The 72,089-nt window shown below is 34.5% G+C and overlaps 3 protein-coding genes, 1 long non-coding RNA gene and 1 pseudogene across 6 annotated transcripts in view; 1 reads left to right on the plus strand and 4 right to left on the minus strand.

Moving 5' to 3' along the window:
• Nucleotides 1-24,018: 24,018 nt before the first annotated feature.
• Nucleotides 24,019-27,597, minus strand: LOC133286496 (uncharacterized; annotated as a pseudogene).
• A 411-nt stretch (nucleotides 27,598-28,008) lies between these two features.
• Nucleotides 28,009-40,985, plus strand: LOC133286502 (F-box protein At4g00755-like). Of its 3 annotated transcripts, none has more exons than XM_061483921.1 (6): nucleotides 28,009-28,153; nucleotides 28,839-28,966; nucleotides 30,465-30,884; nucleotides 30,980-31,119; nucleotides 32,982-33,100; nucleotides 40,335-40,985. In XM_061483921.1, exons 1-6 carry the CDS (start codon nucleotides 28,131-28,133, stop codon nucleotides 40,633-40,635), a joined length of 1,131 nt encoding a protein of 376 aa, XP_061339905.1. In that variant the 5' UTR covers nucleotides 28,009-28,130; the 3' UTR covers nucleotides 40,636-40,985. The 3 variants fall into 3 exon arrangements, with proteins under 3 accessions (XP_061339905.1, XP_061339907.1, XP_061339906.1); XM_061483923.1 differs by having other exon boundaries at nucleotides 28,014-28,153; nucleotides 28,437-28,966; nucleotides 40,335-40,984; XM_061483922.1 differs by having other exon boundaries at nucleotides 28,019-28,153; nucleotides 28,782-28,966; nucleotides 40,335-40,984.
• A 3,849-nt stretch (nucleotides 40,986-44,834) lies between these two features.
• On the minus strand, nucleotides 44,835-50,282 carry LOC133286497 (peroxisomal membrane protein 11C). Its single transcript, XM_061483914.1, has 8 exons — nucleotides 50,138-50,282; nucleotides 46,709-46,915; nucleotides 46,251-46,325; nucleotides 46,096-46,170; nucleotides 45,912-45,992; nucleotides 45,737-45,811; nucleotides 45,467-45,640; nucleotides 44,835-45,134 (listed from the first exon to the last, which is right to left on the minus strand). The coding sequence occupies exons 2-8, from the start codon at nucleotides 46,898-46,900 to the stop codon at nucleotides 45,099-45,101; spliced, it is 708 nt and encodes a 235-aa protein (XP_061339898.1). The 5' UTR covers nucleotides 46,901-46,915; nucleotides 50,138-50,282; the 3' UTR covers nucleotides 44,835-45,098.
• A 12,924-nt stretch (nucleotides 50,283-63,206) lies between these two features.
• On the minus strand, nucleotides 63,207-66,745 carry LOC133286539 (uncharacterized). The gene is made up of 3 exons (XR_009748139.1): nucleotides 66,629-66,745; nucleotides 64,205-65,886; nucleotides 63,207-63,500 (listed from the first exon to the last, which is right to left on the minus strand). It is a non-coding gene; the product is annotated as an uncharacterized LOC133286539 (long non-coding RNA).
• Nucleotides 66,746-71,200: 4,455 nt separating this feature from the next.
• The window catches only part of LOC133286528 (vacuolar protein 8), a 2,062-nt gene continuing 1,173 nt past the window's right edge, over nucleotides 71,201-72,089 (minus strand). Inside the window, exon 2 of the mRNA XM_061483948.1 lies at nucleotides 71,201-72,089. This exon is cut by the window's right edge and continues 964 nt beyond it. Coding sequence (XP_061339932.1) covers nucleotides 71,325-72,089 — 765 coding nt within the window. The 3' untranslated portion in view covers nucleotides 71,201-71,324.

A 72,089-nucleotide genomic window follows, 5' to 3' on the forward strand; every position in this document is an offset into this window, starting at 1 on the left:
CGACCTTTGTTCTTCACCAACAGTTTCAGCAATCAACTTTTACAAACATACACCTACACATGGTGTAATGCAATCAACACATTGCATCCAAGAGTATTTCACAATCAACCATCAATTACTCAATTCAAAGCACAACCCAAGTATGAGCTTACCAATTCCAATGAGCTATTCAAGCTCCATAGCTTGCTCCAATGGTTGATCACTCACGGTTGGTCCAAATGTCTCAATCCTAGACATCACAAGGATCCAATCAATCATTCAACTCACTAATTGTTCAACATGCTAGAATACTAACCAATCCAAGCATGAATTTTCCAATATTATACAATTATCAAGTGACTATCTAGGCTCATTTCCACCGATTAAATGACATTCCTAGCATTTTCCATAACATGCTCTAAGCTCCATTCTTCCTAGAACATAGCTAATTCAACTACATTTCATAAAAATCCCAATTTACTATTCACAAACCCTAACTCATGCAAATTTCAAGGAATCATGAGGTTCAAGGGTTAGAATCTTACCACCAATGGTCACACAACCAAGCAAGGGGTGTTCCTCAAGCTCCCATGGAGGTTGAACTTCCCAAAACCCCAAAATCACTCAAATGGTCGAATTTTTGAGGGGTAATATCTCTCTTCACAATGCTCCCCACTCAAAACAAAGCTAGGATTATGAAAGAGGGCGAGATTCTAAGCGATTTAGGCTTTTGAATCATCCAAAACCATCAAGGTTTGATCTCTCTCTCTCTCTTCCTCCCTTCCTTCCTCTTCTTTCTCCTTCTTCTTCTCTTCTCCTTTCTGGTTCGACGGGTTGGGTGGGAAATGAGGGGTTCTTTTGGTGTTTTACCACTTAACATTGGTTAAGTGGTCACACGTGGGTATTGGTTCGTCTATCTATTCAACTCCAATAATTACCAAACTTTACCCTTTTAACTCCAAAGTGACTCAGATTCATTTAATTAAGCCTTATACTTAATTTCACTCACTAAAACATGTTTAATTAATTAATTACACTTGATTTCCTAATTAATTAATATGGGCTATTATAGTCACCCCACCTTTTAGCGATTTTGTCCGCAAAATCAAGAACGTACCTGTCCTTAAACTCAGGATATTGCCGGAGAAGCTCATCTTCCCGCTCCCAAGTGGACTCTTCAGGCGTCCTTCCTTCCCACTGGACTTTCACCATAGGAATAGATTTATTTCTCAGCTTCTTCTCATCTCTTTCGAGTATCTTCAGTGGTCCAATAGGAGTCTTCAAATTCTCCCGGATCTCAACATTATCAGGTTGAACCACATGAGAAGGATCAGCTACATATTTCCTCAGCTGAGAAACATGAAACACATCATGTAAATTTGCTAATTGCGGAGGTAAGGCAAGCTGGTAGGCAACCGGTCCCACCCTACGAAGAATCTGGTAGGGTCCAATAAATCTCGGACTCAGCTTCCTCACTCCAAGGGCTCGTCCCACACCCGTAATCGGTGACAGCTTCAGGAACACATGATCTCCCTCCTCAAACTCTAGAGGCCGGTGCTTGAGATCATAGTAACTTTTCTGACGATCTTGAGCCTTTTTCAGACGATCCCTAATCATTTTGATCTGCTCAGTAGTCTCCTGAACAAAATCCAATCCAAACCGCTCTGTGTCTCCAACCTCTGACCAACAAGTAGGTGTCCTACACCTGCGACCATACAAGGCCTCGTAGGGAGCCATACCCAGACTAGCATGGAAACTATTATTATATGAAAACTCAACCAGCGGGAGATATCGATCCCATGCAGTACCCTGCTCCAGGGTGCAAGCCCTCAGCATATCCTCCAACGTCTGAATGGTCCTCTCAGTCTGACCATCCGTCTGTGGGTGATAAGCAGTGCTCAGTCTCAACTGAGTGCCAAGAGCCTCCTGCAATGCTCCCCAGAAGCGAGAAGTGAACTTCGGGTCCCGATCACTAACAATGCTCTCAGGCACCCCATGAAGCCTCACAATCTCCTTCACATAGAGCCTAGCCAATCTCTCCGCAGAGAAATCTACCCGAACTGGCAAAAAGTGTGCGAATTTTGTCAATCTATCCACAATCACCCATATAGAATCATAACTAGCCTGTGTTCGCGGCAATCCCACTACGAAATCCATGGAGATACTCTCCCATTTCCATTCAGGAACATCCAGAGGTTGCAACATACCAGAAGGCTTTTGATGCTCCATCTTTACCTTCTGACAAATGAGACACTTAGAGACAAATTCGGCAATGTCTTTCTTCATACCAGGCCACCAAAAATTCATCTTTAGGTCCTGATACATCTTTGTAGCTCCCGGATGAACTGTAAAATGACCCTTATGAGCCTCTGTCATAACTTCTTCCGCCAACTGCCTAGGTACAACTACACGACCCTGATATAATAGTATACCCTCATCATTGCAGGATACACCACTCTGACCTTTTAGTCGTCTAGCACTTTCATTTTGCAGCTGGGCTTCTTTGATTCTGGTCATCAGTTCATTCTCAATGCTCGTGATTTCAAAGCCACAAATTTTACATGGAAAAATTTTAGATAATTGAATATCTCTGAACCTCTCAATCACATCATAATCTCTGATCATCATGCTTGATATACTCACGGATTTTCGGCTCAGTGCATCCGCTACAACATTAGCCTTACCAGGATGATATTTCAATTCAAAATCATAGTCCTTTAGGAACTCGGTCCACCGTCGTTGTCTCATATTCAGCTCCTTCTGATCAAACAAGTATTTCAAACTCTTGTGATCGCTGAATATTGCAAATTGCATTCCATACAAGAAATGCCTCCACTGTTTCAACCCAAAAACAATTGCAGCAAGCTCAAGGTCATGGGTTGGATAATTTTCTTCATGCGGTTTCAATTGCCTCGATGCATAAGCTACCACTCGCCTATCTTGCATCAGCACACATCCCAATCCCTTCTTGGAAGCATCGCTGTATAGCTCAAATTCACCCTCCGGGTCGGGAAGTACTAACACCGGAGCGGTCGTTAGTTTCTCCTTAAGGCTCTGAAAGCATTCTTCACATTCTTGTGTCCAAACAAATGGAGTATCCTTCCGGGTCAAACGGGTCAATGGCAACACCATGGCTGAAAATTCTTTAATGAATCTCCGGTAATAACCAGCCAAACCCAGAAAACTTCTTATTTCTGTTACTGTCTTGGGTCTCTCCCAATCAACAACTGCCTCTATCTTGCTAGGATCAACCGCTACTCCCTCAGCAGAGATAACGTGACCCAGAAATTGCACTTGAGAAAGCCAAAACTCACATTTAGAAGGCTTTGCATATAACTATTTCTCTCTGAGAATTTGCAACACAGTTCTCAAGTGACCTTCATGCTCTTCCTTACTCTTCGAATATATCAGGATATCATCAATAAACACAATCACGAATTGATCCAGAAACGGCTTAAATATGCGATTCATGTAATCCATAAACACCGCAGGCGCATTAGTGAGTCCAAATGGAATTACTTGATACTCATAATGTCCATATCTAGATCGGAAAGCAGTCTTCGGAATATCTTCCTGCCTAATTCGGATTTGATGATAACCCGACCTCAAATCAATCTTTGAGAAGACACAAGCACCCCTCAACTGATCAAGCAAATCATCTATGCGAGGGAGAGGATACTTGTTCTTAATGGTAACCTTATTCAACTGACGGTAATCAGTGCACAATCTCATGCTACCGTCCTTCTTCTTAACAAATATGACTGGTGCTCCCCACGGGGACACACTTGGCCGGATAAACTGCTTAGCCGAAAGCTCTTCAATATGCTTCTTTAACTCGGCTAATTCCGGTGGTGACATCCTATACGGAGCCAGAGAGATAGGCCCCACACCAGGCAACAGATCAATCGTGAACTCAATCTCTCTATGAGGCGGAAGTTGTGGAATTTCATCTGGAAACACATCCACAAACTCCCTCACCACGGAAATAGTGCCAATCTCCTCATGACTTCCGCCTACTAAACCCCCCACAAAGACATATCCCAATGCCCCGGCCCTCAAAGCCTTTCTAACCTGCAACACAGATAGATATGGGGAAGAACTAGTAGCAGAATCATCAGCATCAAGCACAATCCTTTTACCGCAGCAGTCTATCATAGCACAGTTCTTTGACAACCAGTCCATACTCAAGATAACTTGAAGGCCGATCATAGGTAAACAAATAAAATCCAGCACGTAATCTCGGCCTTCATATTTGAATTCAACATCTTTACACAACACGGATGTATAACACTCCTCTCCAGTAGCAGTAACCACTTTCATTGGAGGGCGAATGTCATACATTTGCAAATTTAGCCCAACGGCCATAAAATCAGACATACAGGAGTGTGTAGCTCCTGAATCAAACAATACTTCAACATCCATATTATCAATGTAAATTGTACCTTTCACTAGATTCGGAGCCTTCTCCGATTGTTGACGGTCCATGGTATATACTCTACCAACCGTCTGAGACTCTCGCATCGGTTGAACAACAGAGACCGGAACAGCAGTAGCTTGAACTGCCATAGTTCTTGCTTCATTCTGAGGACACTGCCTAGAGTAGTGACCGGATCTCCCACATTTAAAACAAATTAATTCTCCGGTAGCACATGGACCCCTATGCTCTTTGCCACATCCCCTACACTTGGGAGGAGGTCCTCTATCAACAAACTTCTTCTGAGTACCGGGTTTTTTGAACAAGTCAAAGGGCTTATTCGCATTCAGCTTCTTGCCTTGCACCTTCTTGTTCTTCCAATAACCTGAGCCCGTTGCTTTATTGGAACTAGGTGCCTGGGCCTCAGAAGACTTCTTGGTTTGGGACACCTTATACACTTCCTCCACCTTTCTACACTGGTTTACAAACCGACTGAATTCTCGGATGTCACAATTTGACATCTTCCGAGACATCTTTTCATTAAGACCCCATTGGAACTTGGAGGTCATTTCAGCCGGGGTGGGTAAGGCTCGCCCATAGTTGGCGTATTTCACCAACTCATTGAATTTTGAGAAGTATTGGTCAATAGACATCGACCCTTGTTTGAGATCGTTATACTCATTCTGCTTTTGTTCCCTAGCCTCTCTAGGGAAGTAGTTGTCCAAGAACAATGTCTCGAATAACCGCCATGTGATCTCCCGACCTTCAGCTTCTAATGGCTGCACGGTATTTGTCCACCAATCTTCTGCTTCCTCTTCCAGCATATAAACAGAGTAAGCCAACTTCATTGCGTCAGGGCACCTCACCACCCTGAATATTTTCTCCATAGCTTGGAGCCATTTTGCAGCCGCCATTGGCTCATAACCTCCCTTAAAAGAAGGAGGTTTATGTTTCCGGAAAGTCATTAGTCTCCTTTCCTCCATTTCATGATCACCGACATTTTCAACTTGAGGTTGACGAACCTCAGTGTGATGACTCCGACTTCCGGAGTGGTGACTACCTTCACCCTCATTGTTACCCACTCCACCCTCTTCCTGTGAAGGAGGTGGAGAAGGCGTAGCAGTGTGAGGAGGAGGAGTGGGTTGCCGGTTCACGGGCCTAGGACCCCTCAATGTCCTCAGCTCGGTCATCATCGCGGCCATAGCAGTCCGCGAGTCTTCATTTGTCTTTAACAAATTTTCATTGGCTTGCCTGCTAGCAGCCAACTCTCTCTGAACGGCTGCAAGAGCTTCAGCCACGGGATCAGGCTGTACGCCCGTTGCCCCACGGCCACTTCTAGGCCTCACTAGAGCAGCCAAAACAGGTTCTGGCTGGGCATTGGTGTTTGATGGCCCGGGGTTGTTTCGGTTCCTCGTCATGTCACTACACATGTTACACAAAGAAGTGAGTTGATCAGGCCCACACTTAGTGATCACAAATGCAATAATCATACAGAGTACTAAAACAACTATAAAGCATCAAACACTAAGCATACTCAACAATAGCTAACAGTTATTCCCGACGAAACTGCTCTGATACCATAAAATGTAACACCCCGTTCTAGAACCGGTTTGTTAACATCGCATTATGATATTAAGCGTAGTTACAATCACATGGGTTCAATTAAAATCCGACACTTGTCTCCCAGGATAGAACGGATTTCGTCTGAAGAATGGTGGCATTACCAATCAACAGCCCAAACGAACACAACAAAATGCCAGAGGAAGTAACACCGGAGGATGAACAACAGTATGCAAAACCGGAAGAATAAAAATTCCGGCAGAGTTTAAGTGCAGGAAAAACTGGATAGATTTCTGAAGGTGTCAGTGTCTATTTATAGACACTGACCGGTCACGATGAACAGTCGCCGGCGGCGAACCGCCGTGTCTGATGGCGGCGAACGGTGACTGTTCCGACGAACAGATACGACCGAAATATTAAAAAATAATTTAACAAAAAATTATTTTTTTATTACACACACCGAACCGAACCGAACCGATCCGAGCCGGACGGACGGCGGCGCGCGCGGTGAACCAATGCTCACCTAGCTCTCCCCCCTACATAAAACATGTAGTGACCCAAGGGCCAATCTAAGAGAGGGAAGTGGGAGCTTATATACTCTCCTATTTCCTACTAATTGTCCAATGTGGGACTTGTTGAAACCCACACACCTCTTCATCTTCCCTTTTTCTCTTTTCTTTATTAACTCACTTCTTATCCATAACCAATGGATCATTGTACATTAATTCATTCATTAATTCCAACACAAACTACACCAAATATAATCGTCCGTTCATGGTGCTAGGAAGAATGATATTTTAATCTTATACATAGTATTCGGCACCTATTGATAGGGTACGTAATCGTATACCGTAAAGTTTTGACTTTTAAAAGATTATTTAAAAATATGGGCTGAAAATTAAAGATGGTGACACACGAAATTTTGTATCGAACATATTCCATCAATCTTAATCAACTCATCCCATATAAAAATAGGGTTATGATGGGTCAAACTGGATGGTTTGTCCCATTGAAATATTTATATATTTTTTTTGGAATTATAATGTTTCAAATATTATAAGAAATAATTTTATCTTCTACACACATAAAATTATGTGTGACTCACAAAAGGCAGAGGAAAAAAAAAATGAGCCAATATATTTTTACATGTATTAGGAGATAAAATTATCTCTTACAACTAAGGTTGTGCATGGGTCACCCGACCCGACCCAACTTGGTTTTATAGGTTAGGTATTTTGATCTGACCCAGTTTAATTTGATCTAAGTCAGGTTTGACCCGATTGAATTTTTTTGAACTGAATCAGATCTGACTTGACTTGATTTCAAAATTGGGTCAAATCCAACCTGACCCGCTTTTGACTAATTAGTTTTAAAACTCGTTTTTGATTTGATTTTTTTTATAGTTATTGATTTAACTTTTAAGCTCGTATAATTTAATTATTTATTTGTTTTAAAATATATAAATTATATAATAAATTATTTATTAAACCCACCCTATATATATATATATATATATATATATATATATATATATATATATATATAATGGGGAAATATTTCTACCGCCACTTTAGATAAGGTTGTCTACAGCTATCTTTTTTTCACTAAGTACGACCAGTCGTACATTAAAAATGTATTTTCTCTCTCCGCCACGTCAGCCAACAATGTATGAGGAAAGAGAAAAAAGGAGTATTTGTAGACAACCTTATCTATAGTGGCTGTAGAAATAATTTTTCCGTATATAATATGCTCTCCTCAATACTTAATAATGCTGAATGTTGAACACATGAACTTGCAAGAATAATTATTATCCAGATAAGAAAAATGATATAACGAGATTGCGCCCGTGTAGACGAATAAGTTTAAATGTTATAATTAATACTGAACATAAAAAAAGGTCTCAAATTAATTTGGCTTTTTTCACTTCATTATCCTCGAACCCAGGACTACTATCATTTTCTTATTTAATGGCACAAATAAATAGTTTAGCTTTTAATAATCATTTATGGCAGTTATCATAATGTTGTGGACAGCATGTGATTTATCATTTTCTTATTTACAACATCAAGAACACTAATTTTTTATTTGTTTCATATCGGGTTAAGTGAGTTTTCGCTTTGGATTGTTTACTCAATTCATTTCTTTCCTCTGTAACTCTAATCTACCTTCTCTTCCCTTATTTCATATTGCACTGAAACGCAAATAGATGGAGACACACCAAAGAGTGAATTGTATGACATATACGTATTCCCGATTGCCGGACACAGAAGACAAATCAACGACATCATTACTCGAAATAATTGATTAAGCTGTAAGAATCTCTTACTAATTAATTCACATAATTAGTGGTATAACTCTCCTCCCTCTATATTGTTAGACTAACCCATAAAACTTATTGAAAATGGAATGTATTTTATTTATTTTGTATTCATATTTTTTTTTTTGATAACAATTTTGTATTCATATTATATATTAAGAATGATACTTTTTTTTTAAATTATTATTTTTTAAATTAAAATTATCATTTTTAAATTAAAATTATTTTAAATAATATTATATATTTTTAATAATTTAAATGTTCTTTTTAATTTATTTTAAAATTCTATTTAATTTAACAGTTCATATTTTTTAATAATTTAAAATATTTATTTAGCATTTTTTTTATTTAAACTTAAAATTGTCCTTGTAATACACAAATTAAATACTTACTATTTTTTTAAATGATGACGTATTCCATATTTTATTTACGTTTTATTTTCTTATAATATGGTCCTGTATTTAGATAGTAATACTCCACACCAAAAAAAAAAAAAAGATAGTAATACTCAATGTAGTCTAAATCGAGTTTCTACGTAAAAATATAAGAGGTGGTAAAAATGTAATTTGTAGAAACGAGACAAAATATAAAGTTTTTACTACTTAAGGTCAATATACAAAAAATATATATATATATATATATATATATATATATATATATATATATATATATCCATGTAAAAAAAATTCACATAAGTCACTACTCAAAATTTAAAAATAACTTCATATTTAAAATATATAAGCCACATAACTATATAAGATATAAGTCAAAAAACATTAATAGAGAAAATCAAATTTAAAAAAATGGAAAATAGGTTTTTTTAAAAATAAAAACTAAAAAATTGAGTTTAAGTAAAAAACTTACGTTTCTACAGTTTTTACGTTTTTACCCGTTTCTATCAAGGATTGTTTCTACTTACATTTTAACACGTTTTTACATTGCGTTTCTACGGTTTCTACGTTTTTAGACTAGTTTTTTTTTTTTATGTTTTTTACGTTTTTTTGACAACAATGATAATACTCACTCAATTGTTAACTTGCATGTTTTTCACCTTTAAGATTGAGTATTGTGTGCAATTGAAATTTGGCATAAGTATGTTTGAAAAATTATAAATAGATAAATAAAAAAATTGTAAGTTATATATATTATATTATAAAATACATATAAATTATATGCACTGTATATAATATTGGGGGTGTTCATCATCCGATCCAAACCGCGAAAACCGCGAAAACCGCACCGAAAAATCGATAACCGAATAAATCGAAAACCGAAAAATCGAAAATCGAAAAAAAACCGCAAATTTTAATTGGATTGGATCGGTTTTCGGATGGGTTGATGAAAACCGATCCAATCCAAACCAATCTAATATATTAATTATCCTCTACCTACTTGTCCTTTCTCCAATCATAGCCAAAAAATTTCTAAACTCAAGACCCATTAACTCATCAACTAAACCCAAGAAAAAACTTAGTCACGTCTCATCAACTAATCAACTATAGTATTGTTTAATGATATTTTTGTATTTCAATTTTTTTTTTACAAAGCCAATATATACAAAAGATGTTATTTGCACAATAATCATGAAACTAATTTTAGGATATTCAAAAAACCGAAAACCGATCCAATCCAAACCGAAAAAAATTAGATTGGATCGGATCAGATTTGAAAAAAAATCTAAACCGAATGGATGATTACATGATCTAACCGAAAGGATTGGATCGGATGAGTTTTGCTTCCAAAATCGATCCAATCCAGACCGCGAACACCCCTATATAATATCCTGCACATATTTTGATTTTGTTGTTGACCAATCGATATTTGTGTCTCGTTTTCTTTTTTCCTTTTTATTTTAAAAACGATGAATCCCACAAGCCATAACGATTGTCTTTGTGGGTTCTTTTTTCTACCATCAATATAGTTGAGCTTAAAATAACGTCGTTTTGAGACGGAAATCAATGTATTTTTATAATTATAATTTATTTTAAGGTTATAATAGTCTTTATCATTATAATTTTTTATTTTTTAACCAAAACAATATCATTTTGAAAGTAAATATAGATAACTTATATATATTCAGTGTAGAAACATTAAAACCTTGTCTTTATAGCATAATTAAAAAAATTTGTTGCAATATAAGACAAATAAAGCCGATCTTAAATTTTTGTTTCCTTTTAGTCTACCGAAAAAAAAAACAGCCCATCTTAAAAATTATTAAAGCTTTTCTTAATATATATGCACTATAAACAATTTCTTTCTTTTGTATTTTTGTCGGAGTTGGGTCTCGTTTTTATTCTGAATAATATTTTAAATATATTTTAAAGGGTTCATTTTTTTCTGTAATAAATGCAGATAAATTATCTGTATTGATCCCAAATAACGTCATTTTGGGACGAAAATCAAGATCTTTTTGTAATTTTAATTTATTTCAGGGTTATAATAGTCTTTATAATCATAAATTTTTAATATTTCAACACCAAAACGACATTATTTTAAAAATAAATAAAGATAACTTATCTGCAGTAACTGCAGAAATATTTTCTGTATTTTAAAATATCAAACTTTTATTAAATTATCTAATGTGGTAAATTTTCTTTAGAATTTTTTTTTTTTTTTTTGATAACAATTTTCTTTAGAATTTATGATAAAAAATTGTAGTATTTTTTTTTTTATCAGTGTTAGTGGATGTTAATACTCTAATTAAGAATAAAGCAATTCATTTACCAAAAAAATTATAAAACAATTCCTTGTGATAAAAAAAATTGCTATTCAATTTTCTTCCGTATGCTCGAAAGTGTTACTTTTTATCAGCATTGAGAAGAACTTAATTTATAATTGTCCCGAATAAACATTAAAAGGATATGCACTTTTGTTTTTAGTAATAAAAAAGGAGATACCCATTCATCTTTGAGCCTAATACAATTTTTAGGATTGCGATTTTGGTCACCCTTAGATCAAAGTGACGAAGAGCAATTAATATTCCCACACTAAAATCTAAATTTAAGAATAAATCTTTTTGGCATAATTATTATAATAAAAAAATTCAAATCAATATATATACCCTGAAAAAAAATCAAAACTATATATCAAGTCTTGCAAATTGTATTTTCAAAGTATATTAATAACCTTCTCCTAAACAAGTTGGGGATAAATAATTAAATATTCAATAGTGACAACCCTCTACGTCGTGGCATGTCATCTTTCATGCCACTTAATTTCTCCTATCTTATGCCTACATGTGTTAAAACCTACTTGTTTCTCAAAATGATGTTTTAAATTTTGGTCTATTAAATTCCAAGCTTCATGTGCTCATATCGTTATAAACAAGCTGTCAACGTGACAAGTTCATCATCTCATTAGATTTATTTTCTTATACATAATTTTCAATGGACATTGAGTGTATATAGACATACAACATGCAACTGACATACAAATAGTGATATCTCCATCATCCCTTATGGCATCATTCAAACACAATAGAGACATTTTTTTAAAGAGATATGTTAGCCTAAAGTGCTGCATAAATGGCCAAATTTTAAACAATACTTAGAAGGTAAGGTCAAACATGCATATAGTGACTCCATATAATGCATGTTTATAAAGTATCAATCTATCTCAATATTTTTTGTCAAAGAGTCAACAACATGTTCGCGATGCGTGGCACGTTCAACATTTTTTTGATGTACGAGTTGAACGATAAAGATACATTTTGTGGGGTAAATGACTATATATATTGCTAACTAATTAAACAAGGATCTTTTTTATATAGAAAAAAAAAAACATAGAGATGACCACGTACTAATTCAGATTATCAAAAACAATCACAATTATATAATTTTTTATTTATATACCAATTTATTGATTAATTGACTAATCTAATCAAATCAATCACTAAGTTTTTAATTCCGCTACGTGTATATATAGGATTCGAACTTAAAACACTAATTAAGCTGAAATAATTTTTATCAGTTGATTCATGTATTTGGTGATATCATTATAATTTTGATACTGCTTTGACTAATACAAAATTTAGATAAGAAAAAGACAAAACATTAAAAATAATTAATATTATTGATTCTTACATTAAATATAAAAAAAAAAAGCTTAGGAACAAATTTAACAACTATACTTTAAAAAAAATACTTGTTAAATTTATTTATTTATTTTTGGTGATGTTAACAACTATTATTTTCAGTTACAAAAGTTTGTGTGTTTAAAAAAATAGTGTTGATTATTTCTCATATTTCAAAATTTCATTGTAAAAGTTATGAGATTCGACGATCAGAAAATCATACAAAGAAAACCAATATAAAATCAAGGACATTGTCCCCAAATTATAATTTTAATTAAAGACAAATGTTTGAATCTTGAAAATAAAAAAAAAATGACACGTTGAAAGGAAATTAGTTTTATATAAAAAAAATAATAATGATACGTAGCCAAAAAAGAAAAGAAAAAATTATCTTAACAAAACAAATGCAGCTTAGCAGAGGGAGAAGGAAAGCCGAGAACTTTTGGCCTTCTGGTCAGTAGTCAAATCATTTTAAACTGAAAGACTAAAACAGCAGTAAGTTTCATTGGTTATAGAGACATTAATTGAATATCGAGCCAAGGAACCACAACTTTCGATGGGATTTGAATGATTTGTGTCAACGAAAATAGAACATACTTTTCTATGCACAGAAGTTTAGGCAGATTTCTTTTCCGATTAAACAATGAGTGACTCTTCCATTATCGATATTCAACTAAACCATGAGCGCGTCAACAACATTTCTCCATCAATACATAATTAAAAATGATTTTAAGTTACAAATGAGTTTGTAGTTTATAATTAATGAGATTAATATTTCTAATTATATAAAAATATGTGAGATTTATATATTTTTTTTCTTCTCTTCATATAAATAAGTGTTAAAAATAAGATTTTTTTCTATAACATAAGAAATATTAATCCCTTAATTAATATCAAAAAAGACTTTTAAGCTACCTTAAATTGTAGCCATAACTCCAAATAAGTTATTTTTTACTTTTAATTGTTTTTTATATAAAAAAAATTGATGTTTAATTAACGATATTTTTGGTAGTAATAACATATGGCGAAGCCTCCCATGTAGTAACTCACGACTACATGCCATTTCACACAGTTCGTCTCCACCTGAAGTGGGGTCCGGTCCTAAATTTTAATTATGTTCTTTCTTTCTTTTTCGCATTATGTATTTAAAATTTATCACCTCTATATAATTTCGCCCTTTGATTGCAATTTAGAAAGTAATTAATGATAAATTTTCATTATGTTAAATAGAAAGGACATAGGCAAACTGGATTTTATTTTTATACTCCGATTAGAAAGAAAAAAAAGGAGTATATTATGTATATCCGCCATTGATAAGTGGTTCCAATCATGTATATATGAAACTGAGTGATTGTTTGAATTTTCTTTTTAACTTTTTTTTTCCTTATAAGTAGAAGGTAAGGTCAAATAAGTTTTTATAAAAGTTCTTATAATAAAAAAAGCTTTTTTATAAGGAAGGAAAAAACCAAAAGCATCTAGAAACTTTTTTTTTAAATTGTATTTTTTTTAAAAAAATGTGTGATTTTTTTAAATAAACAATTTTTAAGTTAAATTTTTTTTTGGTATAACCTGGAGGTATCCCCATTCAATTTTCTCCAGTCACTTTGTCCTCGGAGTACGGCCCGAAGGCTAGCTCGGGTGCATTGAGCTTCGCTACCGGAGGAAGGATGATATTAAGTTAAAATTTTTATATAATTATCAAATAATTTGTAACTTTATTTTAAAAGTTTTTATTTTTAACTTTAGCTTAAAAAAAAAAAAAAATTCAAACAAGCACTGATAGAATTCGGCACTAATGCAGAATTAATTTATGTTTCAGAACTAGTTTGGGTATACAAACTCATTCTAAATAAATTTCCAACCAGCCACGAATCAATTTTTGAATCAGTTCCGTTCGATTTGTTTATTTTTTACACCGCTATATTTAAATATGCTTTCCTTCTAAGACGGTAGTAATTGGACATACTAGGGATATATGTATATGGGTGAGGTAGTAATTGGACAATATGATACTCGTCGTACTTATACAGGGACGGGATATCATGGAATCTTTTTATTCTGCTTCTGTTTTTATTTTATTTTTTGGTCAATCTTAATTATTCTGCTTAAGGTCTCTTAGCTAGGAAACTATTTGGTTGGACTCGGTCCATGAAATACACACAAATTAAACTAGCAAACCAGAATTGGTCATTGTTTCTTCCCTACACATGAAATGAAACTTATACGGATTCTAAATTTCCAATGATTAAATCACAGTACAAGATACTCAAGAACTTTCTCTACGTAGGTACTTTTATAGTTAAGATGCATGTGCTTTATTACTAGTCTTATTCACTTTATGCCCTCTCGAATCACATGCTCTTTAATGTATATATGTAGTTAAAGGGTTTCTATTTTTCCAGTTAATATCACGTTACTTAATTGGGAGTTTTGGCCTTTATTGGGGAAGGTTACCGGTGGATTTTATTTATAGAGGAGGCACATGTTATTTTTTTATTTGAAAACTAGTACGTTCAAACTTCAAAGCATAGAAGTTTCGACTCTGCATACAAGTTTTGTTGTCTTTTTTTTTTCTCCCCTCAAAATTTGGACGAGGGATGAGAAAGCAAATTCTTCATTTATAAGTGTACAAGGGACTTTATTTACTATTCACGTAAACTTTCTTCATCAATAAATTAGATTGAGTTCTTTTAAAGTAAAGAATTAACTTTAAATTAAAATAAAAATAAAAAATCATAACTTTTTTCTTCTTTTTTTCTCGAGCCAAGTTCAAACAAGTTTCTTTCATGAAAACAAAGTTCTTAATTAACATTGGTACCATAATGCAAGGGAAATGAATCAAAATAAAATGATGAGTAAATATTGGTCTTCAGCAAATTTCACGATGCTCGTTTTAGTCCCTAGCAAATAAAAAGACCCATCGTGGTCCCTAAAAAATTTAAAATGGACCTATTTTAGTCCTTTTGAGGACTAATATGGGTCTTTTTTAAATTTGTGAGGGATCACAATTTCAACTAAATAGGTTCATTTTAAATTTCTTAGGGACCACGATGGGCCTTTTTATTTACTAGGGACTAAAGTGGGCATCGTGAAATTTGCTGAGGATCAAAAAAGGTATTTGCTCTAAAATGATATGAGAGGATCTCAAATTTTTAGATATAAATTGATAATTATTTTATTATTTTTATCTTTCTTTTTTTGAGATATTCCAATCAGTTCATCACTTCGCGATAGTTTGATTCAGGATGGATCCCGAAATTAAGGCTTTAAACTCTTTCCAAATACGATACTAAAGAGGATCGAACACATACTCTTACCTTCACCTACTCGGTTTTTTAATATCAATTGATCATCATTTGGTATTCAGTCGTTATCTTTATGTGTTTTGTTGATTAATTTTAGGGAAAAGTTCACCAATGCCCTTATGGTTTACTCCAGAATCACTTATGCCCCTGTGGTTTTTTTCTTATCGCATATGCCCCTGTGGTTTGTAAAAGGGTATGTTTTTTATCATATATGTCCTTGTGGTTTCTTAGTTTTTACAAAGCACAGGGGCATATGTGATCGAAAAAAAACCACAGGGGCATTGGTGAACTTTTCCCTTAATTTTAACATGCAGTTGATATATTCTCAAATGACGTCATGTCCCCGTCAGACAATGAAACATTTTAAACACTTTTCCCCATTGATGTAATGAGAATGTGGCAGAAATTGGAGAAGTTTTGAGCAGTGTTTTAAAACCCCACCCCACTTCCCGGGTTGACCCGGGTCAACCCTGACCCCTCTCCTCTAAGGGTTGAGGTCACAAGTTGGACCCTATATGCACATCGACCCCTCCGACCCCCAAAACCCGGCCGAGTTTCAGTGACTCTCGGGTCAGAAGGGTCAAAGGGGGTCGTTACATGTTTTTTTTTTTTGAGAAAATTCAATGAAACAACATCGTTTTATTAAAAAAAAAAATGTTTGGAAACATAAATCTAATCGTTCTCTTCTCTCCCAGCGACCTAGACTTGTGGTATCTTGATACTTTGGTATCATTAGAATATGAGTTTTGTACTTTGGTATCTTGATACTTTAATTAGGTTGTGTAATATTTACTTGCGGTTGTAATTGGTGAATTATGTTAAGTATATTTTGAATCTTTGATGATTGACAATTTATTTTTTAATATTTTCATATAGGATATATATATTTATATTTTTTTAATATATAAAACTGGGTCAGCGTAGTGACCCCGTGACCCCCCGGTTGAACCCGTGACCCATGACTCCTGACCTCGGCCGGGTCGATGGCCGAACCGGATTTTTAAACACTGGTTTTGGGTGGCATCACTTTCTTAATTAGAGTCACTAGCTAGGGAAGGGAAATATTTAATATGTTCCAGGATCACCCAATGATTTGGTGCTCTCTCACAACACTAATATTTTTTTTCTTTTTACCCCTGCTGTTTTTCTTCTTTTTCAATTTTACCCTTCCATTTACACTAAGGGACCACATAAAAAATGGTGGTCCCAGACCACAATAAATTCTCTCCTAGGGAAGAGGTCATTGGTGATATAAAATAGCTGCACCAGGGATGCACTTCTTTAGAGGAAGATGCGGGAAATTGTGGGCTGTGAGGTCACCCCAATTGTTTTTATGTTGCCAATAAAGGTATTTATTTGTATTTTCTTTAGGTATCAATAGCTATTAATATAGGAGAAGATCCGTTTACAAATTTTTTTATCCGAAAATCATAATTTTCAAGAATATGGTTGAAAAGTGAATTTTTCGAGAATGTTACTAAAAAGTTATTTGGTAGGCCAAAATATTCTTGTAAATGTTGGGTTACTTTTCTTGATGTTATGTTTGGTTGTGTTAAAATTTTCCTTGCTATTAGAATCCTATAATACCCTCTGGGTGGTATTCTAAATAGTAATTTTTATCCAAGTTTTATACATAAAATGGATTACCAGCTACCTCATTTTACTAGGTAAATTTTTTTAAAAATAATATCAAACATGGTCATCTTAAAAACCCACCCTCACTTTCCTAGTTATCAAAAAAAAAAAACCTACCAAATACCCCCTTAATCTAATTATGGGTTTAAATATCTTTATATTTCTAAGTGCCTATTTGAGAAGTTTTATTTTAGCTTCCATTCTTCTTATAAGTAAAAGCTAAATCAAACATATTTTTACAAAAGCTCTTATAATAAAATGAGCTTTTTTTTATAATGAAGAAAAAAATCAAAAGTTCATAGGAAGAACTTTTTTTAAGTTGTATCAACTTTTTCTTAAATGTGTTTTTTTTAAAATGAATAGCTTTTAAGTAATTTTTAAGCTAAAAAATTTATATAATTATCAAACAACTTGTAACTTTATTTTTAAAGCTTTTTTTTAGCATTAACTTAAAAGTAACTTTTAACTTAAAAAAGAGAGGTAACAAACACGCTCCAAAGATAATCCTCATTAGACCAACAACTTTTAAATATTTATTCTAATTCTTTGAATTCCACTATTGAATAATTCATTCCAATCATGTAATAAGCGATTTTAGACTCATTTTCTTTGCAACTTTATTTTTAATTACGACAATGGTTACAAATAGACTGAAGTTTTTGCCCATCAATTTGCTACCCCGGTTTTTACAAACCAAATTGTACTTGGAATGATCAAGTCCAAACCATATTTTATGCAATCTCTCTTTTCTGGATCTTTTTGTATCACTCTGAATGAAATCCTTATTTTTGCTTTGTATATGTATATACAGTATCTGTCTGTGGCCACTGAACTCTGAGCACTTATCTAGCTTCGTTTTTTTTTTTTTTTTTTGGGTTATCTCATGTATCAATTGACTGTCCATAAATTAACCATCATCAATAGCTCTTCTTCGACACTAAGCAGGCTAAGCCCATCAATTTAATGGGTAGTTCTAATCTTCATCTCAGTCATTTGGACTTCTTGGGCACAAAAGTAGAAACGTTCCTTTAATAACCTATAAACAAATTAAAGGCTCATCTTATTTATTTATGTATCAAAGCCCAGGTTTTTATTTAAAAGACTATCACAATTTTACACATTTGGGTGATGAAGTGGTGTGTTTGCTTTCAAACCTCACATACATACCTATGATAAATATAATGAGACAAAAATTTTGATATCACTTAAAAAATCAATTTAATCAAAAAATTTAAGTTGTTAAATAAAAGTCATATTAATAGTTTTAGAAAAAGATTATTCTTACAATTTTTTTTCTCACTGTTAGATTAATTCTTGATCGACGATTTACAATTTTCTCTTCTCTCTCCTTAGTTTTACCATCTCCTACATTCGTTCTCCCTTGGGTCTCGTAGGAAGAAAAAAAAATCACTCATTGGAAGAGGAAGTCAATTGATTAATCATCCAATCAAAACCTAACAACGAAAGAGGTATCAACATCTCACATTTTCTTGAGTTTTCAAAAGCCCTAATCAATCCTTATTCTCATTCTCAGGTAATTCTCTTAGTCAACACACTTTCATCATCCATTTTCCTTTCTTCTTCTAAATCTCCAAAATTAAACATAAAATTATATGTTTCCCCCTTGTTTTCACTAATCCCTGCGATTAGATGCTTATTTATTTTGATTTTATTGCAAAATTATCTATTTCGAGTCAGGTTTCTGTCTTGCATTCGACATTCATCATATCTTGCCTATCTCTTGCGCTTAAATAAGTCTAGTGGCTCTTGCTCTATGTGCATCAATAATTAATATTAATCGAATTTAAAATACAAGTGTAATTTCATGTTAAATGAGCTCTACTTTTTTGTTGCATCCGAATAGATAATGAGGAATAAAAAAAAGAGATACTGAACTGTTCTTATGGCCATGCTTGAACAAAATGCTTGTTTTTTATGACATTGTCATTGTCCAATTATTGTAGGACGGTGTGCTCTTATTTCTTGTTAGTCATTAAGGAATAGATGAGTAATTTTTTATTTTTTTTTCTCTGTTGTTTTTTTCTAAATTTTTATGTCATTTAAAACTCCAAATGGCCTTATTTATGATGGTGTGCTCTTATTTCTTTCTTTCTCATCAAATTTTGTGCCTCGATTTTTTTATTAGGTGGCAGACCCTACATGTTTTATGAGTCAGCGGGAGATAAAATAAGAGAAATGTTTATCTCTAAGTTTATATCCCAAACTCAAGGTTTTTTTTTCTTTTTCTTTTCCATTAAAAAAATTTGTTGATTTTATTTTTTAAATTTCTGGCCTTTGTCTAACTAGGTTTCTGTTGAATTTTTTTTGGAAAATATCCTAAGGTTTTCAAATCTCTCTTTCATGATTTTGGAAGGAAAATTAATGAGAAAAAAAAAAAATTCTATTTCCATTGTTTATAGGAGGTAAATCTTAAACGAGATCGTAGGATCTGAAATTTTAAAAATTTCGATGAATGATTTTAAAACAATTGCTTCTGATTTGGACATAAAAGAGCTTTTGATCCATATAAAGCCTATATATAAATAAATATGGATCAAAAGCCTGCAAACTACTGTATGTAACACGTCCCATATAGAGATAGCCAGACAGGTTCAATGAGTCAAATTTATGTTGAGTCAGGTTGACTTGTTAGGTTATATTATTATTATTATTAATTTATGGAAAAAGTGTTTGTCATTTTAAATAACATAAAGTTATGTCATTTTAAGAGAGCGATAGATACAGAATAAAATTTTTATTTAAATTTTAAATTAAAAAAAACACCAATTTTCTCTCTCTCCCATAATTTTTATTTTCTTTATCGGTCTCTCTCCTAAAATGACATAACTTATGTCATTTAAAATGACAAACAGCAAGTTCTTTATTTATTTATTGGCCTAAAACTTAACTCCTGATTGCTAACTCTTACAAAGTTCTACGCTCCCATAATTTAAGGCATCAATCCTTGCAGCTTAAAAGTATATAATTCCTTAACATTTAACTTAAAACTCTTTTACCCTTATAACATTTTACGCTCCTATCATTCAAGGTACCAATGCTTGCTGCTCAAAGGTATGCTTACCCTAACTGCCTCATACGTCTCTCTTTCCCTTTTCTTTAATTATTTTTATTCTCTCTCAAGAGATGATGGAAGTGTAAAAGATTAGGTACATGATGTTTTCATTCTATCTGAAAGCTTCTCTTTTTTTGCTTCATTGTATCTCACTATTGCATAAAAATGATTTCTTTGTGATTCTTCTACATATTCAATTTTGAACTTAGTGCTAATACTTCATCTATAGATTTCTCTATTCTGCGTATGTTTATATCCCAAACTCAAGGTGTTCTTTTTTCCCTTTTTTGTTTTCATTTTCCATTCAAAATATTTATGAAATTTTTTTTCAAATTTTTGGCCTTTTTCTAACTAGGTTTATGTGGAAAATTTTGGGGAAAAAATCCAAGGGTTTTCAAATCTCTCTTTCATGATTTTGGAAGGAAAATAAGAGGGATTGAATAGGGAAATCCCGCTTCCATTGTTTATGGAAGGTAAATCTTAAACGAGATCATATGATTTGAAATTTTAAAAGTTTTGATGAACGATTTTAAAATGATTGGTTTTGATTTGCATATAAAGGGTGGCTTTTGATCCCTATAAAGTGCATTTACAGATGAATATGGATCAAAAGCCTAACAATTATATGCATCACACCTCGGATAGAGACAGGTTCAATGAGTCGAATTGATGTAGAGGTGCATTGACTAAAAACTCTATATGACTTTTCATAATTATCATTTACCCTCCTCACAAAATTTTTGAATCACTTACCTTCTTATTTAGATTATTTTTATTACTTACTCTATAACTTAAAGTTTCTTTATCACTCACTTCCTCACTCAGGAGGGCTTACCCCCTTATTCAAGGGAGTAAATAAATAAAAAATTTAAGTCAGGAATAAATGATTCAAAATTTTATGAGAGAATAAGTGATTATGAGAAAAGTAACAGGGTTTTTTTTGAAATTTTCTATAAATTATTATTATTATTATTATTCTTATTATTGCCCTAGAAGTTAACATTCGATTGCTAACTCTTATAACATTCTACGCCCCAATAATTTAAGGCATATATTCTTGCGGCTCAGAGGTATGTAACTGCTTAACATTTAACTCACAACTTTACCCTTGTAAGTTGTAACGTTCTACGCTCCCATCATTCAAGGTATCAATGCTTGCAACTGAGAGGTATCTAATCCTAGTTGCCTCACATACCTCTCTTTCCCTATTTATTTTTTTTAATTCTTTTTCTATTCTCTCTCAAGGAGGATGCCAGTGTAAGAGACTGGGTACATGATGTTGGCATTCAAGTTTTAGTCTGTATGCTTCATTATACTTCTCTGTTGCATAAAACCAATTTTTTTCTTGATTCTTTTGTAGAACTCATCCTAAAACTAGTGCTAATACTTCCAAATTTCTCCATTTCGGGCTTCTTTATTTCCCAAATCCAAAGTGTTTTTTTTTTTCATTTTCTATTCAACTATGGATTTTTTTTCAAAGAATCTTGGGCATTTTTCTATGTGGGATTCTATTGAAAATTTTGTGAAAAAATTCATGGGTTTTCAGCTTTTCAAATCTCTCTATGAAGATTTTGGAAGGAAAATAATAAGTATCAGGGAAAAAGTTCACCAATACCCATGTGATTTGCTTCAAAATCACCTCTGTGGGTTTTTTTCTATCAAATATGCCCATGTGATTTGCAAGAGGGTATTTTTTATCACATATGCCCATGTGGTTTTTTATTTTTTACAAAGCACAGAGGCATATGTGCTAAAAAAAAATCACAGGAGCATGTGATTCTGAAGCAAACCACAGGGGTATTGGTGAACTTTTCTCTAAGGGAGCGTTTGGTAGAAGATAAATTTTTATTTATCTGGGAACAATAGATTACTGGAATATAATTGAAAATATATTTTGCTGAAATATTACTAAAAAGTTGTTCGGTATGATCGAATTTTCACGGAATTTTGAGATTTATTTTACCGGGTGTATGTTTGGTTGATTGTGAAATATTAGTGGGAATGTGAGGTTATTTTACGAAAATAACCTCACCTTTGATATTTGTTCCTTCAATTTCTTGTCTCTCTATCTTTATATTTCTGTTTTCTTGTCTCGGTTTCTTCTTCTACTCATTTTATAGATGAAGAAGCAACCATTTGTTGCAAACACATCAAATTTCTTTTCTTTTTCTCTCTGGAATTGTTAAAGTCTTATTCTTTTTATAGCTAGAAATAGCAAAATTTTGACCTTGCAGAACGACGGACCATTTCATTTGACAAAGTCAATTTGCTTACAGATAATACACCAAAAAGCATGGTTATTATCGTCTACAATATTTTAGTCCTTTTGTTACTTCCCGGGCAAATCAATAAGCCATGTATTCGATGGAGTTATTTACATGTGCTCCGTCTTATTTTTTACACATGAACTGAAAATAACAGGCAACATTGTTTTCGGAAAAAAGCTGCTATTTTGGCTACCAAACATAGACTTCCAATTCTCCAGAGCCAGCTTCCTAAGGAATCCAAAAAGAATCTGGGTACCAAACACCCTCCAAGTATTATTATAGGGAAGTTGTGCCTCCATTACTCCTGGGCGATAAACTTCAAACGAGATTGTAAGATATGAAATTTTAAGAGTTTTGGTGACTCATTTTAAAATAATATATATTTTGATTTGCATCAAGGTTGGGTTTTGATCTATATAAAAATAGGGTTTAACTTTTCTTATGTTGTAGGATTGTAGGAGAGAAAAAAAGTAGAGAGAAGTTAAATGTGAGTCCCATATTTTATATTAAAAAAGAAAAGAAAAATTATTTGGCACGGAAAACGAATTTGTGTAGGAAAATGAGAGTATCTCATGTGACATGAGAGTATTATTTCCCTAAAATATATTTATAGATGAATATGAATCAAAAACTTGTCAACCTTACACAACCCGCCCCATAAAGATGGGTTAAAATGAGTTGAATTTATATTGAGGTGGGTTGACCTTTCGAGGTACACTATTATTATTATTATTAAGAAAAAGTGTTTGTCATTTTAAATGATATTAGTGAATTACCCGTGCGATGCCCGGGGAAAAAAGAATAAAATTGTTGTCGCCCGTCGTTGGTTAATCATCGCTGTTTGTAAATCAACACCTTCATCTTAGCGTAAAGCTCTGAATTATAATATGCTGGAGATGTATGAAAAAATACACAAAAACTTTGAAAAGAAACAAAAAACACACAAAAAAATACCTGTTACTTGAGACATATCTGAAATAGAAAAAAATTATCGTGGTTGTTTTGTACTTGAAAAAACTACAGCATTCACACAGAACTTTGAAAATAACAACTTGCCATCTTATTGAATGAAGTCAAAAATGCTACAGAATCCAGGACAAGGAATACAGCCAGTGCGACCAATAAATTTTCGCTGTTTTTTTTTCTATCTTGCATTCCTCGGGCAAAAGAACACGTCCAACAACCTACAAAAACCAAAAACAAAACAACCATAAATTATATTGGATGAACACTATTTGAGAAGAGAAATTACAAATTAATATAGCAAGCAAGGAATAAAAAAAATTAGAGATCGCATTACAGATCCCAGATTGGTCATTAAACACATAACACTTATATTTTAAGATGCAAAAGAAATAGAATAAAAGAAATATAATCTTACAGTGGACAAAAAGAACTACACCAATTTCTGAAATACTTCCTTGTAGACAATGTTAAAGGTGTTCTCTGTAACACAACCATTATCATCAAGTATCAATATCTTCAATCCCTGTTTACTCTTTACTCTAGATAGTGCCACATATAATTGTCCATGAGTGAAGACAGGTCTAGGGAGATAAATGCCAACATGAGAAAGAGATTGTCCTTGACTCTTGTTGATAGTCATGGCAAATGAAACAGTCAAAGGGAATTGTCTTCTTTGGAAATATACAGGAAATGTATGATTGGATGGGCTCATCGTCATTCTAGGGATCAAAGCACTCTCACCTATATTGCTTCCTGTAAGAACAGTTGCCTCAACAACATGACTACCCAATCATGAAATGAGCAATCTTGTGCCATTGCACAAACCTCTTGATTGATCAATATTTCTCAACAGCATAACTGGCACATTAACCTTAAGAGTTAATTTATGTTCAGGAAGACCTGAGCATGAGAAGGTATTTAAAATATCAGGTGAGAATTTGTTGTCCTCAAGTTGAGAATTAGCATCCTGCTTCAGCACATTATCCGAACTCAAATATGTTTTTTCCTCTCCCGGAATCAAAGACATGAGGCGCTCGTTTAAGATGGAAACATCTGCCAATCTGGGAGTTAAAATTGCACGTTCTTTAAAGAAAGCAGGATCTAACATATGATCCAAGATATTCGGGTACACAAAATCAACCATATCCGAGAGTGGATCTTCAGATTCCCCAATCAATAATTCAGGTTGAATTGCTATGAGAGATTCTCCATCAACACTATCTCCAATGTCACCATCCCCTACTTTAAGAAGCCAATCAGAGAAATTTTTTATTTCCACTAAATTATGAACGGCACCTCCAGAATTAAGACGCATGTTCTTGGTCAAATTTAGTAAATGACAATGCGTCCAAAGATATGAAGAATTGATGGTTGCATGGACTATGTCCTGTCTGCTGCCATGAGGAATAACTGGCAATATCTGTCGAAAGTCACCTCCCAGAACAACTACCTTTCCATCAAATGGCTTATCAAAACAATCGGTATCAGAAAATCTCAGAATATCCCTTAGTGTTCTGTCCAAAGCCTCAAAGCAAAATCTGTGTACCATTGGGGCTTCGTCCCAAATGATTAATTTTGTTTTTGACAGCAACTCAGAAAGAGTAGAATTTTGCCTGATATTACAGGTTGAATCTTCAGTGATCTGAATTGGAATACGAAATCTAGAATGAGCTGTTCGTCCTCCAGGAAGCAAAAGGGAAGCAATTCCGCTGGAAGCAACATTTAGCACGATTTCCCCTTTTGATCTAACGAAAGCTGAAAGAGTATTCCAGATGAATGTTTTTCCTGTACCACCATATCCATAAAGGAAAAAAATCCCCCTTTACCTGCTAAAACAGCTGAAATGATCTTGTCATAAACAACTCTCTGCTCATCATTAAGAGAACTATTAAGTCTTTTATGCTCTTCCATCAAAGAAGATCTATCATATGATAATTCATCCAGAACCAATCTATTTGGCATATCAAACAAAGATTCACTGATTACGCGGGGCATTGTTGGATAATCAGAGAGACACCTTCCATTGCTTTGCAGTACCTTATCAATTTCAGCAAGTGTTGTATTTTTTATAGACTCTTCATCAAGTACCGCATCTGATAACACACATTACAGAGTTAGAAAGAAAAAATAACAAACAGATAGATAACATGGAAAGACGAAATGATGTTCCAATTCTCTACAAAAAAACCATCCAACTTAAAAATCATTGTTAATATATTTCGGATTTTTGACTGTACGGTCACAATTTACAATTGCGCACTTCTGATTTATTTCATGACAGGCACTGACATTAGAAAATAAAATCATTTACAAAAAAAAAAAACAAATCAACAATGAGAAAGATAACACGAATAGATAAATTAAAATATAATACCAAATAATAATAATAATAAACAACACGTACCTTGACGTCCGATGTTTTTCCTATGCCTATAAAGAACATCGTCGGACAGATAATTCCAACATTTATCCCAAACATTTTCAGGTTTCGTCATTGAGTTACTTAATAACAATAGAGCAAAAAGATTTCGAAGATAATAAGCAGACGCCCAGAAACTTGCCTCCTTAATTGCATCAATGTACTCATTGTCATCATCCAGCAGTCCCAAAGAATAACATGCATCCTTGAATGACGGAAAAAGCACGCCATTGATTGTTCTCAAATCTTCATAACTTGTACAACCCTTTTGATAAGTAAGCAGGATCCGAAGATAGAAATCTTCTCCATTATTTGATGAGAAACGATTAATTTTTCCAATTGAAAATCCTTTTTTTCTCGGACGCCATTCTTGGGCGTCTTCTAAGTAAACAAAATGAGTTGGATACTCTGCATAAGTAAGATCTCTCCCTTCTGGAAATTTTTTATTTGCTTCCATCCAAGATTCGAAAATTGTTCTTCTAGACTCAGCCATTGTCTTTACATCAGAGATTGAAGCACTATCATTGAAAACAATGCTCTTTTGATTGGGCAGGTGGAAAGGCAATCTTTGAACAGGAGGGTATCTGTAATGAATGTCGAATCCAAAAATACGCCATGCCGCTTCACATGCAGAGACATACCTATTGTTTAAAAAGCAATGAACTGAAATAAACAGATAAAATTTTACAAAGTTAGCTCGACAACAAAAGACACTGGACGTGAATAAATGTACTTGCAATCATAAAACATTTTAATTTCATCATTTGTGCGAGTTCCATGATGAGTTGAATTTGAATGATGTATGGCAGCTGTAACTCGATCGTTTCCCTTATGAATATATTTAAAAAGATATTTGATGGCACTACTCTGACAAGTATATTCAACGTTAATATGAGCTTGATACTTTAAAAGAAGCTTTGCATTATAATGATAAGATTATGTCATTTTAAGAGAGATAGATATAAAATAATTTTTTTAAAGAAATTTAAATTATAAAAAACAACTCACTTTCTCTCTCTCGTGATTTTCATTTTTCGTGTCTATCTCTCTCTTCAAATGACATAACTTATGTCATTTAAAATGACAAATATCGAACACTTATTATTATTTAAATATTGGGCTACAACTTGACTCAGGGTTGTTATCCACTTATCCCTTATAACGTTATATGCTCCTATAATTTAAGGCATAAACCATTGTGGCTCAAAGGTATGTAACTGCAAAACATTTAACTCCCGACTACTCTACCCTTATAACGTTCAACACTCTCATCATTCAAGGTATCATTACTTGCATCTCAGAGTTACGCCTCACATCCCATTCTTTCCCAATTCTTTATTTCTTTTTCTTTTCTTTCTCAAGAAATATGGAGGTGCAAATAACTGGTACATGCTCTTCTCTAGATTTAATGCGCTAGTCACTACTTTTTTTTGTGTGTGTGTGTATTGAAGACATATAATAAGGTGGCAAAATAGGTTTGAGAAGTCGAGTTAGTTCGTTTAAGCTGCCAAAAATTTGATGGATTGGATCATTAAATATAATTCACCATTCACCCTTTATTTTAACCTTAATCTTCTTTCCTATTGCCATCCATCCTTCCTTATTAGGACGATATCACCCTTTCTTCTTACTACGACCCAAAAAGAAGGGAACCTTTTCTTCTTATTGGACGCAAAGGGATGTCAAGTGAACGAGCATTGCCAAACACAAACACATCTTCAAAGCCTAATAATCCCATGTAACAAAAATAGGGGGTGGAAAATATGACGATGTTATATTTTCCTATTTTTAATGTCATCTATACATGTGCATAGCACCATATGAAACAATATCACATGATCATGTGTGCAATATAAATCTCAAATTGATATTTTTGTTATAGTTGTTTTTAGAAAGAAAAAAAAAACTAATTAAATATGTGGAGAGAGAGTGAAATCTTATTTTATTTTATTTTTTTTATAAATATTTTGTTTCATTTGAATAATGAGTAATTAGGAAAAAGTTTCTGTTTCGTGAAGTTTTACGCCATTCCTCTTTCTCTCTTCGTACCCACAAAGTTGTCAATCTATATCTCTATTCAATTTTCTCCCTTCCACTTCTAGGGTTTCGCTTTTGCCACGGACATGTCTTCTTCTACTCATCAAAGGTGAAAATTTTCGATATTCTTCGCGCTTTCCGTTGTACACACAACACCGTCTTACTCTCTGTCCTCGATTTTCTTATTTTCTTGAGAAATTTCCCCTCTGAATTCCTTTTCTCTTCTCCCTTCTCTCTCTCTCTCTCTCTCTCTCTCTCTCTCTCTCTCTCTCTCTCTCTCTTTCTTTCTTTTTTCAATTTTTTTCACCCCCAAATGCCTGAATTTCATGACCCATTACTCAATTTCTTTGATTTTAATGTAAATTTTTTTGTATTTGTTTGGTTATTTACAGGGTTGATCATGGTTCCACCCCTTAAAGCAATTGGCTTTAGCACCCTTGCTATCTATTTAATCATTTTTTTTTCTCATGATTTGATTAACCTGAGTGGCGGAAATTTTTTCAATTTCTGTACCCTCGTTACTATGTTATATGTCTCAGGAAATAAGGAGAGTAAAAATATCCCATTTTTTGAGATATGGATTTTTATTTCAATTTTAGTAGCAAGCATTCATTGAGCAGAAACCAATTTGACCCCAAAAGCAGTTTTGCAATAAGACTCTTTTTTTTTTTGTTTCAAATATAAACTTTGAAGTTAATAATGCTAACTGTTGCAAATTTTCTTATGTGCCAATTCAGTTTTTCAGGTTTTAGAAGATAACCTAGTGTTGTTTATTCATCAACTGTCTTGTCCAGGATGGAATCTTGCATGGATTTCCTCAGTCGCCTTGATTACGACACATCTCTCAAGATACTCAAGTGTCTGGATGATCCTGCTGACCTTGTTCGTGTCAGTTGTGTCTCACGATCTTGGAGACACTATGGTGAGTTATATTATATTAGTTCAAAGTGTACATTTTTTATTTTTCTAAACTATTTCCTCAATTTCATTAGAAGTTCCATTTTAGTTTCTTGGTGGGATACATTTTACATTACGTTTCACATATGATCTGTTGGTCCTTTTAGAATTATGTTCTCTGTTCTGTTTTATTTGTTTTGTAAATATCCAGCCACATACTTATCATACCTTTACAATTTTGAGGTTACATTCAGTTAGGATTATGCTTGAAATTTGTTTCTTAACCTTTGCGCACAATTTATTTGCACGTACTTTAAAGATGTAATTTGCAAGTGCTGTGTGGAGCGATGTGTTAGAGATGAGTAGATGCTACTTTCGTGCTGTATCAGCCAACCCAGCCCTTGTATGTGTACAGACTTCCTCTTTATTGTCAAGATTATATTACTATTGCCAAAGTTTTATATTAAACTGCAACTAACTCATTACCCCATTTATAAGTCATTAGTAGAGATTCTTAAAAGAGAAGTCTATCTGTAGTTATACAAACAGTTTTCTGTTTAAATACTCGTCTTTGTTAAAAGTAGTGCTTCATTTGAAAAAACAAGGGAATTTTGTGTTAGCACGAACACAATTGAATTTGAACTGGAAAAAAGACTTACTTCAAGCATTAAACATTCATTATGACAAGAATACATACTTATCGCAGTGAGTCTCAAGTTCTTATCAGAATCTATCTTTGTTTTAACTACTTTATTAAAATGTCAAGTAAAGCACTGTTTTGGTCCCTCAGAGATGCACTCACTTTCATTTTTTTCGCTCAGATGCACTCACTTTTTGTTTTTGTCCCTCACACATGTAATCACTTTCATTTCGGGCAGTTGACGTTATTGACATGTTGATTTCACAAACATAATGACCAAAACGAAATTGAGTACATCTGTGACTGTTAGACTAAAATTTTGGAGGCAGTTTTGGAGACTAACTCAGTCATAAGGCAACTGTTAAGGCAAGAATAAATATAAATCTTGGTTACTGATCAGTTCTTACTGAAATCTACTATATCGGCTAAGTACACCAATATAATCTACTATGTCTAATTCAAAAAAAAAATGTATTAAGTAGGACTTCAAAACATTGTGTTTGCATATCATTTAGTGTATTTGTTTGGAACACAATAATGGGAATTTTTTTGCGGAGAAATGTCTCTTTCCACTTGATATGGGATAGTATTGTTTATGGGCTCCTCTTTGGTGTAGCTTTTGTGGTGATCCTTGTTGTATATGCATTGGGATTGGTAGGTGAATTATATTGATCTTATTTTCTTGTTCTTTCTGCATTTTTTTTGTTTGTTTAGCTTGTCTCCTTTCAAAAAAATTTTCCTGTCTTATGAAAAACTAAAGTTTTTTCTTTGGTTTTCATTACTAGTGGGCAATGCCATTGAAACTGCAGTTCTCATTCTCAATAGAGAAATTTCAATTGAAAAATATATATTTGCAATGATTAACTAGTATTATGATTTGCAGTGATTACAAATGGTCTTTTTAGGCAGCTGTGCTTGAGAATATTTCCTCAATTGTCAAGAGCTGTTTGTGTTGCTGAACTGAATGGACTTGGACAAGAGGAACGTGCAGGGGTTGGAACTAGTTATTCTACAGAATGGATAGCTCGAGAGAGAGAGCATAGAGTCTATTCTTATTTAGCTAGAGCTTTCATGTCAACTGTTTCTATGAATTGCATTGCTAAGACAATTGGTGCGTCTAGCACTGATAATTTTCCTCAGGAGAGCATTGACAATACTTTAGAGCAAGGAGACAACATTGGTGGTAGATTTTCCTACTGGTCCAGTAGTGGGCAAAATAATCCCGATGTGCCTGAGACATTAACTTATGAGTTGATCTCTAAAATTTGTGTTATTACAGACATCAATATCCAGCCTTTCCTAGGTGCCCTTTGAAATTTTCATTAACCATGTGCTTGACCCATTTATTTTATAATTTTATGATTTTTTTACTAACAATGTTATGGTTTAACTTTCCAGCTCACTTTCAGATGGGGTCACCTATATATTCAGCAAGATCTGTTCGGTTTAAAATGGGTCATCCTAAAGCTCCTTTCGATCCTTCAGCTGAAGGAGTGTTTATATGGACCTACACTTCACCAGAATTTCCAATGACTCAGGTATGTAGCTTGACTTCTTATATCTTAGCTAGTTTCTGTACTTGTTTTCCATTAAATAATTTCTGTTTCATTGATTTCCTGATGCTTGGTATGAAAAACTAGAAACGCTTTGCTATTAAAGGGTGCTTCACTCTCCTGTATAACTGCATTGTGAAGGTTGTCCTAAATTGTAATAATTGCTTTCTATAACCAGTGAACTTCTGTAATATATTCACATTAGTCTTCAATCCAATTTAGGCTAATTTTGAGTATCAGAAAGACCTAATTTTTTAAGTAAATAATATCAGGTTTTCACAGTTGTTTAGCGCACCCACAATTATATTGTTAAATCTGGTCAGACATTGTTATCTCATTACCATCATATAAATTATCCCCTCCCCCACCACACGAAATGACATCATAAGAAGCTGCCCCATTAGAAAACAATGTGCTACCTCCTCCCAGTTTTCCCCTGTTAAAAATGATGTGAATCTTCCTAAGTCGAGTATCTACTGTTGATTGACCCCATTTTTTTGCCTGTTGAACCAAACCTTGTCCTTCTGGAAGACCTGCATTTAATTCAAATTGCTTTAAGTCCTGGTTAAGAAAGGGGATCATTCGTGTCATTGAAGAGTTTCAAGTTGTAAAATCATGATAGGCTGCAAAAGTGGGTCAATGACTTGAGGGCTCTAAAGTTCACTTATCTGCAAGTGGCAAAAAATGATTGAAGTGAATAAATCATCAAAAGTTTGACATTCATTTTCAAGCAAAATTTTTTGCTATTAACTGGTTGCAGTGGATTGTAATTTGGACAGTTATTTGGGTCAAACAGGGTACATTTAATTTAGCATATGTGGAGGGAGAATGTGTTAACAAGTGAAACCTCTGATTGGGGCTTTGTCCTAATGGTAACTTAAGTACTCGTGTCATTAGGCTGAGGTTTCAACAGGTAAGGTGTTTGAATTCCAGCAAGACTTGCTATGTGACTCCCCCCTACATCATGAAAAAACCCCTGTTCTTGTATCCCTCCCCCTCCATAGGTTGTAGGATCGCACCTTGGTAATCTTTAAATTTACTTTTTCAATTTTATGTTTTTTTGGGTGTTGGGGGTTGGTTAAAAGAGACAATGTATACTTTTACATGCAATTGGTTTACAAATAGATGGGTATTTTTCTGTAACCTGTCAGATAAAATAATTTCTCAACATATCTTCTAAGTGAATATTATATTACTACTAAAATTAAATCCACTGATTTGTATAGCTTTAAAACCCGGCATATAAACCAATTGGCTCCCTTCATGGGAGAAAAATAAAAAACAGAAAAGGCATACATAAGAAGGAATATTTGACTGACAGAAAACAGGCAGCTATAACTGAAATGCGTTAGTTGGTAAGTGTTGTAAATAGTCCTTGTAATAGTATTTTAGTCGAAGCCGCCCCACATATTTTATTTTAGACAACTTTTTATGTGGTGTAGTCTATATAATTGACCAATGTACATTGGGATTAGTGAATACTAATATTCAATTATTTTCCCGGTATTTCAAGTATAAGTCCCTTTTGTTGGTTCATTCATATGTTTGTAGGTGTTCATACATGTGACAGGGATTGAATGAATTATTTTGAGCTTGATTTATTTGTTGGATCCTTTGGCACTTCTATTAGTTTGATTCTGGGTTTATGTATGATTCAATATAAATATTCTAAGTAAATTGAAAATGACCTAACTGGATTTTGCTGAGAAAATAAAATAAAAGCTGCATGACAGAATAATTAGCTCCAATGTTGTAATAATCTTGTTTGAGTAACTCTGCACATTCTTGTTTTATCACCGCGAGCTGCTTTACATGATAAATTTCTGAGAACAATTCCTCATGAACAGGAAAACCGGCTGCAGAAGTTTAGGCTTCCAGAACCTGTGCTTTGTATTGGTGGTATCTTGCAGATTGAGCTTTTGGGAAGGGTACAGAGACAAGAAATGGATGGCTTATTATACATTTGGTGCGTTCGTTCTCTCCATTTGTTTCGTCATTGGCAAACTGGTGTATTGTTGAGGTTTTCTTAAACTTAGTGGCAGAGTAGCCTTAGTGTCCTAAATTCCTAGTATGCCTTTTGCAATGCTAGGTTTAAATTGCATTTTTTATCTTCTTCATGCATATTAGAGTAGATACATAGGGATATTTTGTAATATCTGATAAGGGTACTTTTGTAATACACCAAGTGTAATTAGTTACACTAACCAATTCTGTTCAACAGAACCAGTGACGTGGCTCTTACCCTTAGCACTATAAGGGGGTCACGTGTGCTGATTTACACATAATGAAAACATGAGATATTTTTCACTTTTGTCTCTTCTCTCTCTCTCTCTCTCTTTCTTCATCTCTCTTCTGGTTTCTCTGATGGTATCAGAGCTTTCTTCGAGGGCCTGATACAAGCTACTCTCTCACCATGTCTTCCGCGTCACCTTCTCAGTCGACGAGTTCGACAGTAAACGCAGCAACGGAGAATCGCTCATCGTCTCCGTCACTGTTCAACCATGCGATCTCTGTTAAGTTGACCGAAAGCAACTTTCTCTTATGGAATCAAGTTGTAGAGCCAGTAATCACCTCACATCAACTCCAACACTTCCTTGTTAACCCTAAAATTCCACTTCAGTACCAGTCAGAGGAAGATCGTGCTACTGGAGTCACAAATCCACTGTACACTGAGTGGCTGCGTCAAGATCAGATGCTTCTTTCGTGGCTTCTGTCGACGATTTCTGAAGATATGCTAAACGAGATCTTAGGAGTGAGTCATGCATATGAAGCATGGGATCAGATCCACAAATTTTTTCAAGGAATGATGAGATCCAAAGCTCATCAACTCAGATCTGAGCTTCGCACTATCAAAAAAGGTGGTAGATCCATTGCAGAATATCTCAGACGCTTCAAGTCGTTGTGTGATGAGTTAAAGGCTATCAAAAGTCCTATTTCTACTGAAGAACAAACGGAAATAATCCTAGCTGGACTTCCTGCAGAGTTCAACGCCTTTGTTACAGCTGTTAGAGCTCGTGAAAATCCCTATTCACTCAATGATCTACGTGTTGAATTAATGTCTCATGAGATGATGCTTGCAAAGCAAAATGAGACACTTCTGGCAGAGTCAATGTCTGTGAATGTTGTACAGGCACAACCTACTGATCAGAAAACTGATTCCACGTCTAGCAGAGCTCCTCTTCGTACTATTCAACAAAGTCATGATCACAGTCTGCCAAACCAGAGGTCTTATGGCACTGGTAGAGGAAGAGGAAGATCTTTCATGCGTTATAACAGAAGTGGCAGAAGCTATGGATGCAACAACCTGCAATGTCAATTGTGCTATAAGTTTGGACACAGTGTCCAGAGCTGTTGGTACCGTTTTGATGAAAATTTTGTACCTGATCACTCTCTATCTACAGCTTCACAACACTTTCCAGCTGCTCAGTCCTACTCTCAAAGTCACACCAGTATATTCGACCTTCCCCACATTCTCCTCAAGTTCTCCTCACTACAAATCAGAACCAACACATGCCTCCACAACAATGCAATACTGCTTCACAAGGGCAAGGTTTATTGCCAACTCCTCCAAGTGTTCAAGCCATTGAGTGGTTTCCAGACTCAGGGGCTTCTCATCATGTCACGTCTCATCCTCAAAACCTCCTGCAAAGTACTCAGCTGACAGGTGCAGATCAGGTTTACATAGGAAATGGACAAGGTCTGAAAGTTCATGCAACTAGTTTATCCTCTTTTCCCTCTCCTATTAACCCACACACTCACTTGCACCTTCACAACTTATTGCTTGTACCTTCCATCACTAAAAACCTTATCAGTGTGAGTAAATTTGCCAGGGACAATAGAGTTTATTTTGAATTTCACCCCTTTACTTGCTGTGTCAAATCACAGGAATCTCATGAAGTGCTGCTGGAGGGTGACTTGGGATCAGATGGTCTATATCGTTTCAATGGAGTACATCTTGCTCCAGACTCAAGTCAGACTTGTGTCTCCAATTCAGTGTCTCTTTGTAATAAGTCTTTAGGTTCTAGTCCTTCTTTTTCAAGTGTCAATTCCCCATGTACAATAAATGTTGCTTCTGGTCATCAGAAAGTTGTAGGCTCATCATACATGTACAGGTGGTGTACTCTTTATGGCATATTTGTCAACGTTTTTCACCAAAAACCCATCTATTGGGTTTATGAGAAACATAGATATCCGCACTGTTTAGAAACCCAATTTGAAGGTGGGATTTTTCGAAAAACCGGTTATCTGGCTTTTATTGCACTGTTGATTTCATAAAGAGTAAAGTTTTCCCCCACCAAACAACTTTTTTTTACATTTTTCTACCTATCTCACTTTATCTATCTTTCCAATCATTTCTCTATCTATCTCATTTCTCTACTATTCCAAAAAATTTTACTCAACCAAACGCCCCCTTATGGCATTGTCGTTTGGGTCATCCTCACACCGAGGCTCTCAATTCTGTTTTGAAGTCTTGTAATGTCCCTATTCCAAATAAAAGTGACATTGATTTTTGTTCAGCTCGTTGTATGGGTAAAATTCACCGATTGCATTCACCTCCTTCAACCTCAGTCTATGAAAAACCTTTTGATTTGGTCTTCAGTGACTTATGGGGTCCTGCCTCAGTAAAATCAACCTTGGGATTTGCATACTATATCTCCTTTGTAGATGCTCACTCTAGGTATACTTGGATTTATCCTCTCAAACAAAAATCTGAAGCTATAATTATTTTTTCTCAGTTTCAAACTCTTGTTTCAAATCATTTTCAATTCTCTATAAAAGCTCTTCAAACTGACTGGGGAGGAGAATTTCGTTCTTTTCATCAACTTTTGAAACATGGTATCATTCACAGAATTACATGTCCTCACACTCACCATCAAAATGGAGTGGTTGAGAGGAAACATCGTCACATAGTAGAAACTGGTCTTACCTTACTTGCACATGCATCTCTGCCCATCAAATTTTGGGATCATGCATTTATCTCAGCTGTCCACATTATCAACTGCCTTCCTACAGCATCATTGAACTTTGAGGTCCCTTTCACTAAACTTTTTAAATCTGTCCGTGACTATAAGAGTCTTAAAGTCTTTGGCTGTGCATGTTTTCCCTTCTTAAGACCATATAATAATCATAAGTTGGACTTTAGAAGCAGTGAGTGCTTATTTCTTGGCTACTCTCCCAATCACAAAGGCTACAAATGTCTCAACTCCTCTGGTCGTCTGTTCATTTCCAAGGATGTCCTTTTTAATGAAACAAAATTTCCATATACCTCTTGGACACATGTGACATCCTCTCTTCCTGCCAGTACTACCTCACAACCCATTTCCAACTTAATTCCATTGGTACCTTCTTCTGTACCCTGTTCCCAAACACCAATCTCTAGTCAACAAAGTGACTCTCCTCTACAGCAGTATACCTCTCCTCTCCCAGCATCCAGGACAGTATCCTCTTCTGGTTCAACCTCAGTCAGTCTAGCTGATCCCTCATCCTCATCCTCCCAAGCAGCAAGCACTTCACATTCCAACAGTGATGTATCACCTTCTGGTTCAGGTATCAGTTTATCCTCTCCAATTTCAGCTAACTCTAGCCCTTTCTCTTCTTCTAGCACCAGTTCTGGTTCGGAGTATGTACCCTCTGGTTCCCTTCGTTCTTCTTCTCATACTATCCTCACTCGATCTAAGTCTGCCCAACTACCTCAAATACTACTAACTTCCCTTGAACCTACCTCACTCAAACAGGCTCTTGTCAATCCCAATTGACTTACTGCTATGCAATCGGAAATCAATGCTCTTCAAGCTAATTCTACCTAGACCTTAGTTCCCCTTCCCGAAAACAGAAAGGCCATTGGCTGCAAATGGGTCTTTCGGATTAAGGAGAACCCAGATGGCTCTATCAGCAGGTACAAAGCCAGATTAGTGGCTAAAGGCTTCCACCAGCAAGCTGGTTTTGACTTCACTGAGATATTCTCCCCAGTTGTGAAGCCCATTACCATTCGGGTCATTCTTACTATTGCCATTTCTTTTGGTTGGCAGCTAAGACAATTGGATGTCAATAATGCCTTTCTCAATGGCATTTTAGAGGAAGAAGTCTACATGACACAACCCCCTGGTTTTGAATTTTCTGATAAGTCTCTTGTTTGCAGGTTACATAAAGCTTTATATGGTTTAAAGCAGGCACCAAGGGCCTAGTTTGACAAACTCAAGGCATCTCTGTTTCAGCTTGGATTTTTGGCAAGCAAATGTGATCCTTCCCTTTTTATCTATAGGAAGTCCAATCACTGTGTGTTCCTTCTAGTTTATGTAGATGATATAATCATCACTGGAAGTGATGCTAGCTTGCTTCACTCTTTAGTTCAGAATCTGAATGCTGCTTTTGCTCTAAAAGATCTTGGAGATCTTGATTTTTTCCTTGGTATTGAAGTCAAGAAGTCAGCTTCTGGTGGCCTCTTTCTATCACAGTCCAAATACATCAGAGACCTGCTTACCAAAGCCAATATGGCCGAAGCAAAAGGAATTTCTACTCCCCTCCCTTCTGGCTGCAAGTTGTCCAAATATGGTTCCAATTATTACTCAGACCCCTCATTTTATCGCTCCATTGTTGGAGCTTTGCAGTATGCAACTCTCACACGGCCAGAAATTAGCTATGCAGTGAACAAAGCTTGTCAGTTTATGTCTCAGCCTCTTGAAGAACACTGGTCAGCTGTCAAACGCATTTTAAGGTACCTTCGGGGTACACTCAAGCATGGGATGTTGCTGCAACCTTGTCATCCCAGCCATCTCTTTTCTATCACTGCCTTCTGTGATGCTGATTGGGCAGGGGATCCAGATGATCGATGTTCAACATCAGGTGCCTGTGTGTTTTTTGGATCTAACTTGGTCTCTTGGTGGTCCAAGAAACAACCATTGATTGCACGGTCCAGCACTGAGGCTGAATACCGTAGCCTTGCACTTGCCACTTCTGAGGTTCTTTGGCTCAAGTCTCTATTACATGAACTTCATATTCAGTTCTCCACTGCCCTGATTTTCTGTGATAATCTAAGCACAGTTTCACTGTCCCACAATCCTGTTCTTCATGCTCGTACCAAGCACATGGAACTTGACTTATTTTTTGTTCGTGAGAGGGTTCTAGCTAAAGACATTCGTGTCTGTCACGTTCCTGCTATAGATCAGATTGCTGACACTCTCACCAAAAGCCTCTCTGCCTCTCGTTTTGCTGTTCTGCGTGACAAGCTCAGTGTGGTTGACTATCACTCTTTGTTTCATCCACCCTGAGTTTGAGGGGGGCTATTAGAGTAGATACATAGGGATATATTTGTAATATCTGATAAGGGTACTTTTGTAATACACCAAGTGTAATTAGTTACACTAACCAATTCTGTTCAACAGAACCAGTGACGTGGCTCTTACCCTTAGCACTATAAGGGGGTCACGTGTGCTGATTTACACATAATGAAAACATGAGATATTTTTCACTTTTCTCTCTTCTCTCTCTCTCTCTTTCTTCTTCATCTCTCTTCTGGTTTCTCTGAATGCACAAATAATGTGGCACATCATGAAGTCTTAAGTATTGGCCAAAAGTGTTTGCAATTATGTGGTTTGAATGAATTCATAGCTATTGCCTCTTTGTTTTTAAGGCTAGTCCTTTTGTCAAGTTTGGAAATGATGATAAACTTCTAGATCCTTGGATTTTTATGCCCTATCTTTGGAGATGTAATCAAGTTGAGTAGGATTACCTCACTCGGACCTGAACTTGCTTAGGGTAGTTTTCTATTCTTCCTCACTCAGACTTGGACTTAGCTATCTTCAAGTATCCACATCAGATATGAATTTTAAATAGCCGGAAATTTTTACATAATGGAAGAAGTAAAATATACATTTTTCTCATTTAACACTATAGAGACTCATTAGTAGATCTGTGAACCTACCAGATCTGACCCGAAGGTAAAAAAACCTGGTTAGGTTAGGGTACCGGGTTAAATCAAGTAGAATTTAATAGAGCCCCATAGGTTTGGGTCAGGTCTCTCTGGTCAACAAACTTTAAACCCAGCCAATCTGACCCAAACATTCCCCCCCTTTTTTAAAATTTTTTCCCTATTTTTTGATTGTTTTAATGAAAGATCTGAAAACTAAATATATATACAACCTGTTGACCAACCCGAACCAACCCAGATTTGATAAGGATAGTTTGGCTTGGTTGTGTAAATTTTTTCCCAAAAAGCCGACCCTCATTTAATCGGTTTGGACTATAGTTTTCCATTAACCCAACCTGTCTAGTGACCACTCCTAGGCCCCATTCATGTAAATGCGTAAAATACTGCAAACCTGGACATGCTAAAACAAAAAGCCGAAACCAACCTGTTGCCTGGATAAGTCAACCTGAATGAGGTAAACAGAACAGGCATCCATCAAACTGGCCCTGGGATCCATTTTCACCCGTCATGAGAGAGTTACAATGTACTATCCACTATGAATTCAAGTTATTTGTTGCCCCTCTTCTTGCGCTAATATGTTTGGTATAATTTGTCTAGCTGGAGTCTAGATGTTTTTTAGTTATTGCTAACAAAATTAAGTTTTTCCTATCTTAAAAGAAGTTCGACCTTTGTAGCTTGCCTTTTCAATTAATTGTATGTTGACTGAATAATGCTTGTTGTAGTTTTCCAACATTCTTCATGTGTCCTTTGTTGTGTTGATCTGGTCACCTAGAGTTCAACAACAGATTCTAGACTCGAGTGGATGGTACAATAGGATTTTATTTATTTATTTTGGTGAAAATGCTGCTTCAAGCAACCATACAAGGCATGCTTATCCTCTCACCAGAAGATATTTATTTGTATACCAAGATTTTATTCTCCAACCCTTTCTTGCGTCTTCTTTATTCTGTTTTATCTTGTTGATTGTTTGATGCATTCATGGAATATAAAAGTTCATTGTGGAGCGTTTTCTCCTCCAAATTTTATAAGAATAATAACATGAATTTTATCCAAAATCTTATAAAACTTCAAAAGCACAAACCGGGAAAATTACAGGCATTATTATCAATTTTACCCTGCCTTTGTTTCATTTGGTATGAGTTTAAACATATTTGAAGATATGGTTGTTACAATTTCACTTTCTTTTGATGAAGTATACCTACCTATTGCATGAAGATCATACTGCAGATGGCTGTGTTAAGTTCCTAACTTGAAGAAAAAACTGTGATTGCAGTGTTTCTTATGTTGAAGTTCTGGGGCGCTCATTGTCACCTAAATTTCGTGCTGAAGTTCTGGATCCCTCTGGATTGTTTGTGTTGAAGAGTCAACCCCTAGGGACATCTGAAAATGAGTATCCAGAAATTCCCACTGATAATGATGATGATGATGATGATGATGAAATGCAGACGGGAGAGATAGAATTCCGGCGGATTTCGAATGAATTGCGTGCACAAGCATTAGGAGAAGCTGTGGAGGATGATTGGGATGAGGATGAATATGAAGATGAAGATTTTGAAGTAGAATATGCCCTCTGATCTTTTGCTGGCATAAAGTGGAAAAACCGGATTTCCTGTTTTCCCTTTGGATAAAGATTACCCTTGACTAAGTTTAGTCTTTTCTTTGCATTTGCAACTGATTTAAATTTTAAGTATTTGCTTTTTCTGTTGATGGTGTTGGGAGTGGGACAAGTATCTACTTGTTCTGCGTTTTAAAATCTAGTTGTACCAGACGTCTGTTAAACCCTTAAGCATGGAACTTAGTTCTTGAGCTTTCTCGAAACCTTGACATCATTCACTTAACTGTGAATTAAACAGAGTTTGATACACCAAATTCTGTGCTAGTCAATGTTATTTCTGAAACCAATATCTGCAAGTAAATTTGAGAATGTCTATTGTGATTCCTATTTAATTTTTCTCGTAAAATTAAATAATTAATATTTGGAGCTATTTCTACCAAAAATATATATTTGGTGTTATTACACTAATATTCTCTAAAGTTAGTGCTTATTACACTAATATTCTCTAAAGTTAGTGCTTATTGCCGGGAAAAGAAAAATTGGGCAGATGAAAATAACCCTGTGTAGAGTCTCTTTCCTCACTTGTTGAAATTAGACTATCCTTCAATTTCTGCAAATGACTTGTTGCTTCAGGGCAAAGCCCTAACTGCATCCAGTTTCAGGATTAGGCATATCAATCTAACAAATGAACGTTGGCAACTCATGAAAGAACAAAATATGTCAGGTCAATACCTTGTAACCATGGATGCAATCTAAGCAGAGCTCTGGTGGCAAAAAATTATCTCCCTGTCTAGCAAAATTATCCAATGTTATTAAAATTGGTCCGGTCATTGACCCGGTTGAGGTACTAAGTCACTAGTTCAACCAGTGGGTCACTGATTCAACCGCATGATCCGGTAATTATATGCAATTTTATAATTTATATTAAAAAATTATAAATATACTCAAATATCTAAAAAAAAATGATAAAAATTTCAAATATTTTAATATAAAAAATAATAAATCACATATCATTATCCAATAAATATCAAATAAAAATATAATGATCGTAATACGAGACTTTAGGTTCAGAAAATGACATCCCTAACTATAAACCAAATCAAAAAATTTTGTATAGTGCATAATTGAAATAATATTAGTGTTGTAGGTACATAACTTATGTAAGTCAATAAGCAAAAAAATATTCAAATATATTCATTATGATTTCTTTTGAAAAAAAAATTTGAATTTTTTTTTTGGGGACCGGGCCGGGTCACCGGTTAACCGATCGGATCACTGGTTTTCATGAAAACCGGCCGGGTCGGAACGGGTCGTACCGATTTTGATGCATGGCAGGTCCGTGCTTCAACCGGACCGGTTATATGACCGGTTTACCAGTTCCTGAGTCGACCCGGCCGGGTCGGTTCGATTTTCATAACACAAAAATTATCTTTATCAGCAGTTGGTGTAATAGGAGGAAGCTTGGACCCGGATGGTTGGGGAGTGCAAGTTCACAATATATTTCTCCACAATTTGGAATAGGATCAACAACAGTCATCTTTCATTAAGTTGTGTAACTTTTTTAATATTCAAAATTAAAAAAAAAGCTCTTTTTCGTAATTTATACTTATTATCCCATTAATATTTTACTTCAACCAAACATAAATTTTGTAAACTTAAATCAATTTTTTCGATAATATTTCGGTCTACCAAACAACTGTTTTTAATCTTTCCCATCAAACTTTTTTCCATATAATATTACCAGTCATTATGCTTACCCGATAAAAAAAATTTATTCCTCTACCAAACGCCTCGAATGATTTATCAATTTATCTCCTCATATATGCAAGAACACTATTCTAAGCATTTTTTTGAATGAGCTTTCAAGGCATAATATTCTACATAGGATTATGGGTAAACGAAATAGAATATGATAGTTCATTAGTTTATTATTATCAAAACAACTTGAGATAAAAACTCATGAAACCTTGGACTAACAAGGCATCGTATATGATAAGAACTAACGAAAAGGTCAATGTAATATTCTTTTATGTTTTTTATAATTTGAGTTTTTGTTTCATTAGTATTAGAAAAAATGTATCTATGTGCACAAAAAGAAAAAAAAATGGAGAAATGTTTAATTCAAAAAGAAAATATAAAATTAAAGGGTATTGGTTCAAGTGGTATATGCTTGATTCTGCTTAAGTAAAGTTAGGGTTCAAGTCCTAGTGAAAAGAGCTAGCCCTCAGTATGATGTAGATATTTTCGCCTCGAACGTGATTATTTTCCTTAGAAGATACTTGTGATTTATCTCAAAAAAAAAAAAAACAATAAAAAAGATAAAGTACTGAAAATGAAATGAATTTTGAACTTAGATAAAAAAAAAAAACACTTGTGTGTTCTCCTTATTATATTCTCGAAAAGGAAAACACATAATCGTGTGTATAAAAGTAAGTATGATGAAGAAAACAGAAAAGTAAATGAGAATTTTTGGTCCCAGAATTTTGGGGGATTTTAAAAGGGCTTGAATTGGCTTGGTCTAGGGGCTGGCCAAGGGTGATTGTACAAGTAAATAAGTAATGCTATTGTGATGCTCATCAAAGATGGTGATACTGCTCGTTAGTCTCATTTGGTGACTCAAATACGAGCATGGTTACATAAAGATTGGATAATTCATCTTAATCATGTCTACAAAGAAGGAAACCAATACGTTGACTGATTGGATAATTTCTCCTTTGATCGCCAGCAGGATGATTCTCTCAGTTTTGTCCATTTACCTCCTCCTTATCTCTACAGATTAGTTTTAGCTAATATGACTTCTTACCAAGTCGTTTTTCTTAATTTGTTTGTTTTCTTTCTTTCTTTTGGTTGGGGTTTTTTCACCCCTTAACCTCACCAGAAAAAAAAAAAAACATAAGTGATAGAAATAAATGATTAAATGGAAAATCAAACAACAGATATCAGCGTTTGTGCTCTTCTTTTCTCCTCTCCTTTCCTTTTCTCACTCCGGTGAAACCTGTGAGCTTCCTCTAAGAGCTACTTCAGTGATAGGTCCTCTCTTGAATTTAAAAAATAAAAGACAGAATAAAAAGTATATATATATATATATATATATATATATATATATATATATATATATTTTTTTTTTAATATCTCTCATGTTATAAAAATGGGGAGAAGATTCTTGCAGAGAGAAGATTAAGTGGGGTCCACATTTAAAAAAAAATCTCAAACACAAAAATTGATGCATCTATGACGAGGGAACAATTTTTTAGGACAATTGTATTTTCCATATATATATAGAATTGATTTTTTCATATTGCATAAAAATTGAATTCTCATGTTGTGACTCAACTAGTGGTGGACTTTACATTTATTAAAAAGAGAAAGGAAAAAAAGTTTTGCACACAAATCGAAAGATCACAACATGATAATTGAATTTTCAAGCAACATGAAAAAATGTTTTATATATACAAACACACAAACACACACACACAGATATATATATATATATATATATATATATATATATATATATATATATATATATATATATATATATATATGAAAACATGTGTATCATTTTAAAGGACACAAAATTATATCATTTTAAATGAGAGAAAGAGATAAATCATGAAAAAGAGAGAGTGGAAGAATTTTTTTTTAAAGATATAGGTCTCACCTCTTTGTGAGAGTGAAAAGATATAAGGTATATCATTTAAAATGACACCTTTTTTCAATATATATATATATATATATATATATATATATATGAGTTTTATAAAAGTTATGTTGTACGAAAAGTAATTGTGTTATGTTATAGAAATTCGTTTTGCGTGTCAAAGTTTTTTTTTTTTTTTTGCTGCGGGCCCCACAAAATGTTGTGTGTGTAGAAAATTTTTTGTGGTCATATTAAATGATAGATGATAAACCCTATATATATATATATATATATATATATATATATAGTAAAAGACTTAGGTTTGGTAGAATTTGAAGGTTTTTTAACTTAAACTCTGGAAAAACTGCAGTAGTTGGAATTTGGAAAAGAACTAAATGAACACATAATCAAAAGGCCCATGTTATGTTTCATGTTAAAGTAATTTGGCTAAAATTAAACAGTTGCAGTTTTTGGAGACAGTTTTCTTTATCAAACATGAGAAACTTAGGTACATAAAACCTGCTAGTAAAGCCTTCATCCTTTGACCAAACAGTTTATAAATCAAAACTTCACTGAAAGACCAATTTTATATGGCATGTATCTTTAGACGACAAATTCATGCATTTATAAATGGAGCAATATAATGTCACATGACTTTGAAGGACCAAACAGACATATACTCGAGAGAATAAAACAGTTATTTAAGACAATTCCAAACAGGCCCTTGTTTGTTACTATGATGAAGGTTGGTCAATGCTCACACCTACCAACATTTCCTGACAAAGTCATATAATTATTTAACAACATTGAAGCATGATGAGAGCCAGTCTGTTTTTCCACATTCACGATGTTTTGGACTTGGCTGGGGCAGGAAGCAACTGCATTACACAAACCACAGATCCTTGTCAGTGAAACTGTTACTCCTAAGCATAATTGCAACACAAGAAAAAGGCCTTATCATCCAATGATCTAGAGGGACACTTTTTGTTTTTTCCTATAGTAAAACTGAATTAATTTTGAACATTTGCTGTTCTTGAGAAAAATTGTCAACAGCAAGTTTTGTCTCTAATTTTGTTTGCCTTGTTCATCAGTTGAGCAAAAAGTATGTGCATGAAGATAGGACATAGATAACAATTTTAAGGGATTTTAGGATAGCAAAAGGAAAATAGAAGCACATAGGAAGCAAAACTAAAATTATAGTAGCAGGCACCTGATAGCAAGATATTAAAGATGAAACAAATCCAAATGCCCCAGTCACTCGGGGAGTGACTTTCTTGGGAGCCAATTGAAGCAGTCCAACTGCAACCACTATATCCATGCCTGCTTTGATGAGTGCAAGAGTCCTCTCATTTGACTTGTTTAGTTTGGCGCGGTATTTCTCATCCTGCATCCATTGGTGATGAGTACACATAATCCCAAAAGTAAGGTAAACCAAAAACAGAAACTTTGAAGAATTCATGCACATGCATGGACAACATACTTCATATTTATTACTGTTCTTGAGTTCTTTCTCTAACTTCTTCATAGATGCAGAGAGTCTTCCAAGCTCCCCAAGCTGATCAAATGAGTAAAACATGTCACACAAAGGTTAAAAGTGAAGAAATAAGAGGACGTTACATGTTAGCATCAATGAAGATGGTAGGAAAGCCACAAACCTCAACCAAGGTTGTACACGCCGAGGAACCCAGCCAACAATAAAGAGATATCCGGCCAATAATTTCTGTACGCTCTTTATTCTGTAGTTAAGACAACAAAATTCTTAAATATTGCTTGATGGCATTCCAATATAATAATATGGAAGCAAACAACAGGATGCTACTGAAAATATGTATTTGCTACCTCATAGATGCCCGTTCTACCAAGCCACACAAATTGATCAAGAAACAAGAAAGTGGATAGCAATGCATTCTTGCACTGAAAAAAAACCATTTAATGTGATATTAGGGAAATAAATTAAAGATGAAAACGGTGGAATATTCATAGAATTCTCATACCTTTCCCAACAGAACTAGGGGGACGGGAGTACCCTGTGGTGTTGGACTTATCAGAGCATGCAGGTCATTGACAAACTGCAATTTAAAGAGTGAAGTATAAGAGTGATGGTTATTACATGAACTAATTAATTTGCAACATCTTTTTCTATGCCGTAATGTCTATTTGAATATTATAAATGACTATTTGAATGTCATAACTGGCTAATTTTAAACTAAAAAAAAAAGTATTTGACTTTCTTCAATCTATTCTTTACATATTATGTCCCTCAAAATTCAAATAAAGAAAATTATGTACACTACAAATCTATTTTCTTCTTTAAACAAATCAATCAATACACAAAAAGGAAATGATAGAAAGAAATTTCATTCTACACAGCGAGCTACCCAAATAGGAAAACAAAAGAATTGAATGGATGAACTAGCATGTTTAAGAAATCAAAATATAAATATAACCTAACCTTGAATAGACGGAAAACTTTCCGTGCCAAGCTGGTTGATTTGTCTACATTCTGGGCAGTACCAGGTTCCCCATTACTCAAAAATTTGGAACCATATTGTATTGCCCTGCATATTTTGTCCCTTGCTTCGGCCTTGTTCAAATATAAAACAAGCAGAGCAAGTTCCGCCCTAGTTGCATCCAACGTACTCATTTTCTATGCTATTCACTGCCATATAACAAGATCACAGCACAGTTCATTTAAACTACATTAGGATAAAGGAGAAGGGAAAGCAAAGAGTGATATTTTCATATTAAATGGGGAGGGAAAAGAGCTTTAGATCTACAAATTATACTTTACATAGCAATTTGTGAAAAGCATTTTTAAAATAGAAGGTGTCATATATGATATATTAAGTTGTTAACCTAATCAACCAGTAAGCACAAAGATATTAGCAATATTTTCAAAAAATGCTGACAATATTTCTAGTAATAACAATTTAGCATTTCCACAAAAACTCAACCAAGATCAAGAAAGCACGATAAGCACAACATTGGCAAGAAAATCTAGTGGACCTTCCACCTATCCAAGAGGCATCAGTCTCATGTTTGAGCGTTTATGATGTGTGAGTGTTTGAAAACTCATCCTTCTCGCAAATGTAAAATCCAATGGTACCACTCCATTTGTATCTAGAAGGAGAAAACACAAAGGGAAACACAATGATGTTTCTTTTCATTTTCTTTTGTTCTCTCAACCGTCATTCAAGGAACTACGCATACTTATTAATCTCAGATAGCGGCTGACCCTCCAAACTGTTATAGTGCTATAGCGGGTAGCGCTACAACGCTACTGTGCAAAGTGTACCTAAGTGATACACTAAATTGTACTCCACAAATATAAAATTTAAAAAATGAAAATGTGACAAAAAACAAATTTGAAGGATCTCAAACTCAAAATAAATAATTTCAAACATTAAAATTCGAATCATAAGAAAATTGAAGGAATTAAAGTTTCAAATAATGTAACACAACAAAATAAAGTGGCAAAATTAGTCAAAATTCTTATTGCCACTTAAGTGACATGTCAAAATCAAAGAACTTAAGGTTTGTCTCGGAAGCTGAAGAAGGTTCTAGAATCGAGGATCGACACCCCTGATCTCTTGTCTTCGCTCAACACGCTCTCTTCCTTCTACGACGAGAACACTTTTGCAGAAACTACTATAGGGGCGCAATAGCGCCGCGATTCAACCGCAATAGGGGACGCTACAACCGCTACACTTCACCCAACTGTCCCGGCGCGGTCTATGGCGGCTGGCCACCGCACCGCAATGCAACTCCGCTATAGCGTGCTAAAGCAGCGCTATTTACAAGTATGACTATAACATCTCATTGCAGTGCCATAAGAATTTCAGGCCAATAATTATTAATCTAGTTAATATTATATTTTCAATCGATGAGGAATTTAATTATAAGCTTATAGTTGGGTATTTTTGTTGAGTCAATTTATGGGTATTAGTTCTATGAGATTTTCTCAAGTTAATTTTGTTATTCAAGATTAAATTGTTGTATCAGAGGTTGGTCATGCAACTTGAACATGAAGTTGTGGAATACTTGATCCCCTAGTTTGACTTGTCCAATGTAAGTGATAACACAAGCCATCAAAGAAAACAGTTAATTAAGAAAATATTTTCTAGGGAAAACTCTTTCTGCCCGGCACTTGGAAGTGTGATGCCAAGGCTATTTTTCTTCTTTCATCTTCTACCCTATTTTTATTAATTTCAACACCAACCCAGTTTTGATTTCCTTGGCAGATAGAATTAAATCTCCATCCCGCTAAATCTCTAATTGTTCCTCCTTGAAATTTCCATCAAACTCCAAATACAATCTCACAAGTACTGTTCAGAAGTCAGAGCACTCAAGCAGCCACTAATTGGCAGTTTAACCCTCATCTGCAACAAAATCCTTTTCCCACTAGGTGCGCTCGGCTACTCGGCTAAAATGGATCAAATGATGCCACTATGTTCTGTAATAAACAAGAAGATATCCCCAAAATCCCAACCCCTGGAGATAAATAAAGAGACAACCAAGAAGATGTCAGGTGAGGTTGGCTTGGTGGTGGAATGGAAGAAAATTCCATATATACTATATTAGCCCTTCCAACTGAGGCTACTTCCGGTCTCAGCTTGCAAGGTCTAAAAGGTATTCTTGAAACTATATATAATACAGAACACTCAATCCAGGTTCTGTTTCCAAATAAAAACTTAGATGAAATTTTAAGGGAGAATGGAAAAAGTTCCATTTTTTATCTATAATAACTAAAGCCATGTGTTCTTCAGTTTGATCATCAAATATGATCATCATCATCAGGTCCAGCTTTACAGACAAGCTTTGAAGGACTGCATGATTTATCTAGTTCTAGCTTTGGCAAGCCTCTGTAGAGTAGATTAATTTGCAAGTTCAAAGGTAAGAGGGGGTTATTTGCAAGAATCAAAAACCAAGATTGATATCTGTATGTCGACCTGGGTTACTTGGTTTCACTAGGCCAAAAAATTGAAACCAATGCGGAATCTACGAGCATCAACAAGCAAGTTTCTCTAATAACAAAAATAGACTAGATATTCAAACAGCTTTCAACAAATCAAACTATTATGTAGTATTTTGAATAAGACAGGCATCAAAAGAACATTTAATCGACTAATCAGGATTAAATTTCATATTGTCAAAACAATAAGGTGGCTTTTTTTTTTTTTCATTTTCAATTGATAATTTTTTTATTATAATTACAGAAATACCACATTGCTCTTTGTTTCCAAGATGTTGTGGAGAAAATAGTGGAAACAGGATTTTATTGTTTTCACCATTTCCTTTGCAAATTCTTGAAATCAGGGACACAGTGAAAAGAACATAACAATTTGTAATTATTAGTGAAAACATATCAACTGAAAATAAAAACATCAAATAAGTAAAACAACACATAAGCTTTACTCAATTATTGCATGCTTGGCACATGGTATAAGATAAAAGAGAGGAAGAGAATCGATCTCTCTAGGCTAACCCCAAGTTCATTTACATCAATCTCCTTACTGTGATACAAAAACTCATCACATGAGTCAACCTCAAAATCTTCCATTTCCCACTTATTTTCTATCATTTTCCCCGGCAACCAAGTGGACTACAAACGCCATACAATCGACACCACAACAACAACAACAACAATAATCTACCCATCAAACCCAATCATAAAATTCCAACGACCCAGTTGCACAAGCTCAATTCAGAATCAAATTAACACCCTGTCAAGCTGACCCAAAATCAAAAATTGCAAACCCCACCTTCAAAGATGGTAACTTTTGTATCTCAATCTCCAAATTCAAAGGATCAAACAACTGGGGCACATGAATTTCCTACTCTAGAAAAAGAAAAAGAAAAGCAAGAGAGAGAGTGCGTGTACCGAAAGAAGTGTCCGAAGAGAAATGTTGTCGATAATTAGAATGAGAGAGTGAGAAGACAGAAGAGGCTTAGCTTTGGTTTGGGCCTGAGATAGATAGAGTTGTGATAAGGGCTTGTTTGGTCCTCTCTTCCCCAAAACAAACAAACAAATTGGATTATTGCACTCTGCTTTCTTCCTTCTTCTGCAAAAATCTTGCACCGTTCGATGATTCTGATGTCAAATCGTCAAACGTTGGAACTTACAACTCAAAATATGTTTGTGTAATAAATTGGAGATAATTAAACCGCGTCGTTTCGTTTTGTTTGCATCACGCAGTCCAAGGTCCATTTTGTGATGATGTAAATCTTATCTTTATATTTTCGAGAGAAATATATTTTTTGAGTCGGGCTCATTTTAATTCTTTAAAGAAAAATAATCAATTTATGATTTTTCTAAAATTTAAAATAGACACAGTTAGTTAAATTTGTGGTCTCTCTAGAATTTAAAAATGAACCACATTAGTCTCTCAAAATGACTAACATGTGTTTATTTTGAATTTTAGAGAAATTACAAGTCGATTTTTTTTCCCCTAAATGATTAAAGTAGATCCCATAAAATTTATTGAGGACCCAAAAATATTTTATCTTATTTTTAATGTGTTCCATAAGTAATTAGATATTGTTACCAAAACTGAAAGAATATATATATATATATATGGATGAGATTGATGTTTATCTTTTTTTTTTTTTTTTTTTGATAACAAAGTTTATCTTTTTAAATGATATAGAATTGTGTCATTTCTTATTAAGAGAAAAAGATACACAATGAAAATAATTGAGGGAGAAAGTGAGAGTTTTTTAATTTAAATTCAAACTAAAATAATCATCCTTTAAAAGGATAAACATTTTTTTCATATATATATATATGTGTGTGTAGGGTTGGCAAAATGGGCCAACCCGGCTCGACCCGGCCCAACCCGCATTCAGCCCGAAAAAATGGGTCGGGTCGGGTTGGCTCGAAAAAAAAACGAGCCAGAAAATCCAACCCGGCTCGACCCGAGCCGGGTTAGGGTTGGTTCGCGGGTTGGCTCGATAATCAGCTCGTGGGTTGGCTCGTAAAAAAGCTCACGGGTTGGCTCAAAAAAAGCTCGCGAGTTAGCTCGAAATGATGCTAGTGGGTTGGCTCGCGGGTTGGTTAGCTCAAAATATTGGCTAGCGGGTTGGCTCAAAAAATTTAATTTTTGTGGTTTGTTTTCCTGTATAAAATTATTGTATTTTGCAGTCCAACTACAAGTAGAGTAGTTTACAAAATCCAAAAACATTAAATGAAACACAAACCACTCCACGAATCACAAGAGTCATTTATCATGATTTTTTGAATTACTCTAACTCACGATAACCATAAAACGTATGTAAAGCCAAAAAATAAAAAATAAAAGAAGTCCATCAGTGGAGAATCCATCAGTAAAGTCCATTGTATTTAAAAAAAAAAAAAAAGAGTAACCCGCGAGCTGGCTCGTTCAACCCGCGAGCTGGCTCGTTTGAGCTCGGGTTGGCTCGGGTCGGGCTAAATCGAGCTGGCAGCTCATTTTTACCAACCCAACCCGGCTCGTTTTGTGCGGGTTACGAGCCAACCCGACGGGTTGGCTCATTTTTGCCATCCCTATGTGTGTGTGTGAGAAAGAGAGAATTATTTTACATTAGTGTAAGTTATAGTCCCAATGTTAGTTATTGATCCTATTTATATTTAATGGTTCTGATTTATTATATATGTGAGTCGCTAGATACAAGAAGATCAATGATCAAGATTTAGTGTAAATTTTTTTATTTTTACAATGGTGTAAAAATTATCTACCCCTTCAAAATGAGAAATCTCTTAACTTTAGTGTAAGATTAAAAAGTCTTATTCCGTATATCTAATGTTTATATTTTATTTGTAATTAGTAATTAATTATAACATGAGTACATTAGTATCGAGAGTGTTTGTTTCTAAGGGGATGTTTGATAGAGGAGAACTTTTTTTTACTACGAAAATACAATTACTGGGAATATGGTGAAATATATGTTCTCTAGGAAAGTTAAAAAAAAAAGTTATTTGGTATGCCGAAATATTACCGAAAAAATTGGTTTAAGGGTAGGCTTCTTTTTGCATTTTACTGGTAATCTAAAAATACTATCTTCTAGGTGGTATTCCTAGATAGTGTTTTTGCTCCAATTTTACACATAAAATTAGATGCCTATGCAAATGAGAATGTTATGCAAATTATTTAGAAACCCCTACCAAACAAGGTCAACTAGGAAATCCATGTGAACTTTCCCATGCACAAATATTAAACTCCTCTACCAAACACCTCCTTAAGAATAATGAAAAGGGGAAATGATTTCTACTAAAATATAGAAATGATTTACGTTTCATAAAAAAATGGAGTGGGGTACATCATATTGGAATATTGACCAATGTGCCACGTTTTTGGCATTAATATATCAAACTTCCACGTGAACAGTAAAATTTAACAGACTGCCACACGTTGAAGTTCGCTACGACTGATAGCGAACTTGGTAGACAATGATTTCTTGACACTGACACACTTTCGCAAAAAAAAAGTTGTCTGCCACATGTCCAAGTTCGCTACAACTGGTAGCGAACTTGGTAGCTAAAGATTTCGTGACACACGACACATTTTCGCAGAAAAAATTGACAAGAGGAAGTTCCCTACCAGGGGTAGCGAACTTGGTGCGCTACGTGGCATTAGTCTCGGTTCCTGATCAGAATTAATGTACCAATCACAATCAAAAAAAGAAAACGAAGAAAACTGACTATTTAATTAATGTACTAATCATAATTAATGTATCAATCACCAATCAGAATTATTGAAGCAATCACCAATCATAATTAATTTTGTTCACAATTAATGCACCAATCACAATTATTTTTGATTTGTAATTAATTGTGATTGGTGATTGATACATTAATTATTTGTGATACCATTGTTTTAAATTCGAACAATGTTTATGAGAGATAAAATATGTCAAATGAGGTGTCATTCAACAGATTTTGAAAAGTTATGTGAAATAAAATAAAAAATATCTGATTTGGATATCCGAATCAAAAGTTATGACCTTCCAAAGTGATTGGTGATTGGTACATTAATTGTGGTTGATGCAATCAAAAGCTAATCCCATTTGTATGCTAATTGTGATTGGTGATTGATACATTAATTAAATAGTCTTTTTCTTTCGTTTTCTGATTTTTTATTGTGATTGGTACATTAATTCTGATCGGGTAACAAGATTGTGCCACATAATATACCAAGTTCACTACCCCTAGTAGCGAATTTTGCCTAGTTAGCTTTTCCTGCTAAAGTATGTCATGTGTCATGGAATTATTAACTATCAAATTTGTTATCAGTTGTAGCGAATTTCAATGCGTGACAATCTGATAAATTTTACTGTTCGTATGATAGTTTGATATATTATTGCCAAAAATACGACAGATTAGTCTGTTTCCATCATATTCATATTTATAGTTTCTCTCTCTGCAGCAGCCCGCATACAAATGGTAATCATTTCCTTATAAGGGAATTAAAAAATAATTAACTTCCACTTCCCTACGTGGTGCAATAATAACAAAATCTCGTACAAGGTGCTTTATTTTTGTCCGAAGGCAACCAGCAGTGATCCCAAACACAAGTTTAGCCCGTCTTTCAATAAAAATAATAATAATAATATATATATATATATATATATATATGAGGTAGGATCCTTTGACACCGGTGTCAAATTTCAGTTTTGACACCTCATCTTAGAGCCGTTAGATAAAAAAGGATCAATGACTCTGATTTGCAAGCATGTGACACCATTGATCTTTTTTGATCTAACGGCTCTGAGAAGAGGTGTCAAAATTGAAATTTGACACCGGTGTCAAAGGATCCTACCTCTCTCTCTCTCTCTATATATATATATATATATATATATATATATATGGATTTTCATTTGTCATTTAACATGACACAAGAAATTTTTCTACACACACAACATTTTGTGGGATCCACACTTTTTGAAGAAAAAAGAAAAAAAAAAGAAATTATGGCACGCAAAACGAATCTCTATAACATTACACAATCACTTTTCCTACAACATAACTCTTATAAAACCCATATATATATATATATATTATTTTTAAGAATTAAATATTATGTTTATGTTTTTTTATACCTATTTTATTTATTATTTTTCAACACTGTTAGATTATAATATTAAAAAGATAAAGAAATAGTCAATGTTAATTGAGATTTTAATATAAAAGTATTGAAAATGAGTAAGTAAAATGGATATTGAAAAAAGGTAGGTACAATATTGTTAGAGACAGAGGAGAACAGGAACGTAGGAGTAGGAGAATAAAAGGGGCTCCTTCGTGGGCCGTGGATCATGTTAGATAGTTGTACAATTAATGGGGCTTGATCCATGATATTAATAGGACAAATAATAGTTAGTTGTTCTGATGTAGTTAGTTGCTTACGTGGCAGCTTATGTTTTGTAATAATAAATAGTAGAACCATCGTGTAATGGAGGATTATTGATAATTGAATAACAAACAGTTTTGCAGTTACTTTCTGTTACAGAGACCCACTTCTGTATCATTGGTGCTTTCATTCCTGTGGAGTCAAGCTTTCAATTCCCATGATAGTCATGAAGCTTCAGGAGCTTGCCGAGGAGTTCTTGCAGTACCGCGAGCAGAACAATCAGAGAATTGAACAATTATTTTCAAAAATGGAGACACGCTTTCAAGAAATGCAAAATACATTTCGTGAATCGCTCCTTTAATCTCCAGGTATGGCTTTAGAGAATCATAGTCACAATGTTGGTTCATCAGCACCACGTGTTGTCAATAATCACACTATTAACAATGATGACCCAAGATCGGTATTGAAATTCATCAAACCGGAAATACCCAAATTTGATGGCAAAGACCCAAACATTTGGATCTTCAAGGCTGAATTGTTCTTTAAAATACAACAAGTTACAGAACAATTCAAGGTAGAATTGGCTGGATTGCGAATGGATGGGGTAGCAGCTGATTGGTTTCAATGGATGTTTAGTAGTGGAACCATCAACTTGTGGGAATAGTTTGTTCGTGCGGTCAGGGAACGATTCGGGCCTTCTAATTACAAAGACATTAGAGGTGTTTTGGCTAAACTAATGCAAACGGGATCTCTTGCCGATTATATGGCTGAGTTTCAGAGGCTGGTGAATCAAGTTTCCAATATAAATGATGAATTGTTGATGACTTTCTTCATTGCGGGTTTGCAACCTAAGTTGCAAGGAGCAGTGCAACTTTGCTGGCCCACTTCATTACACCAAGCCATGCAATTGGCTATAGCTTATGATAGTCACCGTGGAGAACTGGGTTCCTCGTTACAAAATAACCAAAGAAATTATTTCCTCGCTCAAATTTGGCAGGACCATCAGATAAGGTAGTTTCTAATCAATTACCTTATGTATCAGCTACGAATTCTAATTGGCCTATTAAGAAAATGTCATTTGAGGAGTTAGCCAAAAAGAGAGAATTGGAAATATGCTATGTTTGTGATGAAAAATGGTCAGCTAAGCATCGTTGCAAGGCAAAAATGCTGGTTATGATAGTTGACAATGAAGAATCAGAAGGAGAATCAGATGAGGAGATAATTTAGCGAAAAGAAGAAGCTAAGGACTCTAGACTTGATGCTGCATTACATTCATTATCTGGAAGGAAAGATGCTAAGTCACTGATATTGTTGGCAAGTGTAGGGAGATTGGAAGTCAAAGTGTTGGTGGATTCGGGCAGCTCTCACAATTTCATTCAAAGAAGCCTAGTGGATGAGCTGTAACTGTCTATGGTCCGAACAACAAAGATGAGGGTCTTTATGGGCAATGGTGAATTTTTGGTCTGTGACAGGAAATGTTTACAAGTACAACTCTTAATCCAAGGACATACATTTGTGACTGATTTGTATGTATTGGATGTGTGCAACCCCAATATTGTGTTGGGAATGCAGTGGTTAATTACTTTGGGAAGAGTCACTCACAATTATGCAAAATTTTCCATGGAATTTACTTGGAACAACAAATTGATTCTGTTGAAGGGTAAGGAATCACAGCAGCAACTAGTTGTTGAGAGTAAGGAGGAAACCACTTGTTTTGCTTTACTGATGCAGAAGCATAAGGATGAGGAGTTCCAAATGAATTATGATCTCTTCGTTCTTAAAGAAAAGATTCCAGCAGAATTATGGGATGTATTAGTCAATTGTCAGCAGGTTTTTAAGCTGCTAAGGACACTGCCTCCTTTTCGAGAAATGACACATTCTATTCCGTTGATGGATGAATCCAAGGCAGTCAAGGTCAAACCGTATAGATACCCTCATCACCAAAAAGAAGAAATCGAAAGGCAAGTAGCTGAACTCCTTGATTTTGGTTGGATTCAGCAGATTCGTATCTCATTTTCTTCTCCAGTTTTGTTAGCTAAAAAACACAACAACACTTGGAGAATGTATATAGATTATAGGGCTTTAAATGCATTAACGATTAAAGATGCTTTCCCTATACCGACTATAGATGAACTTTTAGATGAGTTGTATGATGCTAAACAGTTTAGTAAGTTAGATTTGTGTTCTGGTGATCACCAAATTCATATGAAACCAGAAGACATCCATAAAACAGCATTTAGGACACATGAAGGTCACTATGAATTCAAGGTTATGCCATTTGGACTTACAAATGCTCCTGCAACCTTCCAAGCAATCATGAATAGAATCTTTCGACCATTCCTTCGCAAATTCATTGTTGTGTTCTTCGATGATGTCCTGATATATAGCTCTTCATTGGAGGATCACAAAGGTCATTTGGCAACAACATTGACTTGTTTAATTGATAACCAGTTCTTTGTAAAACTCAGCAAATGTGAGTTTGGTGTAAGTGAAATCTCCTATTTGGGTCATGTGGTGACTACATAGGGGGTTAAGGCAGATTCCAAGAAGATTGCAGCCATGATAGAGTGGCCAATTCCTAAATCCATTAAGCAGCTTCGAGCCTTCTTACGACTGACAGCATTACAGAAGATTTGTACAAGGTTATGCCTCCTTAGCTCATCCTCTAACTGAGTTATTGAAAAATGATAAGTGGAAATGGACAACTGATGCAGAAGCTGCATTCCAAGCATTGAAGATAGCTATGTCCACCACTCCAGTTCTAAGGCTTCCATATTTTAATTGTTCCTTTGTGGTTGAATCCGATTCATCTAACATGGGAGTAGGGGCAATGTTATTACAAAAGGGAAGGCCAATCTCTTATTTCAGTAAAAATCTAGGCCCCAGACTGAATGCAACATCGGCATATGTTAGAGAACTTTATGCAGTGACTGAGGCAATTAAGAAGTGGAGACACTACCTTCTTGGATCCCATTTTGTGGTGAGAACTGATCACCAAAGTTTGAGGGAATTGCTGAGACAAACCATTCAAACTCCAGAGCAACAGAAGTATGCTTACAAGCTGATGGGATACAATTTCACTATTGAATATAAATTCGGATCTTCAAACATTGTGGCTGATTCTTTGTCACGACAATTTCTAGAAGAGGAGACACTGACCTGTTGTGTTTTACAATCACAACCTACATTCGATATCTGGCTGAAGATAAAGGAGGAAAATAGAACTAGCCAGGAGTTATTAGCTATTCATAAACTGATGGATGAAGGGTCTCATACAAATCCTGATGTGTCCAGGAAGGATGGGCTGTTATTTCACAAAAATAGGTGTCTGTTGGGGTCTAACTCAACATTAAAAAAATTGCTTTTGGCAGAAGCTCATTGCACACCTGTTGGAGGACATGCAGGGGTCCAACGCACATTTATTCGGTTATCTACATCCTTCATGTGGAGCAATATGAGGAAGGATGTCAAGTTGTTTGTCAAAGAATGTTCCATTTGCTAGCAAATTAAAAACTCAACTCAGGTACCGTTTGGATTATTACAACCACTAAAAATTCCTGATGCCATTTTTGATGACTTAACATTAGATTTCATCACTGCATTACCAAAGTCCAATGGGTATGCAACCATATTAGTAGTAGTGGATCGATTGTCCAAGTATGGTCACTTTGGACCATTACCAGCAACATATACTGCAGCAACAGTAGCCAGTCTATTCTGTGATATGGTGGTGAAGCACCATGGTTTCCCTAGGTCCTTGGTTTCTGATAGGGATCCGATCTTTATGAGTAAGTTTTGGCAGCACCTATTTCGTTTGAGTGGGACTAAGCTCCTTGCTAGTTCATCATACCACCCATAGACGAATGGACAATCGGAGGTAACAAACAATTACCTTGAACAATACTTACGGGCATTTTGTTTTGAACAGAACACTAGATGGTCTCAATGGCTATGCTGGGCTGAATTGCACTATAATACTTCAGTGCATTCTGCAATCCAAATGTCTCCATTTCAAGAAGTATATGGAAAGCTGCCAACCCTCATCACTCAGTATCACAAGGACACCGTCCAAATTGAAGCAGTAGATATGATGTTGCAGCAGCGAGGAAAAGTATTAGCCTTACTTAAGGTACAGTTACAAAGAGCACAACAAAGAATGAAGAATCAAGCTGATCGCCATCGTCAGGAACGTTCGTTTCAGGTGGGAGATCGTGTCTTAATCAAACTCCAACCTTATTGTCAAGTATCAGTAGAAAAATGTGCCAATCACAAACTGGCCAAACGTTTTTTTGGTCTATACACAATAGAGCAGGTCATCAGTCCGGTTGCTTACAAGGTTAACCTTCCAGAAGGGAGTTTAATTCATCCCATCTTCCATATTTCTGTCTTGAAACCATTTTATGGTTCTTCAAGTATATCCTTTGAATCCTTACCAGCAGACAACATTGATAATAGACCTGTCCAGGTTCCTATAGCTATTTTAGCTTCACGACAGATCACAGTTGGTGGCAAGCTCATACTTCAAAAACTGGTGCAATGGTCCATGACAGTTCCGGAGGACGCTACATGGGAAAATGCTGAGGATTTGCATCAAGCCTATCCTAACCTTGAGGACAAGGTGACTTTCGAAGGAGAGGAAGATGTTAGAGACAGAGGAGAACAGGAACGTAGGAGTAGGAGAATAAAAAGGGCTCCTTTGTGGGCTGTGGATCATGTTAGATAGTTGTACAATTAATGGGCCTTGATCCATGATATTAATAGGACAAATAATAGTTAGTTGTTCTGATGTAGTTAGTTGCTTACGTGGCAGCTTATGTTTTGTAATAATAAATAGTAGAAACCATCGTGTAATGGAGGATTATTGATCATTGAATAACAAGTAGTTTTGCAGTTACTTTCTGTTACAGAGACCCACTTCTGTATCAAATATCATATCCCTTATTTTTATGTCATTTATAAAACTTTCAAAATATAGTTGAAATAACTAAAAAATAATATATATATATATATATATATATATATATATATATATATATATTAGAGATCTTTACGTTAAAATGATTTTATCTAAAGTTTATTCCTAACAAAAAACATTACCCAATCCCACATAAAGGACGTTCATAGCATCAACTTAACACCAGAGATATAAGACCCATAATCCATAGCTAAATAGTTCAATGGATTACGAGAGTCAATGTAAGTTAGTGCTATCATTGACACCAATAAGACCACTATTAAAGTTAAAAACCTTTTGTATCCACAAACAAATGGGTTAAAAACCTTCGATTTCTTCCTAAGCTAAGTAATATTTTTTTAAATATATATATATATATATGGAAAAATATTTCTGCAGCCACTTTAGATAAGGTTGTCTATAGCTACTCCTTTTTAATTAAGTACGACCGGTCGTACATTAAAAGTGCATTTTCTCTCTCCTCCACATCAGCCGACAGTGTTTGAGGAGAGAGAAAAAAAAAGCAGTTTTATTGTTATAACTAAGTACGACCGGTCGTACTTAGTTAAAAAAGGGTAGCTGTAGATAACCTTATCTAAAGTGGCTGTAGAAATACTTTTCCTATATATATATATATATATATATATATATATATATATATATCACTCTATTTTGAATTCAAGAGAGGACCTATGACGGAAGTGTAGGTCTTAGAGAAAGTTCACAGGTCTCACCGAGAGTGAGAGGAAGTGAACAGAGACGAGTAAAGAAGAGTGCAATGATGATATATCAAATGTTTGATCTTCCATTCATGACTTATTTATACCCCTTATGCATATACTTACCCCATTATTTTAACAAAAACAAATTCTCATTTTTTTTCTATTGTGTAAGGTTAAGATATGTCATGAATACGAATATACTTGGCATGAACATAATATTGGGCGAACAACCCAACTCTTGGAACATATTATAGCCTCAAGTGGCGAAGAGCCGACATCGAAGTGCTAAACTTTCCCGTCGATGAATAAAGATTTGTTTTAAAATATTTTATAAGAATACAACTTGTTTATTTGCGAGTTGAAATAAAACAAATAACAAATCAATCTCAAAGTACCATATTTATTACAAGGATTAACACAACATGACTCGAACAACTCGTCAAACTAAGTTTTATACTTACAAAAAAAAAAAAGCATCATTCACAACATATATTATTTCGTTCGTGTCGTGTCATAGTAAGTATAAAACTTAGTTTGACGAGTTGTTCGAGTCATGTTGTGTTAATCCTTGTAATAAATATGGTACTTTGAGATTGATTTGTTATTTGTTTTACTTTTACTCATGTCATGTTGATACCACACAAAAAACTTAGAAGACTAATATAGGTCACTATCCTATTTGTGGATTCACATACAACACGACACAAATTTAAAAAAAGATTAACTTGAACATACTTTTTTTGTATTTATTCATATTGTGTCACCAAAGTCGTGTTTAAAATTGTCACCCTTACTTTATCTTATAGTTCCTTTATTATTTTTCCATTTTATTCATCATACTTGTTTTTATGCGCACAATTATGTGTTCTTTTTCTAGAATATAATAAAGAGAACCCTCTAGTGCTTTTTTGTTTTTATCGAAGGATCACTCAAGATCATCAAGGAGGTGAGGGCATTTACAGATTTGTTGTTGAAGGAAGCTAAGGACTTGGCGGAGAAGGTTCCCTGTATTTTGAAGAAGGGAATCACTAAGGAGGAGGCTGATCCCATCATTGAAAAGCTTAAGAGTTGGGTGCCACTGTTTTATTGGAATGACAAAATGTTACTCTTGTTCTTTTGTTCCTGTTTAGTCCTAGTTGAAAGTAGGGGTGTTCGCGGTCTGGATTGGATCAATTTTGGAAGCAAAAATTATCTGATCCAATCCCTTCGGTTTGATCATGCAATCATCTATTCAGTTTAGATTTTTTTCCAAATCTGATCTGATCCAATACAATTTTTTTTGTTTGGATTAGATCGGTTTTTGATTTTTCAAAAATTTTAAAATTTGTTTCGTAATTATTGTGCAAATAACCTCTTTTGTATATATTGACTTTGCAATTTTTATTTTTATTTTGAAATACAACATCATTAGTAAACGATAATATAGTTTTTTTTTTTTGCAATGAGATATGAAGCTCTATACAGATGAAATATTGTTGATGAGATATGATTAGATTTTTTCTTGGATTTAGTTGATGGGTTAATGGGTCTTAAGTTTAGAAATTTTTGGGCTATGATTAGGGAAAGACCCAAGTAGCTTAGTTGATGGGTTAATGGCTATTAAGTTTAGAATTAATATATTGGATCGGTTTGGATTGGATCGATTTTCATTGACCAATGCAAAAACCGATCTAATCCAATTAAAATTTGTGTTTTTTTTATTCGGTTTTTGATTTTTCGATTTTCGATTTATTCGGTTATCGATTTTTCGGTTCGGTCACCGCGGTTTGAATCGATTGATGAACACCCCTAGTTGAAAATGTTTGTTTTGATTGAAGTTATAGGATAAGTGAAAGTTTGATACTCTTTTTATTATTGCTTTTTTGGGTTTATGGTATATATTAGTTTTATTATTGTTTAGAAAGTGGGAAGTTTCTCACATATATGATAGAAGTTGAGCATGCTCTTTGCTAATTGTGCGGAATGGAGATATTGTATTGCATGTTTGGCTGAACAAAAGCATGCGAGTCGCGAGATTTACCCATTCATATGGATTTTTTTGGTGAACTCCCATTCATATGGATTTAATTAGAATCAAAGAATCAAGCTGTCAGAGAGAAATCAAATACTATAATTAGGAGATTATTTGATGAGGATACAAGTTATCTAGATGAGTAACAATCAAGCAAAAATCATGAGAAGACCTCATCTGCAGTAAATAAGGAGTTAATTGACAAAGATACAAATTGTCAAGACATGTTATAATCAAGTTAAAATAAAGGAGTAGACTTTTGAAATATATTGTAACTAGGATAGGACCTATTTCCTCATAACTACCATATGAGTTTAACTCCATTTGTTCTACATAAAAATTGATGCATACCGATGTAAAAAACATAATTAATTTTACATCATACATTTTATACATGTTCAAAAGTCAACAACAATATTGTACCGATGAAGACCAAATAACTTAAAATTGAAAATTTTGCTACCCATTTAAATAACCACACATTTTTTTTTTGTAAACATTTAGTTGCATCTTTACAATTCACGGGCACTTAAATTTGGCTTAATTACACTAATGTTATAATTAGCTTCAATAGTTTAATTCAAACCTACCTCCATTTACTCTTTAGGCAAAATAATTAACAATAAATGACATAACTTCCAATAGTTAACAATAAGTTACTCTTTAGTCTTAATCTCCTTTTCTTTTTTTGAATACAATGGTAATTGCACACAACACCTACTACTACTCATTGTCCAACCCTTTCACAACTAGGTTAGACCCAGTGGCTTTTAATCTCCTTTTCTTATATTGTCAGAATGCATCTTCTTATTCTTTCATTCGATTCAGTCACCAAAATATGAAACTCATCAAAATACTAAATTTGAGCAAGGTCCAAAAGATGCAAACCTGGAAATCTCCATGTGATAATGATTTCAAATTATGTTGATTAACTAATCGAACTATAGTATTCTAGGAAAACATATCCATCCCTTTTTTTTTAACTTGACACAGAATATGTCTAGCCTTTACTTCAAATAATATATATATAACTCATTATCATATAAGTTCAATGTCAAATAGAAATCAATGCCCATTAAGATCCAACAAGAAAAAAACATAAGTTACTTACAATCTCATGTTGTTTCCTAGAAAAAAGTTTAGACCCCCTTGAAGTAGCGTTGTCTCCGCAGGCACTAGATATCCATGAGATGATTCAACACCATACTTTGAATGCTTTTCTTTAGGAGGCATGACTATTTTTTTTTCAAAAAATAAAATGAAATAAGATTAGTACCATGGCAATATAATGTGTTACAATATACAAATTGAGCTATACAAATACTAATTAAAAGTTAAAAGGAATGAACACTAAAAGTGAATTTTATTACTGTTGATGACCCAAAATAAATTGAGCTACTACATTACTCAAACATATTTTTGTCTCTCAAAAGTTGATTTTCAGCATGGCTTATAGTTTTGACTTCATTTGGAAATGAATTGCTTAATCCTTGCTATTGGTATGGCTAACTTTCACTTGTAACATCTTCTACATCTTCTCCCATATTATACAAGTCATTGGCAAGGCTCACATCAAAGACCGATTTAAATATATCGGATATAAGATGTCTCATCATGTTTAGAAATGAGAATATGCAATCTTGAAGGTACGCCGGTGCAACCTATCTTAAGAAAAAGACATATTTATATGAAAAAAATTGATTCAAACAAAGTAAAAGTCGAACATGAAAAAGGAAGGAAATTTATATCCCTAAGACTCTAACTAAACTTGCAATCTTACTACCTGCCCTTATTTTAAGAACATTTCACTTTATTTCTCTTAATGTGATGATGCACCATGAATAATTCAGCACTAAATCTCTATCTAAAAGAGGATCTCATGTAAAAGATGTAAGTTCTAACTTATACTGAAATGCGGAATATGATAGATCATGAATACCTCCCGCCATTGCTTTCCTTGTTGTTTTGAATGGTTGTTGTAACTCTGATGTGTAAAACTTTTATGAGCCTTCCAAACTCTTCTATGCAGCTCAGATGATGTGTAGCTCTGTAGTAGAGTGAGTTCAGGGACTCATGAAGCTGAAGATGCATCCTTTTATAGACTCCTCCATTATAGAGTATGTTCAAGTGTGCACTGAAGATGGACTCCATTGATGGCAAGCCAAAAAAAAAATTAGTTGATGATTGTAGACCAAAACCAAAACTTAGTTGATGATTGCAGACCAAAACCAAAAGCAGGTACTTCATTATGCAATCTATTATCATTAGCGGACAATGTAAGTGGACCACATAGGGTCACACCACTAATCACTAGCATTTTTACTAACAAGATAAATATAGATTTGATGTGGATGTCTAGATTGAATCTTAACCTGCCGAAAAAGCCAATTAGAGGAATCTATACAACTCTTTGTGCTAATTTAAGGGTTGGAAGATTGAAAACCTCACATGGGTCAAGCAATGTGTACGTGGTTGTATTAAAGCCTGGACTAAGTACTACACTATATATGTATGTTGCTTTGGCATTTAATCTTGCATAGTCTTCATTTTTCAAGTTTTTTTTGTTCCAAAAGGTTGCGTTGTGCAATGCTTTTTCCTCAAAGACTAGTTGTTGGAAAAGTCTGAACCTTCGATGACCTCAAGAGTTTGCGAAATCTGAGTGTACGAAAAAATCAATTTATACGAAAGGTGCAATGTATTAGATCTCCTATTTATGGCACTTGATCAAATTTCTAGTTGATATGCAAGAGAATGCAGAGAACCAAGCTGATGTCAACAAATTTCCTATGTTCTTGTCCTTTCTACCACAACCACAAGGATATTGGGGAAAGACTCAAGAAGGTGATGTTTGCAGTTACCATGTTGAATATTTGAGAACTTGTTGAACATTTTGATAGCGGTGCTTACTCTTTCGACTCATGCTGAACTCTTAGGACAAATGATTTGATTTTATGGGAACTTAATTATTTTTAGAAGCTTTTGACTATTCATCCGTATTATGATATAACATTTTTTAATCATAGAAATACTATTTATTGTTATGGTTATTGTTACAATGCCATGGGTTCTTGACCGACATTACATACTCAATCATTGGTTGAAAACTCATGCCACTGTGAAAACAACGCAATAATAAAATATATTTTTGTGCTTAAAAAAATGCTATATTATAGTAAGGATGAATAGCCAAGAGTTTCTAGAAACAATTAAGTTCCCATAAAACCCAATCATTGATCATATGAGTTTGGTAAGAGTCGAAGTAGTAAGCAACATCGTTAAAATCTTCAACAAGTTCTCGAATATTCAACATGATACCTACAAACATAACTAACATGATCTTATTGCATCTTGCTTTGATATCCATGTGACGATGGTAGAAACGGTAAGACCATTGTATTCTTATTGCCATTTCTTGGTTCTTTACATTTTCTTGCGGATCAAATAGGAATTTGATCAAGTATCATTAAAAAGAGATCCATATACCTCACCTTTGTGTAAATTGACTTTCTTGCCCACTCACTACTTTAGTAAATATTAAAGCTCTCAGGATGGTATAGATGTTTGTGAAATTTTTTCGCCAAATACTCGTCATCCTCATAGTTCATCTAACAAATACAACACCTGAAACAAGGCCACAAAAATTAGGAACCAAGGTATATCATGATTACAAATAAGGTTATAAGTAACACAATTAGCACAAAGAAATCACTGTTTATATATGGTTCACTGAAGGCAAATAGGCAATAATATCAATTGAAAGACCTTGCTCTCAGTTCCAAATACTTCATCCAATGTGAGTAGTTGGATAATATCTCATTCAGAAGCATATAGGTCATAAACCATAATAAATCTCAAACAAAAGTACATAATACATTGCAATATATTTAAAAAATCATACTACATAGAAGTATATTCTCTGAATAAAGTAGTTGGTTGTATGTTTGGATTAATGATGACAAAATCTACCTTAAACCTAAATTTCTTTTGCAAACACAAAAATTTTATAATATTCAACCAGGAAATAAAGATATTAAAAATTATAGACAAAACTTGAACAATGCATGTAAAGATACAATAGGAAATAATAAAATGAAGCACTAATTTCACAAATTGGTATATTTTGATTTCTTCAAAATCATTGAGACTCTAATTTTCTTAATAGATTTAGGGCTACAAAAATCAACCTTTTAATGATACAATACATAAATGATATATTACAAAAATATAATAAATCCATAATTCTAAACTCGTCAATTATAATTTACAATTGAGAGAAAATTAATATCAGAAACAAAATGTTATTATGAGATATACAAGGACGATGCTAGAAAGTTTTAATAGAACGGGAGAGAGTGAGAGATACCTCGGGTGTTATGTGGCAGCAACTCTTGAATTTAGGTATTGATACTTGTTGCCGACAAAAAATTTGGAAGATAAACTCAAAGTGCATGAGAAGAAGGATGTTCTTTTAGGGCTTGTAACTTTTGTGATAGAGAGAGAAATAGGGTTTACTTTTATATATATATAGAGAGAGAAATGGAGATTGGGCCTCAAACTTTCGGGGCTTGCTTCACTGAACACTGAAAACAAAAAACTAGTATATGAATAAAGGGAAAAAGTTGAAAAAAAAAAAATACAAAAAAAATGTCATTAGATCTTATACATTGTGCGACATATTTTGGAAATTGGCATCCATAAGTTGTCATAAATTACCTTATTTAATGACATTTTACTCTAACCGCCCCTAAATACATATATTTTTTTGTAGTTTTTCTTTAGTATTTTAATTTATCATAACCTTACTAAGATGTAGACTTTCATTAAAAAGAAAAATTTCCCACAATGCCACGTTTAAGTCCTGCTTGTAGAACTAATGCACTCCAGATTAAGAATATAGAAAACGCAAGAGTTTTGATGATAACAAACATAGTACAGAAAGAATACTTCAAAGCATTATCATACAACCTCTGGGAATCAGCTTGGATCTTTTGTAGCTTATTGATAAGGAAATCTTCTTTAGCCCAGATATGACTAAAAACATCTTTATTCCAATCTTTTAGGGGGGGGGACCAAATTAGACAAGGAAGATGAGACATTGACATTTCTATTCCAAGAATTATTAAGAGAATGAATGAAATCGTCATGATCTTGCAAAGCTGCCAAAAACCTAAATTAGGTTCTTCAGGATAAAGCAATAACAGAATAGGATTGTGATCTCAATTCAATCTAGGAAGAGTACGAGCCTTGGCTTCTCAAAGAAATAGTTCTCCAAGTCGCATTAGTACACACCTTGTCTAGTCTTTTAAAGACTCTCTCTAAATGAAGGTATTAGCACCTCTCCAAGTAAAATTAGAACCAGAGCAGCCAATGTTCATCACGTTGCAGTCATCAAGAACTTCAATGAAATTGATACATTTGGTCAAATTAACTGGAATACCCTTTTTTCTCCCTAGCATACATGATCTTATTGAACTCACCCATTAATATCCAGGGACTATTCAAATTACTGCTGATTCTCTGGAGCTCCTTCCAAAAATCCTGTCTAATGGGGCTGGTATACACCAAGTCAAAACAAAATTTACACCATTATTGCCGGTATAGTTAGCATGGATGTATTGGTTATATTTTTTGATAAGATTAATGGAAAATCGATCTTTATTCCAAAGTAACCAAATACCACTGTATAACCGAAAACATCTTCAATAAAAAAGGATTTGAATCCTAGTTGTTTAATTCTATGATTAGTAGTAGCACCACTGATTATTGGCTCTAGAATAGCAACCAAATCCACTTTATACTTTTTGGTAAAGTTCTTCATGGTAGATTTAAAAGGCTTTTTAGCCGCACCCCTGCAATTCCAAACTAGACAATCATCGATAGAGGTTGTTAATTCCGGGATTCAAGAGTACCTGGGGACTTATATCACAATCATTCTCCTTTTGCTCAATGATCATACCATCAGGTCAGTTTCAAAGCTTTTGTTACCAACATTTTCTTCTGGGGATTAGGACCTTGAGATTCCTTCTTCCTTTGAACAATCATCCAAGGTCCCACTACTTGATTAGAGGGAGTTTGACCAGGTTGATCATTTGGATTTTCCACCTCATCATTGGTTTCGATTGAAAGTTGTTTCTTAGCTAGCTCAGTACAACACTCAATGTTATGGCCATAACGACCACAATATAGGCAGATGAGGTACCCCTCATATTCTATTCCTTTTTTCTTGTCATCCAACATGTACTCACCTATCAAAGGTTTAGATAGATCTTAATCTACACACACTTTTGCGAAATGCCCTTTATCTCCAATAGATGTTGTTTTATCGATTTTAAGAACCTTTCCTATTGAACTATCAATGAAATTCAAAAAATTCTCGCAATGTACATGGAGGCGGTTCCAAGCAGTCAATCGGTGAATGCTTGCATGATCAAGGTTGAAGTTGGGTTCCTATCTTCGAACAGCCAGACAATGCCCCAAAATTACCCACAGACCGGCAGTAATTGCAAGGGTAAGGTCTTCCAAGTTCGCAAATTTCACTGAGTAGAATTGATTTCCCAAGTCAACAACTGTAATAGCTCCCGTCTTTGCCTAGAAAAATTCCACCTTTTTTTCAAAAAGTTAACTCCCATCCCCCCAAGAGTTTAACAATGAGGGCATTTTGCCAAGGCTTCCTCATCATTGCTTTAGCTTCTTTCGTGCATTTGATGTTAAAAGACTTATCTTCTACAATAATTTTTTGAAACCCCCAATTTGTGACTTCATCTTTCATCGAATCCAGAGGTTCATGATCCTCCTCCCTTATCCTAGAAGACCAAGGTGAGTTCTCCCTTGAAACACCATTTTCAGCTCCCATAGCTTGAACCCAAGATTTTGGTTTCCCCTCCGATAGTTCCTCTAAAGGAAATCCCAAGTTCGCTCCACGGTTAGCTATATCTGAATGAAACTCCTCGCCATCTTTAGAACGCTTTACACTCTTCCTGCTACCAAAGTTGGTATAGAATTTGTTGCCTTCCAGATCTTCCACGAGAAAAATGAAAAAAAAAAATCCACGTAGCCCTAGCAGAAAGAAGCAAAAAGGAACGCGTGTGTCAGATGCGCCTAACCCATCCTCTGTTTTTATGATGACTAGGATATTCTTTTACGTAAAAGAATGTGAATCGAACAACAGAACATAATATTAAAATACAAAGTGCTAGAAGGAGATGACACAAAAAACAAAAAAGCTAGAAGGTGAGAGTCCATAAGCTATATGAAAGATTGTTTACTGTTGTAATCTTAGGGAACAGATCCTATTTAATGCATTTGAAGAAAAATATAAACATAAAAATTTTACATCATCAGAACATGTGAAAATTTAATATGAGGGGATCCAAGGGGAACAGTGGCCAAAGTGCCACTGTTGGAAAAAAAAAACACAAAAATGTCACGCCAACAGTAAATTTTGCCAAAATGCCAGTGGCATATTTCGCTACACTATGTAGTGAAATATGTGTGCAAATAATTCACTACACGGTGTAGCGAAATATGCCGCGTAAGAATGCACAGAACCACAATATGCCACGTGTCAGACAGGGAGAATTTCGCTACACTGTGTAGCGAAATTCTCCCTGTCTGACACATGGCATTTTTGGTTCTGACGTGGCATATTTCGCTACACCGTGTAGCGAATTATTTGCACACATATTTCGCTACACAGTGTAGCGAAATATGCCACGTAACATTTTGGCAAAATTTACTGTTGACGTGACATTTTGATATTTTTTTTGCCAACAGTGGCACTTTGGCCACTGTTCCGATCCAAGGTGCATTCAAGAGGAATGATCTATACACCCAAATAAAATAATCTCTTACATTGTACCCAAAAAAATAAAATAATAATAATCCCTTACAAATTTTACACAACTTCATTTTACTCATTTTTTTCCCCGAGTCTCCAACCAATCCTTCCTCTTCCTGTAAGGATGGTTAACTACCAATTTTTTGTGATTCAAGTATTTTTTATTTTTTTTATTCCATGATATGGGTTAAATCAGATTCTAAGTATCCCTATGACTCGGCAAGGAAAGGGACTAATCCCAATTTGAACAATATATTAATTATTCGGCTCTTTAAAATTCGAATCCATATACTTTTTCCAATCTTATCTACAACTTTCATGCCTTTTTTCTACTTCAATTTTTTAAATTTATGCGAAATTATTGATACTCATTCACAAGATGGGCAATGCAAAGTTTCAAAAGGGAAGCATACGAAGTTTGAACTTGTTATGGACTCATAAGAAACCCATAATCTAGAAGGCCCGTTAAAAGTCAACATCAATGGAATATAATCCTTTATTGATGAACAACAAGACGATTGGACTTGTGCCCCTAAACAAGTTGCTAGAGGTTCAGAGCTTCGTTATTCACAGGTAAACTCTATAAATAGGAGGTAAAATCTATAAGTACAGATCTTTCTCTCTTACTGTTATGCTGTAACTGTGCTCATACTACCTCATTGGCAAAACGTCATTTCTATTGTGTACAGTAATAGTAATCTCAAAGATATCTCATCTTTAAATATCTAAGAGAGAACGCCAAATCCTATATAAACTTACTAGTCTTTGACTAGACATATCTTCTATCCAGATAGAAGATAACTATTTCAAGATAAAACATATGAGAGACAAAGAAAGTATACCCAAACTTTAAATATTTATAATAAAAATCTAAACATTGATTATAATCATTACATAGATTAGCAAAATGGGCAATAAATAATTAAAAAAAAAAATACTGCAGAATGACAACAGAGAATCTAACATAAGTTTGAAATTTTCACATCATGACATAATTCAAATAACAACAAAATAAGTTGATTCTACTGATTATTAGACCGTCCCCCAAGAGCCTAAATTTAGAAGAGAAGAACACATGAGATAAAGAATAGACAAAGTTTAAATATTTATATTATAATTTAACATTGATTACAATACATAGATTAGCAAGCTCGAGCAATCCAGTTTACAGTCTTAGCTATTTTGCTTCATGATAACAAAAAAGAAAGAAACATTTTCCCCCCTATGTCTTGCTAAATAAACTTCTCAATTTCCCTCTTTCCAATCGTTCATGTAGCTTTTTAGCTCCTGGAATGTCCATCTCTGTAAGTTTCTTCAGATAACCAATTGCTCCATATGAGATCATTAGCTTCTTACATTTCTTACTTGAAGAAAGTGATCCAAGGCAAGAAACTGCATATTTTTTTGCAGTGTTATGTGGACTTGGATCAAGCAACTGAACCAGGTTTGGCACACTTTTATCATCCTTCTTAACTTCCCTACAATTCTGAGACAGAATCATTAAGCTTGCAATTGCTTGTGCAGCAACCTCTCTAGCACTGTTTGATTTAGCCTCAAGCATCTTAACAAGGAGAGGGATGCATCCAGCCTCACCAACCATTTTCTTCATCTCTGTTGAGCCGCAAACCCGGCATAGCGCAGATGCCGCAGCTTGTTGAGCACCCAAGGATCCAGACTTTAGCACATGAACCAAACGGGGAAGGAAACCAAGAGAAACCAAAGTTTCCCAAGAAACTGATCCAACCAAATTCCTCAATGCTCCAACAGCAGATTCTTGAGGAAGTGGACCATCAAGATAAGCCAAAAGACTCCTAACACCACCTTCTGATATAACATTCCTCCTTAGATTCTCATTGCTTGCAGTGAGATTCTGCAAGCATTCTGCTGCATACTCTTTGGAACCTAACAAAATGCCACAGTTAAGCAAATTTGTCATAACCCTCACAATCCCTTCTTCAGCCAAAGCTTGTCTAACCTCAGGAACAGC

The sequence above is a fragment of the Gastrolobium bilobum genome, unplaced genomic scaffold (assembly GCF_033153095.1).
Source record: "Gastrolobium bilobum isolate Gb01-03AN ecotype WA unplaced genomic scaffold, APGP_CSIRO_Gbil_v1 utg341, whole genome shotgun sequence".
NCBI classification, from domain to species: Eukaryota; Viridiplantae; Streptophyta; class Magnoliopsida; order Fabales; family Fabaceae; genus Gastrolobium; species Gastrolobium bilobum.

What these genes read in the sequence shown, in the direction of transcription:
- LOC133286502 (XM_061483921.1), top strand. Translation starts at nt 28,131, where the DNA reads ATGTCTTCTTCTACTCATCAAAG. An exon ending in ACGATCTTGGAGACACTATG is followed by an intron (nt 28,967 to 30,464) that starts GTGAGTTATATT and finishes TATGATTTGCAG; the next exon opens with TGATTACAAATGGTCTTTTT. An exon ending in CAGAATTTCCAATGACTCAG is followed by an intron (nt 31,120 to 32,981) that starts GTATGTAGCTTG and finishes CCTCATGAACAG; the next exon opens with GAAAACCGGCTGCAGAAGTT.
- LOC133286497 (XM_061483914.1), bottom strand. Translation starts at nt 46,900, where the DNA reads ATGAGTACGTTGGATGCAACTAGGGCGGAACTTGCTCTGCTTGTTTTA. An exon ending in CCCTAGTTCTGTTGGGAAAG is followed by an intron (nt 46,171 to 46,250) that starts GTATGAGAATTC and finishes GTTTTTTTTCAG; the next exon opens with TGCAAGAATGCATTGCTATC. An exon ending in CGTGTACAACCTTGGTTGAG is followed by an intron (nt 45,812 to 45,911) that starts GTTTGTGGCTTT and finishes TCATTTGATCAG; the next exon opens with CTTGGGGAGCTTGGAAGACT.